Raw genomic sequence first — 60,948 nt, 5'->3', positions numbered from 1 at the left:
CCTTAATCTTTGTTTTCTCGACTCCTCTCCTTTAGAGTCAACTGAGACCTTTAAATATCTTGGTGTTTGGCTGGAAACTGATTTATCTTTTAAAACTCATGTACAAGCAATGACAAACAAACTTAACTCTCGTCTTAAAATACTTTATCAATCTGTTAACTGTTTTAATTTTCTGGTCAGGAAAAGAATAGTCTTACAGCTGCTCCTGCCTATTTTGGACTATGCTGATATTATTTATCAGAACACTACTGCTTCTTGTTAGCATGCCATTGATGTGGTCTACAACAGTCTTTGCCGTTTTGTTCTCCGCTGTCCCTTTAGGACACACCGCTGTGTGTTGTACAGACAGTTGTCTTGGTTTGCTCCTTCTGCCAGGAGACAGTCTCACTGGTTACAGTTTATTTTTAAAAGTTTTTACTTTAATTATCCAGTTTATATCAAGCAACACTTAGTGCTTTATAATTCGCTATACAGCCTGCGACATAATGATCAGGGCCCGGTTTCCCGATAACGCTCACTCTTAGCGCGCTAAGAGAGCTCGAAAGATATATCTTACCAAAGGTGTTTATGTTCCTAAGTGTGTTCCCCGAACCATACCTTAGGAAGCTGCTTAAGATATACCTTCTTACGTGCGACGTTACCCGGCGCTGTCCGTGGCGATGGTGCTGAATTGTTTGATATCGATGGCTCAAGAATCAATTATTCTCTCGTGCAGGGGCTGTTTATGTGAGAAAGCGGTGATCTTTATAAATGAAGCACTTCAGAAATAGTTGAAATTGCAATTTATTATGATTATTGGATATTATAAAAAATAATCCAAACTATAATAGCCTATAATAGCCTAGCCTACATATTTTAAAATTGTAACATATATTGCTGCCACAATAACCTTTTCAAAAATTGACGTGCCTTCTTCTCTTTCCCATTTTTGTTCGCTGAGGTGGAGCTGCGATGAAATATTGTTCTTGTAAATACTTTCCAGCATTTCAGTAATAAAAGTTTACATCTTGCGTACGGTGCTCGGCAGTGATCAAAAAGGATTTAAACTGTGAATTTTGAATCTCTTGTAAACTCAGAGATGTGGATTCAGACGGCAATTAAATTACCACACGACCTGTTTGTCAAAAAACAGAAGGTACTAATTTGGCCAGGGATTTTTACGCGGGTTGGGTGACAAAAACACTGATATTATGGATTCGGACGGCACTAAAATCACCGACTTACCCCTGTAAATGTTTAAAATACCGGACGAGCCCATGAGAAACAATATTAGCGTCCGAATAGGACTTATCTGACAGTGGCCATGCTTTCACTGGCCTTTAAAAGAGCGTTTTAATTAAATTAATAATATTGTATAATAATATAATTAAAAATCTAACAACAATCAGTGTAATGACAATTTTATTCTTTGCATGAAAACACTTGAATTAGCCTAATTTAATACTGTCTGGGTGTATTAAAACTTCAGAATTATATTCATATAGACCTGCAACAGTGATAAGGTAAAGCTAAGAGTGGTCCAGACCAACCTTACGAAAGTGTGACTTACAAAAGATATACTTAGCGTACGAACGTTTCGGGAACCGTCCCATAAGGTTAAGAGAGAGGTTAAGGAATAGGTTAAGAACTACTTAGAGATAAGAACGCTTTGGGAAACCGGGCCCAGATCTTTTTTGTTGTTCCTAGAGTTAAAAGACAGGTAGGGAAATATGCTTTTTGTTTTAAGGCTCCATATGATTGGAATAATCTTCCATTTTCTATCCGTTCTTTAACTTCACTTACAGCGTTCCGAAGGGCTCTCGGGGAACATCTTCGGAACATTTGTCTTTGTTTCTAGTTTTGTTTGTTTGACCTTGGACTTTATTGGTCATGTGTTTACTATTTCTCATTTTTATGTCCTCATTTTTTTTATTATTGTTATTATTATTATCAATGTTCTTGTTTGTGTTCCTCTTAGTCCTTGACCTTGTGCAATGCTAGTTATGTGGTTGTTTTTCTGTCATGCCACTTGTGGGGTTCGTGCTGGGTGGGGTGGGGTGGGGTTGAGCATTGTGAGCTGGTGTGTGTGTGTGTGTTGTTGTGTTTTGTTGTGCTGTCTTTGACCATGATATTTGCTCTGCTGTTTTGGTTCTTTTTTGCTTTGATGTACTGGAGGACCCCCTCGAAAACGAGATGTCTCATCTCAAGGGGTTAATCCTCGCAATAAAGATATGTTAATAAATAAATATGTGAATGTGCGTATGCGCGTGTGGAGACATATACAAGGACTGCTGGACAAATATTAGATAACTACATTGTTATATTAATTTATTTCCTTTCAATATACAGAACAAGAAGAATCACTTTGTCTCTTTTTTTTTCTTTTTTTTTACAAAAGCCTTATTTACAGATATAAAATCTCCCAGTGACACATAAATAACTATATATATGAAGCAAACAGATGGTTGAGTAAAAACAACAATGTCATGTTCTGATTTAAATAAATATGATTATTGGCACGACTACAGAGGAAACATGGTTAAGAACTCCTCTTCAATGCATAAGTCTCCTATTCAAAAGACAACATTACAGTCAGGCACAGAGATCAATTTCTGGTGGCATGCATTGTCCTGGCATAAAATAAATGAATGCTTTGGAGAAGATATCAACGAAAAATTCATCATAATTTAAAACACACAAACATGACATGCTCTCTCCAACAAAGTGCAATTACTGTATCAGAATATTGATTAGATCCAGATCTACTGGATTACACTGTATATTCTACCCCTTATTTCTTCCACAGATGAGACAAATGAAATACATAATGTGTCGAAATGTGGTTCAAAATTACATCCTTTGTAATATAGTATTTTTGAAAACCACAGTAACATGCATGACAGACAACAAAACACTGAATATGATATAAATTGTGCAGACGAAACATGGTAAGAAATGACAAGAAATAAAGATGAGTGGTTGTTCAATGTTCATCTCTCATTAACATAAATAAGACACGTCAGTCAAGCTTGTGGTAAAAGAAACCCATTCATCAATGCACATGTAGGAAGTGAGCATTTTATCCTGGGTGAAAGGGAATTACAATAAAAACAGTAAAATGTTAAAAAACAATGTATCTCTCAAATGCCATTTGTGTGTACCTTGAGTCTGTGATCAGCTGTACGGTTTTGACAGCGTTAACGTTCCTGAAACATTTTGATCCAAGGCCTTCTTAGAATTCATGTTGTTATTGCACTCTATCTTTGTCCTCTTACTTTTCGCTGGCTTTCCCTGCTTCTTTCCTCATCTCTTCTCATCTCCTTGTATGAAGTATGGATTTTCATGACCCACCAGATAAGAGTACCGTGTGGGGTTTGGGTCCTTAAAGGTCCTCATGCCCTCTGCGTTGAGGTCATACGAGCCCTTCTGCAGAAGAAATGACTTCATATTAGCCACATACAGGTAAACACAACCCACAACCCGTCACTCTCTCAGCCCATCTCCTCATGCAATGGAAATCACAATTACCTGCTTAAAAATACATGCAAAGCTTAAAATGGAAAGCATGCAAACAGCTGAAAACAATGGCAATTCACCTCAGAATCAGAATGTATATAGTCGCGGTAAACGGCGATGTCACAGCGAAAAGAAGAAATGAAGAAAAGTATAGTAAAGGAATATTCCTTCCAAGTTAAATACAGTTTAAGTCATAATTAATGTTGGTGCTGCAATTATTATTTTGGTTATGCTAGTGATTAAGAATTGACACACTTAAACTTTAAGTTGTATTTAATCCAGAATATTCCTTTACTTGGAAGAACTTGGACACTTTCAAACAAGTCCCTTTAAGGCACGTCAGTTCACATGGTGGCCATATTCGTATCGCAGCTACTTTCAGCAATACAAGCCGTATAAAAAAACTATTTTTATACATTTCAATAGCATACACTACTGTTCAAAAGTTTAGGCTCTGTATTTTTTCTCTTCTGCTCACCAAGGCTGCAATTTAAAGGTGAACTAAGTAACTTTTTTACCTTAACTGAACAGCTTCGGAGTCATTGGAATGGTTACATTACTTATTTCGGGTTGAATGGTGGTCGTTTCGCACCCCCCTGGTGCCCGTGAGCGGAAAATTCGCACTTGCAACTTTGAGACGGCGGGCCGCCGGCCGCCGCGTCAGGAAGTATCGCGTGATATCAGGTCTCGCGATGTAAACAATTGCTTTACGGCCAAAAGAAATCTGCTCAAATACCGCAAATACCAGCTCCCTCACGCTGTTCGAACCCGAATGAAGAAGACGTTTTAAAGAATGTCCCATCTGCTTTGATGTCGTTGATCTACTAGCCTCTGGTGTCTGAGAATAGCCAACGAGTTTTTACAACAGTGTTGTCAAATATCTATTCCGAAGCTGTGGGGGGAGCTCTAGAGAGAAACCTGCGAGCAAAAAGCGAGAATACAGCGAAGAAATCCCGAAGCTACTGAGTGCTGCTTTAAAATAAGTGTTTTCTGTTAATATATTTTTATGTACTTTATTCCTGAATTTTCTGCGTCATTACTCCAGTCTCAGTTAGTGTCACATGAAAAAATCTGATTCTGAATGCTAATTTGCTGCTCAAGAAACATTTCTTCTTATTATTATCAATATTTAAAACAGTTGTGCTGATAATATTTTTTGTGCAAACCGTGATACTTTTTTCAGAAATCTTTAATGAACAGAAAGTTCAAAAGAACAGCATTTATTTGAAATATAAATATTTTTTGTTACATTAGAAATTTAGACATTAGAAACTCATTTTTACAGTAAATTGAATGCGTTCTTGCAGAATAAAAGGTTTCGTTTATCGTTATAATCTTAATGAGCACACATTTTGAACGGTAGTATATGTCAAATCAGTAATAAAAATCTGACAACAATCTTATCATATTTTGTACTTCTTAAGCTCAAATCTATGGAGCCCCTAAAGCAGGGTTTCTCAAACTCGGTCCTGGAGGGCCACTGTCCTGCACAGTTTAGCTCCAACCCTGATCAAACACACCTAGCTGTGAGTTTCTAGTGATCCTTCTAGTGATGTTTGATCAGGGTCGGAGCTAAACTGTGCAGGACAGTGGCCCTCCAGGACCGAGTTTGAGAAACCCTGCCCTAAAGGGACATGGTGGTGGAAAAAAATGGGATGGGAGGAATTTTTTTTTTCAAAACTCTGCGTTCTCTCGCAAAATATTTTTTTTCTCCCATCGCATATTTTTTCAACCACTATGTCCCTTTAGTGGCTCCATACAAATCACATTCACAAATATTGTATTTTTCAGGCTGGTCCAGTTAATTTTGCATGTAGAGTAAACAAACACGTGATTGGCTATTTTAACTGTCAGGCATGACTTCCATTCCTACAGTCGCCAAATTAAGCATTTCAATAACGTGACTGCCGTTTTTAAGGCAAAACTACAGGAAGTATGTTCATGTTGTGCATTCATGCGTACAAGTGGACCCTTTTTGCCTTTTACAGTCTCTGACGACGAACCATTACACACTTTAACAACCCAATTGTTTCATCGGTGACTTACCTTTCCTCTAATCTTCTACAGTCATAGTGTTTGGAGTGAGGCAGTATCAAGTCCGTATACAGAACACCACGCACACAACACAGCAACCACAAATACGTGCACAAACACACACAAAGAGGTTTGTTTAAGAGCTAACCGATCATAAAACTTGTACATCTGTTATGATAATATTATGATTTCAAAAATTAAAAGTAGTTTGTACTACTGTTAGCTTTCAATTCCTTTCAATGCAAAGGCACTAATGCAATAGACCCTCTTTATGTGTGGCCTGGTTAGGACTGCATCTGCTCATAATGGACTTCAGTCATTCAGTCAAGTAATACTTTTGTGAAAAATTAGGATATTGTAATCTTTGGATTAATTAATTGTATATTAGTGGAGTTCAGGCAGGCAGAGCAAAGATTTAGAATTAGACTTGGGTCTGATTGAACAATATATTTAGTATTGGTTAGTAGTGGTGTGATGACACTATTATTAGAGTTAAATAAGGTTACATGCAGGGTTAATGGAAGAATTGGAGGGAACTGTAACTTACAGTGGGTTCATTTCTACAATTATTAAAAAGAGGTACAGTAATAAGCAATATAAATGTATATGATATACACTACCGTACATTTTTTTGATGTTTTTTTAAAAGAAGTCTCTTCTGCTCACCAAGGCTGAATTTCTTTGCTCAAAAATGCAGTAAAAACAGCAATATTGTTATTCCAATTTAACTGTTTTCTATTTTAATATTTGATGATGTCAAAGCTGAATTTTCAGCATCATTACTCCAGTCTTCAGTGTCACGTGATCCTTCAGAAATCATTCTAATATGATGATTTGATGCTCAAGAAACATTATTATTAAAATACAATGTTGAAAACAGTTGCACTGCTTAATATTTCCATGGAAACTCGACCCCAAACGGTAGTGTATATGTATAAAAACAAAAGGTAACACTTTACAATAAGGTTTATTAGTTAACATTAGTTCACTACATTAGTTAGCATGAACTAATCTTTGTTAATGTTAATTTCAACATTTACTAATACTTTATTAAAATCTTATTAACATTAGTTAATGTACTGTGAACTAACATGAACAAACAATGAAAAGCTGTATTTTTAATAACTAACGTTAATAAAGATGAACAAATACAGTTACAAATGTATTTCTCATGGTTAGTTCATGTTAGTTAATACATTAACTAATGTTAACTAATGAACCTTATTGTAAAGTGTTACCAAACAAAAAAAATCTAAATAATTTATTTTATTTTATTTTATTTTATTTTACAGTGATACATTGTTTTATTTAAAAAGTCCACACATACGCTTGTCTTTGAATCGAAACCCACTGTAAGTTAAAGATCTGTGTAACTTCTCTGTTTAACAGGTTTAAATTACAACTTATTTGTGAAGTTTTGACTGGAAGGAAGTACTCACCAATCCATTACTGTGGCCTTTTTTGCCTGGCCCTTCAACCATCTCCAGGTTGTTGCCAAAGACATCATTGCTGGAATTAGATGTGAGAGTGACACGAGGAATATGGCTGATATCCTGAGAGGGCCATGTGGCCCGGATTTCCTCAGTAGGATACGGGCTGCCGAAATGATTGTCGTTTGACTTCTTCCTGCTGAGAAATAAGTAATGCGCACACACAAAAATGTCAACAAGTGACAAATGTACATCCATCCCTAAGCATAAAACACTCTGTAAAAGAGAGATTCAACCTGACCTCTCATAAACACTCACCTCACACAGATGTAGATGAGAACAGCCAGAATTACAATGAGCAGAAGTCCCCCTAACACACACGCCACCACCACCAGAGCTAACAAAGAGGCTACGCAGAGAGACAAAGGTCATTAGACACAAATATACACGCAAAATCTATAATTTAGCACAGTAAACAAGCTGATCAATGTTTTGGTGTAACTTAAAAAGACTTATTGCTTTAAGGATTAAAAAACAAGAAACATTGTAATAAAATTAATATCTTACAGTCATTACAGTTGAAACCAGAATAGCCAAATGAACATCTGTTAAAAAAAGGGAAATAAATGTTGAAACCTATCCACAGACATCTGATTGTAGCAATATTGCAAGCAGTAGTTTCTATTACAAAGCCACTGAACAACACACACTCAACCATTGAATATAGCTTGTCAGTTTAAAAACAAGGAAGGCAATTAGTATTTCTGAACCATCACCTTTGAGCAGAGCCGGACAGTAACGGAGTACATTTACTTGAGTACAGTACTTAAGTACAATTTTGAGGGATCTGTACTTTACTCGAGTATCATTTTTGGGGAGTACTCATGACTTTACTCAAGTACATTTGGGAGGCAAATATTGTACTCTTTACTCCACTACATTTCTATCCGTAACCGTGAGTACCCATTACTTCTTCTAAAAAATAAAAAAAAAAGGAAAAAAGAAAAATCTCGGAAACCCTCAATTTGTTGTTTCCCTCTCAAACGTGATTGGATTGTGCAGGCGCCAGTGATTGGGACAGCCTATCAGCAATCACCTTCAGCTTCCCGCCAAATTCAACTCCATGGTCAGATTTAGATAAGAGACGAAACCATGGAGTACATGAAACCACGGACACAAATGGATGAAGACGCAGCAGGTCCATCCCGGGAATGTGCCAACCTGTGGCCCCACCTCGCCAGACTATTTCAATTTTCTGAACAAGTTAATGATAGTTTTCGCTTCAAGTGTTTGCTGTGTTTACCAATGTAAGCACTGTGGCAGTAGTAATGCAATATTTAGAAAATGTACTCTTGTACTCTTGATACTCAAGTACTTTTAAAAACAAGTACTTCAGTACTTTTATTTAAGTAGACATCTGACTGTAGTACTTTTACTTGTACTTGAGTAAAATTTAGCAAGGGGTATCTGTACTTTTACTCAAGTAATGAAGCTGTGTACTCTGTCCGCCTCTGCCTTTGAGGTATGTTTTATTAAACGAAAACCGCTATTTTAAGGCCTTACAGGTTGGTGAATGAATGAACAGCTCTATTAAAAAGTTAACATGTTGTTTAGGTATGTGTATAGAGAACAAAGAAATGAAATGGTACTCACCGAACACAGTCATTTCCCTGTGCTTTGTAGCCACTTGGACAAACTGTGAAAAGATTAGAAAGTAAATAATTGGTTTTGTGTTTGAACATGACACTACAATAATAAAAGACTATTGTTCTTACATTGGGATTTTATTTGATATAATGTAGAAATAAAATAAAAAATGGCATTTTTAAAATTTCTTTATTATTTTTGGTCAGTGTACATTCTGAACCCTGATCTTACCAGACCAGGATTAATGTGTCTGTTACTATGGATAAATCCACGTCAAAATCAAAGGTCACTGATGATTATGATATGCACGCACAAACACATATGGAAGCCCATGTGTTTTTTTGTTGTTGTTTTTTCCACGCAGAAAGGGAGTACTAAAGACACACACTCACCTCTACAGCTTTTGGGCTGGTAAGGGCTGGGTACGTGGCCAGGTTTGCAGGTACAGAGAGCGATCCCATCTTTGGCCTCACACACTGTAGTGTCAACATCACAAGGAGCAGGATCTTGCTGGCACAGATTGCTTACTAACAAGAGGCAGACAGTGAGAGAGAAAGAGAGTTTAGTTGTGGGTAGCTGTTTAGAGAGAAAAGTATGAATATTGCATAGGCTCATTTAATTTCATGTAGTTTCATTTCATATTAATACCATAAAACAAACATAAGCAAACATAAACATAAATTGCTGCCTTAAAGTTTTAAGTACAACTTGGTTGTTTAAGTCATTTCAACTTAAATTACATTAAACTGACTTACTTTTTTTCTATAATCTATAATTACAAAAAAGCTGATAATTGCTTAACTTATTTTGATGAGTTAAAGCAATGTAAAAACATACGTTTTCAACTTGTTGATTATATAATTTTTGGGGGTATTTAAAAAAAAGAATTAACTCGTTTTAAATGGCAGCATGTGTGGCATAGTGGTTATTTCAGCTTCTCAAAAGTATTTCATGTGAAATACCCCAGAGAATAGTTTACGTATATAGAGAGACAATCTTTTATGTGATCTAAAACATTTCACAATTACAAAACATGGCCACAATCATGGCTAAACAATTCTAAACACCTAAAGTTTGGGCACTGGCACTTAAATGTGTTCCTATTTGAGGAACAATCTTTGCCATTTAATACAACTGCAAAGAGAAGCTGTTTTATCAATCTTTGTGGAAATTAGCATAGTTTTTGATATTAATACTGTGAAGGTGAATTTGTTGCCTAAACATGAATTAATGTGTTTAGAATTAATGTCAAGTAATGTAGATATAAAGAATGTATTGCATTTAAAGAATGATTTATTATGTAAAATTGTTTTTAAAATGATGTGAAACCAAATATTGTATATTCATGTAACCAATATACTGTATTGTATTGCTTTATTATGTGGACATTAAAACATGTTTCACTCTGTTCATACGAAACTTAAATGCTAAATCTTTTCAAGATACTCACCACTGTATTCAGCACCAGCAAGAATGCCACAGTTTGTCGTTCCACATTTCGTTGCATTTTTTATACCAGTATCAATGGCCGATGTAAACGATTCCTGGGTGACTGGAGAATTGGGCTCAAAATAACTGTTTACTGAAGCCACTATACTGCCAGGCCTGGAAATATTTACACAGAGATTAGTAATTGGCAAATATAATACAAAAGAGAAGAGCTTTGGTTAAGAACTGTTTGAAATGGATACTCACGTCAACCTAAGGACTATGCTGTTAATGTAGTTTGGCTGGTTACGCAGAATTGCATTTACCTATGGTGAAAGGGAAGAATGAGTAATGACTTCAGACTCACTGAAACTGAAGGATATTGATCCAGGATATGGAATTTTTTTGAAGTATTTACTTTGGCAGTCCCAAGTTCAATAAAGCTTTATTGGCATGACTATTAACTAGAACAGTCTGTACTGCCAAAGCAATATACAGAAATATTTTAACTTATATAGAGAATATAGCTATATGATAAATAAATATGATTCTATATTTCTATAAATATGATTCCAAAATTCTATAAGATGCATGATAACAAAATACACTACATTTATGATTAAAAACTTTATCCAAATTTGTATTAATATATTTATTTTGTAGAGTTATTAGATTAATCATTTTATTCCATGCCTTCTTACGTAATAGTTATACAAACAGACTTCATAAACTGCACAGTTTTAGTGTGAAGAAATACATCTTTGCAAGTAATAAATGAAATATTAAAGCTAAAACACCTGATTGTAATGTAAGTTTGTGACATACCGCAAGAATGATCTCATTAGCAACAATCCGGAATTTAGCTGATTTGGGATCAGACATTTCAGGTACAAATGTGCGATTCACCCTTAGTGAACTAGGGAACGATTTAGCTGGGAATAAGAGAGAGTGAGGGTGATAAATAAAGATTGTTCTTAAGAATCACTATAATCACATGAGTCTTATTATACAAATTAAAAGACAGAAGGACTTTCTGTAATGTCCCATGGCCCTGTGTAAGAAAGGTTATAAGTGATTGACAGAGATTGGCATCAGACAGATACTCACTTTCCACACAGACATTATTTAAAGGAAAAGTTCCTGTCAGACACTGACAGATGGAGTTCACACAGACACTGAGTGGTGGGCAGGGCACTGAAGGACAGGTAGCTAAAAGAACGAAAGGAGAAAGTATTAGGCATTTGTGAAGATTTACAATGCATGAGCATTACACTGTAATCCACAATCACACAACACATTCATTCAAACACACCTGGTGTGGTTGTGTTGTTAGTTGGGTTAGTAGTAGATACGATTGGTCCAGTCGTTGAGTTGGTAATGGGTGGTGTGGTAACATTTCCTGTTGTAGATTGAGGTGGTGTGGTGGAATTCCCTATTGTAGTGTTTCCAAGTGTAGTTATGGGTGGTGTGGTAGCATTTACTGGTGTAGTCATGGGTGGTGTGGTAATGTTTGCTGTTACATTATTCCCTGGTGTAGTTATGGGTGGTATGGTAGCATTTACTGGTGTAGTTGTGGGTGGTGTGGTAGCATTTACTGGTGTAGTTGTGGGTGGTGTGGTAGCATTTACTGGTGTAGTTGTGGGTGGTGTGGTAGCGTTTACTGGTGTAGTCATGGGTGGTGTGGTACCGTTTGCTGTTACATTATTCCCTGGTGTAGCTATGGGTGGTGTGGTAGCATTTACTGGTGTAGTTATGGGTGGTGTGGTAGCATTTACTGGTGTAGTTATGGGTGGTGTGGTAGCGTTTGCTGTTACATTATTCCCTGGTGTAGTTGTGGGTGGTGTAGTAGCATTTACTGATGTAGTCATGGGTGCTGTGGTAAAGTTTACTGTTGCATTGTTCCCTGATGTAGTCATGGGTGCTGTGGTAAAGTTTACTGTTGCATTGTTCCCTGGTGTAGTCATGGGTGGTGTGGTAAAGTTTACTGTTGCATTGTTCCCTGGTGTAGTCATGGGTGGTGTGGTAAAGTTTACTGTTGCATTGTTCCCTGATGTAGTCATGGGTGCTGTGGTAAAGTTTACTGTTGCATTGTTTCCTGGTGTAGTCATGGGTGCTGTGGTAAAGTTTACTGTTGCATTGTTCCCTAGTGTAGTCATGGGTGGTGTGGTAAAGTTTACTGTTGCATTGTTTCCTGGTGTAGTCATGGGTGGTGTGGTAAAGTTTACTGTTGCATTGTTTCCTGGTGTAGTCATGGGTGGTGTGGTAAAGTTTACTGTTGCATTGTTTCCTGGTGTAGTCATGGGTGGTGTGGTAAAGTTTACTGTTGCATTGTTCCCTAGTGTAGTCATGGGTGGTGTGGTAAAGTTTACTGTTGCATTGTTTCCTGGTGTAGTCATGGGTGGTGTGGTAAAGTTTACTGTTGCATTGTTTCCTGGTGTAGTCATGGGTGGTGTGGTAAAGTTTACTGTTGCATTGTTTCCTGGTGTAGTCATGGGTGGTGTGGTAAAGTTTACTGTTGCATTGTTTCCTGGTGTAGTCATGGGTGGTGTGGTAAAGTTTACTGTTGCATTGTTTCCTGGTGTAGTCATGGGTGGTGTGGTAAAGTTTACTGTTGCATTGTTACCTGGTGTAGTCATGGGTGGTGTGGTAAAGTTTACTGTTGCATTGTTTCCTGGTGTAGTCATGGGTGGTGTGGTAAAGTTTACTGTTGCATTGTTTCCTGGTGTAGTCATGGGTGGTGTGGTAAAGTTTACTGTTGCATTGTTTCCTGGTGTAGTCATGGGTGGTGTGGTGAAGTTTACTGTTGCATTGTTTCCTGGTGTAGTCATGGGTGGTGTGGTAAAGTTTACTGTTGCATTGTTTCCTGGTGTAGTCATGGGTGGTGTGGTGAAGTTTACTGTTGCATTGTTTCCTGGTGTAGTCATGGGTGGTGTGGTAAAGTTTACTGTTGCATTGTTTCCTGGTGTAGTCATGGGTGGTGTGGTAAAGTTTACTGTTGCATTGTTTCCTGGTGTAGTCATGGGTGGTGTGGTAAAGTTTACTGTTGCATTGTTCCCTGGTGTAGTCATGGGTGGTGTGGTAAAGTTTACTGTTGCATTGTTCCCTGGTGTAGTCATGGGTGGTGTGGTAAAGTTTACTGTTGCATTGTTCCCTGGTGTAGTCATGGGTGGTGTGGTAAAGTTTACTGTTGCATTGTTCCCTGGTGTAGTCATGGGTGGTGTGGTAAAGTTTACTGTTGCATTGTTTCCTGGTGTAGTCATGGGTGGTGTGGTAAAGTTTACTGTTGCATTGTTCCCTGGTGTAGTCATGGGTGGTGTGGTAAAGTTTACTGTTGCATTGTTCCCTGGTGTAGTCATGGGTGGTGTGGTAAAGTTTACTGTTGCATTGTTCCCTGGTGTAGTCATGGGTGGTGTGGTAAAGTTTACTGTTGCATTGTTCCCTGGTGTAGTCATGGGTGGTGTGGTAAAGTTTACTGTTGCATTGTTCCCTGGTGTAGTCATGGGTGGTGTGGTAAAGTTTACTGTTGCATTGTTCCCTGGTGTAGTCATGGGTGGTGTGGTAAAGTTTACTGTTGCATTGTTCCCTGGTGTAGTCATGGGTGGTGTGGTAAAGTTTACTGTTGCATTGTTTCCTGGTGTAGTCATGGGTGGTGTGGTAAAGTTTACTGTTGCATTGTTCCCTGGTGTAGTCATGGGTGGTGTGGTAAAGTTTACTGTTGCATTGTTCCCTGGTGTAGTCATGGGTGGTGTGGTAAAGTTTACTGTTGCATTGTTTCCTGGTGTAGTCATGGGTGGTGTGGTAAAGTTTACTGTTGCATTGTTCCCTGGTGTAGTCATGGGTGGTGTGGTAGCATTTACTGTTTCATTGTTCCTTAGAGTAGTTAGGGGTGGGGTGGTAGCATTTACTGGATTAGTGGTGGGTGAGGTGGTATTGTTTCCTGTTGTAGCATTACCTGATGTAGTTTGTGCTGTAATTGTGACATTGCTTGGTGTTGTAATTGGTGAAGATGTGCTGTTGCCTGGTGTGCTAATGGGAGGAGTAGTGTCATTGCCTCTTGTAGTTTGGGGTAGAGTTGTGCTGTTGCCTTGATCAGGTGAAGGAGTAGTTGTGGTGTTGCCTGGATAAGGTGAAGGAGTAGTTGTGCTGTTGCCTGGATCAGGTGAAGGAGTAGTTGTCCTGTTGCCTGTATCAGGTGAAGGAGTAGTTGTGCTGTTGCCTGGATAAGGTGAAGGGGTAGTTGTGCTGTTGCCTGGATCAGGTGAAGGAGTAGTTGTCCTGTTGCCTGTATCAGGTGAAGGAGTAGTTGTGCTGTTGCCTGGATCAGGTGAAGGAGTAGTTGTGCTGTTGCCTGGATCAGGTGAAGGAGTAGTTGTGCTGTTGCCTGGAGTAGTTGTGCTGTTGCCTGGATCAGGTGAAGGAGTAGTTGTGCTGTTGCCTGGAGTAGTTGTGCTGTTGCCTGGATCAGGTGAAGGAGTAGTTGTGCTGTTGCCTGGAGTAGTTGTGCTGTTGCCTGGATCAGGTGAAGGAGTAGTTGTGCTGTTGCCTGGATCAGGTGAAGGAGTAGTTGTGGTGTTGCCTGGTGCAGTTACAGGATGGTTTGTTGCATTCCCCAGTGTCGGTACAAGTGGACTTGCGGTGTTGGATGCTGTAGTTACAAGGGCAGGTGAAGTTGTGGTATTTCCTGATGGACTCACTGATGAACTTGTAGCATTTTCTGGTGCGGATGTGGAGGAGCTTGTCACGTTGCCTTGAGTAGATAAAGGTGGAGATGTGACATTACCCCCATGCGTTGACAGCAGCGGAGTTGTGGCATTGTTTGGAAATTGTGTAATTGTATTCCCAGATGGAATGCTTGTTACTACTGTTGATGGCCACAAACACATAATCATATATAATCACACATAAAGTTTTAAGAATCTTATCTAAACCAGAACCAGTGGCACCTGAAGCTGTACAGTTGTACACACTCTGCATACCAGGATCACTCTGAGTGACGTTTTCCTTGCAAATATTTCAGCAGTTATTATGTGTCTCATATTTCTGTCGACTGAACCAGCAATGCCAGTGATTTGTGACAATAATTTTTTGAGTCAGTTCTTTCTTTTCAGATTTTTCTGAAAGATGTTCACTGGAATAACTGCTTATCCTAATTTATGCTTATTGCCTATTTTAATTTCTTTGAGAAAGATTTTAAAAAAGGCAAATCAGATACAGCTTTAGAGTTTATATCAACTGTGTAGAAAAACTTATTTTATTCATAAAGTTACTGAATCTAATTACATTCGATGCTAAAATGTGTTCTCGGAACTCTGTACTGTTTCAGGTAATATTGTATACATGATTAAAGCTGTATTTATAACTGTATTTATTCAAAAGAAAGGACATATTGTGTTATAACAGTGGTTGTGTACATTGCTATAGAAATAAGCATGTGAGAGTAAACATTCATCGACAAATGTCTGAATTAAGCTGTAGATAAATAACAATGACCTATTTTGTCAAGACTAAAGGTCTTTATATCAAATAAAGTGTGGTAATATTTATTTATGGCTATAACTAGTAGCTGTTCTACTAAAAAGCTTAAAACCCATCCTCACTTCATTAAACATATGACAGACAGTAAAACCAGAATAAAAAAAAAAAACAAGAAATTGTATTGTATTCTGGTTAAACTGTTTTCAGAAGCATATGCAAAGCTTGAATGACAAGTCTGAGGACTGAATGTCTGAACTTTGAATGACTTGAATGAGAAAATGAATGGAGAGTTTTTTACTAAATTGTTTTCATCACTTGTATCACAAGAAGAAACATTGCTAGTGCTGCTTTGCTTCTGAAGCAGCAGTATATTAGCAAGAATATTTCTTAAGCTAGCAGAGGTCGATGTGGTGTTTCTGGTTTTATATATAGGCTATAATAAGGCCAATAATGTCTGATATAATGACTTCATCTGCATTGTAGTGATTGCACTAGCTAATGTTTTGTATTGGAAGTAGAGAATGTGTCCTTACCTGCAGTATCATTGTTTGGGCTAGCTGTGGAATCAATGGTTGAATTTGTGCTAGATAAAACTGGTGTTGTTGTCAAGGCATTCGTGCTTATTGTGGTACTCGCTGCTGTGGAAGCAAGTGAAAACAGACAAAATTGGTCAGATGGCATGAGATGCATATAATACAATGAATACATACAATCTTGGGACACAAATTTCAGTCTTCAATTGGTTTCCTGTATGTTTCTTGCAATCTAATCAAGCACACCCATATCATTTCCATAGTCAATAAGGTAATTTACTGTCAAACTAAAACTACACATGCATGCATCACATCCTCATAGTAATTTCAATATTTTCAGAGAACAAACAGTCATATAGAGTGACTGTCTCCTGCAGCTATATACTGCTTGTGTTAATACCTAGCAACCACACACAAAAGAACAACATTAACAAGTGAACTCCATAACACACACACACAGAGAGAGAGAGAGAGAGAGAGAGAGAGAGAGAGAGAGAGAGAGAGAGAGAGAGAGAGAGAGAGAGAGAGAGAGAGAGAGAGAGAGAGAGAGAGAGAGAGAGAGAGAGAGAGAGAGAGAGAGAGAGAGAGAGAGAGAGAGAGAGAGAGAGAGAGAGAGATGTCATATTTCTATACCTATTGCTTTTATTGTTTGCTTTTGAAATTAAGTCGGAAATCCAAACACAGACAAACTAGACAGCAAATTTTTGGCCCTTGGTGTGTGTGGTCACCATCACATTTGGCTAGATGTCCATGGGAACAATACATCAGGGTTTGGAAAGACGTGAGAATGAGTAGATGATGATGGGATTGTCATTTTTCGAGCAACTATCCCTAAGAAGTGAGCATAATTGAGAAATCCTTTTCCTGATGATCCAGGAGTTCCATTAATTATCCGATTGAGGCATTTGAAAGAAAGAAAGAAAGAAAGAAAGAAAGAAAGAAAGAAAGAAAGAAAGAAAGAAAGAAAGAAAGAAAGAAAGAAAGAAAGAAAGAAAGAAAGAAAGAAAGAAAGAAAGAAAGAAAGAAAGAACTATCAGGCTATTTGCATAGCTGCCTGTTTATTTATTAACTATTTTTCCACTCGACTACACGCTCATAGATAGATCACAGTTTACCCAGCAATAAAGTCACATATTCATGCTTAGTGGAGAGGAAAATGTCAACAGAATGGATTGAAATAGGCTATTTCCATTTGTTTATAAGAACCATATATCAACCTAATTAAACAATGTTCATGTATGTCTTAAGAGTGCTAGCAGAATTCCCATTTATGAGCGCAAGTCATGTGAAATCAATTCAATTGAAACAAAGTATAGTCTTACAAACGTTTATATATATATATGCTCACATTCTGTTTATAGTAACAGCCATCTGTATATATATTCATAGTACATATCTATCTGTAAAATTCTGTTTATAGTAATAGCCATCTGTATATTATTATATTCAGTACATATCTAGCTGTAAACTCTGTTCACAGTAATAGTTATCTGTATATTATATTCATAGGACAATCTATCTGTAAATTTTTGTTTATAATAGTATTCAATTCTATATTTATTCAGTACATATCCATGTTCTGCACTTATGGAACCACTGTATATCCTGCACTTGCTGCTATTGCACTTCTGGTTAGACCTAAACTGCATTTCGTTGCCTTGTACCTGTACTTGTGTAATGACAATAAAGTTGAATCTAATCTAATCTAATATATATATATATATATATATATATATATATATATATATATATATATATATTCTTTGAATGTCTCACATGTTGGGTAAGCTTTGTAAAGGAAAATCAGGTTTAATGGATGGATACTACATCAGTGGTACACATTAATGTCTCAAAGGGTTTTTAACTAACAAAGATAGATGCTGATAGACTTTCACTATCACATAAGCAGTTCTGCGATTTGCATATCCTGAAGATTTTTAAGGGGCTTCTTTAAAAGTAAAGATCCACCAGACTCAGAGGCACTATGCTCAAATCAGAAACATCTGTTTCTCTTCATAGTTTATCACATTGTAAGGACAAAAAGTGAAAACATAACAGATACTCACAAAAATGTAATATATATTTTAAGTACCAGATTCCACAAAGGTTGTATTTAAATGTTCTACAAAAAGAAAAATCGAATCTAATCTGCATTATTTTATTAAAGAATCACATTTATAATACATCTTGTGTGTTCTCCCAAGGGCAGTGCATGATTCAGGGTGATTAGCCTACTACTTGCTAATCCGTTCCAGACACAAAAGAGATGAGTGGGTTACGTAAGGTCCAGTTCTAGCTCAAAGCATCACCAGAAAAGTAAGTCTGAATGAGGAATGAGGCTGTCTGGGTCAAAGAGCACATACGACTTTACTTCTGACCAGAGCAGAGGTCAGGTCAGATGTCATCTTAGTGGAATTTACTAAGTTAATTGAACTTTTTCTACAGATCTCTTATTTAAGGGTTGTGGTCTGGACAGCAAAGGTTCATATTATTACATTTCTGTCAATTTAAATATTATCAGTGAACATCAAATTGTTCATATTTATTTCCAGTGCAAAATTCTATATGTAAACCAAAAATATAGGCCTACATTACATTTTTTTTTTTTAAAGTATAAACAATTACTTAAAGCTTTGCAGTACAAATATTAAATAAAATTTATTTTTGGCTGTTGGTCAACTGCCATCAGCGGAAAGGAAAGTAATACATTTTAAATTATGTTTTATTAACAAAGTTCGGGAGGAGCACGTTCAGATAATTAAACCTAATTAAACACATGTGGAGCACATTCAGATAATCAAACCTAATTAGACACGAGTGGAGAACTCTGTTAATCAACCCAATCAATGAGTTAAGAGGTGTATATATACAGCAAACTTGCCTCCATTCGTCGACAGTTTAACAGCATCCCTCCACCACCCCATCTCCTCACTTCTAGTTCAAAATACAACAACGGGGGGGGGAGTAGGCCTACTCTAGGTTCGGGCAAAAATTCCGAGCTCAGAGCCCTTCCCCCGGACAGCTCGCCAAATATGCATAATCTTTACTCTGTTTAATAGATGTAAGTGTGAACTCGTGAAATAAAGATCACAAAGACAGTTTTCTTTTTTATTAATAATAGGGCTGTCCATTCAAAGGTAGTGGTAAAAAAATATTGGATATTAATATTTTGTAAATGAAGTGGTAAATTATGTTTGTTTTTTTGGCGCAAACAAGGCACTCGCGTCGCTTCATAAAATTGAGGTTAAACCACTGGAGTCACATGGATTACTTTTATGATGTCTTTACTGCCTTTCAGGGGCTTGAAAGTGGTAGTTGCGTAGCTGTCAATGGAGAGGACAGAAAGCTCTCAAAAATTTTGTTCCAAAGATAAATGAAAATCTTATGGGTTTGGAACAACATGAGGGCGAGTAATTAATTACATCTTTCTGGTGAAGTATTTTTGGGTGAATTAACCCTTTAACAACAAAACAAATGAACAAATAATTTAAAATCAACCAAATTATCAACATATATTTGATTTGTTTTATATATTTTAATATTATAATTTTATATTTTAATAATATTTAATATTTTATTATATATGTTTTATATTATAAATACAATAGGTATTATTAAGTATATTTATGATAATTAAGAAGAAACAGTAAGGTCAGTAACTTTAAGGTCAATTAAAGTTAATCATCTAATAAATGACTACAAGTCTGCTGAGAGCACTCGCAGCATATGATTATTGAGGTTACACTAGAATTCAACTATAGCATTCATTCAGGTCAAAGGAAGACAAGTTGCTTCTGTCCTGTTACCAGAGTAGCCAATGTCTCAACACCCTGTCCTCTAACCAAATTCCACCATTGCTATGTACAGTAGGACCTCTATTTCTGAATTAGTGTGTGTGTGTGTGTGTGTGTGTGTGTGTGTGGCAGGTATAAAATGACCTTGGAGCTTGTCCACACAGAACCTTGGAGCTTATCCACACTCCCTCTCACACAGAAACACACCCACTAGATTTGTGAACTATGTTGCAATAAGCTTAAGTGTAAGATATAAAGCCAATATTACTTTTTTTAGACCAAACATACACACTGAGGGGCAGACAGTGTAAGAAAAACTAAATTAGATGGGATATGTGTGTGTGAGAAAAAGTGAAACGTGGGGGTTGACAGGCAGATCTGAGATGCCTCAAGGCTGAAGTCTTCTGCAGTCGTGGCTCGCTGCTTCAAAGCAGCAAACTTGACGCCAGGCAGCAGAAAGACCTGAAAACTGTGAACTGCTTTCACCTCTACTTCCCACAGATAAACACACACTCACACCCGTCCCACACACAATCATCTATCACCCTGGCTCTCAAAAACACATGTAACCTCAGACTTTCTCTGACGCACACTGATTGCCCTTTCTCTCTGTTTAATCATCTCCTCCATTCACTCCGTGGCTCAATTAAAATCTTTTGTTAAGTAAGAAAAGGGACTTCGTCCCTGTCACTAGCCAAAGTGGAGTTTTGGTTTTTGGACAATGAGTTGTTAAATATACTTTAATTAAAATGATAAATCCTTGTATGTATTTAGCGTTTGCAGTTTGAACCAAATATGCTTTTGTCCAGTGTCAATAGTACTGTTTAAACTAGAACAGATCTGTAGTCATTATATTATATTATACATTAATATACCTAACATACAAAATTCTGTCATGAAACTAGATGGCGCTGACTGACATTTCGCAAACACACACGAAAACAAGAGGCGGGATTTATCGTACAAACCAGTCATATCCAATCATAGCCGATGGAGGCATCGTCTCTTCTCACATGACTTTCCCTCGTTCATTCTCAATTATCCCCCAACATCATTCTCTATAGGGCACAGCTGCATCAGTAGCCAATAATCTTGCTGCTCAACCTACAAATACTTGGTCAGCATTTGCTGTAGCATTCTGCAGCGTGCTTTCAGAAGCCCTCCAACTTCCCCAGCTCCACCTGTATAGATCTGCTATGGGTAATTCATGTATGCTATATTGTACTGCATCAGCATGTCTTACATGCTCACAGTAGGCTTGCTGCGATAGTCTGTGTTACCAGTGTTAGGCCGCACACCGATTACATCACTTGCCCACTGCAGCACTCTCAGGGGAAACACCAAACACTCACACTTACATTGACGATAACGGACAACGACTGAAGGAGAACACAAGATATAAATACACAGGGACTAACAAGATAACTAATGAGGTGATTGACAATGCATAGGTGATAGACATGACTAATTAGAATAATCATGGAACACTAGGTCACAGGACTGAACCAAAAACACAATGAATGGGGAACAGTTATCTAGACATTTTAGACACATTTTCAACTTTATATGGTTTATGGGGTGGGGGTGGCATATGTTGTGCCTTTTTTTTACTTAAAGATTAAAGATAAAATAAAAATTCTGTCATCATTTACTTGCACACATTTAACCTTCCAACAGTTTTGGTTACCATTGACTTCAATTTGTATGAAAAAAAAAACACAAAAAAACAGACATTTCTCAGAATATATTATTTTATGTTCCACAGTGAAAGAAAGTCGTATAGGTTTGGAACGACATGAGGGCGAGTAAATGATGACTGATTTTTCATTTTTTTTGTGAACTATCCCTTTAGGTTGTCCTCTAGGCCAGGAGGATAAATGAGATAATAAAATGAATATACTTAGTTATATTTAAGGATGCCTTCCATCAACTGGAATGAGAAGATGTCATCTATGAGAGGGCCATACAAATATGACTTCTCCAAAAATGTCATAGTGACACAACTTCACTAGGTTATAGTGACAGCCCACCTCAGGCATAAGCTTTGTCATTGTAATCAAAGTTGAATTAATGGGCAATTCAGTTAACATGCTAGGAAACAGTTTAAATTAATCAAATTGAATTTGTAGTAAATTAATTTAAACATTTAATTTTGAATTTTAGAATCATAAAATGTATTACTGGTACCATTAGTACTAGCATTTGAGCACCCTTACCAATAGTATCCGGCAAAAATACCTTTCTAAATATGTACAGTAACATGACCAAACTGTTTACATTTCCCTAGAAGTGGTGACACATCCTCAATCTACCTTGTACAAACAAATGGCACTTCTAAACACAAAGAAACTTGCGTGTGACCAGCCGTATCGTTTCTCACTAACATTGTTCCATCCTCAGCCGTGACAATGTTGTTCCTCTATCTTATCTTTCTTTTCTCTCTCTTATGGCACAGACATGTTCTCCCATAATCAGTCTGTTCCTCCTTCACACTGCCTTACCTGTAATCATAATATCAGTAGCATTTGGAGATACGTGAACTCTGTTTAGGGTTTCTTCTGGTGCTCTACAACTAGTTTCTTGGACTGAAATTTCTTAATGCCAGTACTCAGACATCCTGACCACGTTTAAAGCAGAATCACATCTGGTCTGTTAAGTTAATCAGAATAAAGCAATCAGCAATCAGGTCACAGATTTGAAGTCACAATCTATGTTAAGTCAACCAGCTGTAGTTTGGCTTAAAGTAAGGGCCCAAACAATTAAAAGTCTCTTGTGCCCTGAAAGGGATTTCTTGAACTGCTAAAAACAAAGTAATATTTAACTGCAGACGCATTGTTATTGTTAACCAACACTAAAACGACAAAAAAAAAAAATCATTTTTGTGAATTGAAATAAAATAAAATATGAATATTAGATGAAAAACTTAAAAATGAGAAATGTTGCCTTGGCAACTAACTGGAAAAATAAGTTGAAGTTGCATATTCAAACTGTTAAAACTATTACTGAAATAAAAAGAAATGAAAGACAATTACAAATATTAAAAATAATAATAAAAATGACAAAGGCAAAGGCACATAAAAATAAATGTAAAAGCTAATTCAAAGTATTAATAAATACTATATCAGTACATAAATAATACAAAAATAACACTGAATTCAGATTTCAAGTTATGTCATCATGATAATACTATTATTTATTTGATCAAACCTCTAAGTTATGAACATACACCGGACATGAATGTTGACTCAAATACAGTGGCTTGTTGGGCAAAAGGGCGTAGTCTAAGCAGCCTCACTTGCGTACTCTTACAACACCCTAGCAAACAAATCAAGCATAACCATTAAGCAACACTCACAATGACACCCACGTACGTTTTATTATAAATATACAAATTAAGAGTAGCTTTGATTTACATATAGCAAGTGTTAAATACTTGTTTTAGATAAAGTTCCCCTCTTCATTGTTCCTTAACCACACTTCCTCTTTCTGTGTAAAATTGGTTGAGTTTGCCATTTATAGACACAACAAGACATTATAATGCCATATACTCTCCCTTACTCTCTCTTGCAAAGGCTTACAAAGCTTTAAATGCCTCTTAGGTAACAGATGGTTCCTTGGAGAAGCACTTCTGTGCTAGAACACACTAGACAAACTCACACTCAATCATATCCAATTAAAACACACAGTCAGCCTGTGTTGTTCTATTAAAGGGGCAGATTTACAACCTCTAATCCCAATGGAAGAGAAGAGAAGAGAAGAGAAGAGAAGAGAAGAGAAGAGAAGAGAAGAGAAGAGAAGAGAAGAGAAGAGAAGAGAAGAGAAGAGAAGAGAAGAGAAGAGAAGAGAAGAGAAGAGAAGAGAAGAGAAGAGAAGAGAAGAGAAGAGAAGAGGCCTGGATACAAAATAATTAATGTTATAAACAATTTTATTATATATGTATGTGAAAATGTGAAAAATATGTAATTTAACTTCTTGTAGTTTTAGATGAAGCTTATGGTTCATTTACAGAGCAGGCAGCATTAATTAACTATATTGACTGTATTAGAGAGCTTCTTTATCCCTCAGACGGCCAGATTAGCATTACAGCACTTTGCCTGGATTAGAGCACACTCTGAAACAAAGGCCTTATTCCACAATCTTCCCAGCCTCACTTAATCAGACCTCAGAGGGCCCAATAACATCATTTATAATAATTTTTAATGAAAATATATAGGCTATTTTTTTACTTTTATTTCATAGCCTATTTTATTCTGCTACTATTGCAAGTACTATTGCAACAAACAAATAAACAAGGAAAAACCAAAGAGTGTCCTATAAAGACCCTGTTTTGTTTAGAGCTACTTTATTATGTCCATAGACACATGATCTGAAATTGCTAGATCAGAAGATTTGTCCAAGATTTGGACAAGAAAACATCACCTTAGAACTAACAACAACACTGCAAAAATCTGACATTGCTTTTATACAACAGTTCAAGAAACAAGAAGTTAATATTGAATAACTTGAACAAAAAAAAAAGTCCCGAACAAAGCCACATCAGAACTTTAGCAGCACACTTTAGTGGTGTTTGCTTTGGTAATGAATGATTCAGTGTTTCTGAACGAATCGGCTTAGCAAATGATTCAATGACTAATTCATATGCAGTCACTTATTTAGTTCCCTAATGAATCCGATTTTTTGAACAAAATGATTAAATGTGTCAATTATTCAAATTACAGTAATTTATGCAATAAATTATGTTATCAAATTCTGTAAATAATATATATTGGGCCATAACATCCTCAGCAGAACATCAGTAAACCTCCATCAGTAATATGATACGCATAATGATTATGGATTACTGAAGATATAAGGAAGATAAATATAAATACTGTCTCTCACACACATGCGTTGTCATTTTCCTCACATTTGCCATCTTGTCATCTATCTGCCATCCTGACATTCTCTCTTTAACTTGCTCTCTGTCTTTGACAGGTCCCCTGGTAGGACACAGCTGGACTTGGTGCCAGACAGAAAGGCAGGACATACCCACAGGCTATTCCTCTACTACAGAACATCACACACACACACACACACACACACACACACACACACATCCACACACGCACTCACAAACACACATTAGGACTTACTTTATTAGAAACACAAACAAGCCCAGAGGCAAACATGTGATGCCGTATATATACACAGATTATGTTTAACTTGGCCTTGACATAATGGTAATTTCGTAACTTGAAATTTGAGTGGAATTTATTAAATAAACATATCAGTCTGTGATCAGTGAGTATCGAAGGCTGCGATACAGTCATCACAATCAGAGCTGAAACACTGACGAAATATGTTATTTGATAGTCTATTTCTGTGGTAGATGCTAAAATAAAGGATATGATGAAGCAAATCCCCAGGAGTGCTCACTTACAACCAAGTGTGTGTGCGTGAATGAACACTGGAGAGTCTCAAAGTCATGTCTGACTGTGTGTGACACAGTGACTCACCACAGACTAACCCTCACACCACACAAAAATGCCAAAATTAAACAGAGACATAAGAAACACTGTACACTTGAAAATAAAATAAACTCAATATCTTTTTAAAATTGTGTTTTATGATAGAATAACAAAGAAACTTTTTCTCTATTCTTTTTAAAGACAGTGTTGAATGTCTTTCATACTTTTCAAGCACAAAAACATCCTGTAGGTTTACTTAATTTTTACATTTACTATTTTACTATTAGGCAATAATGGATATTGAATAAAAGGGGAATAATTCAAGAACAAAGTGTTGCTATTGCTTGTTTCATTAAATGTAACATAACGTGAATCATTCAGTTGCTTATTCAAACTGAGTCTGTTTCCCACTGACCACAAATGTGACCAATGACTTATTTGCATGTGATCATGTTTTATGTGAGAAAGAGCAATCTTTAAAGAAAAAAATACTACTAATAATAGACCCTTTCAATACTAGCTATATTTAATCTATATTTAAAACAGTTGTGTTAGCCAACCTCATGTTTTACGAAGCTTTATCAGAGGAACGACGTGGTCATGTGACTTTAAATTAGCCATACAAATTTTCACATGAAATCAAGATTGCACTTTAATTTAAAGTTGACAACTCTATAAAATGCTTCAGCGCCAGCGGCTAGTTTTCACAGTCTTAAAAGTAGCCTACATTCTGGACGCAAATGGTTCCTGTAGGTTAAAGTTATTTAGCTAAGGACAACGCTGATATATCATGCCTATAGGCCTACATGCTGTCTAGGTTGTAAGATCACTAAGTTTTGAATCTCGACACTATTTCATTTATTCCGCTTCAAAACCGGATAGGCTGCGAAAACTATTTTGTCCAAAGTCTTCCACGGAATCATTCAAATGTCCCTTACGTTTTCGACAGGCAAAAGTTTTGTCTTTTACAAACAGAGACCAACATTAGTAGCCTAATAAAAATCTAAATGGAAATTTTCGAGCACTCGAGACTGTCCATGGTCCTTAAAACAAAACAATATCCACGGCGCAAGTCAAATTAATACCAGTGGGTTAGTCAAAAATAAAATTGCTATCACCTGTAGAAATAGCTATCTTTTCAAATATAGACTAGCCTACCCTACTTATTGTAGCTATATCTAAAATAAACCCGTCAGCACACAAAAACACGCGGGCTTACCTGAGGTCCAGATTAATATTAATAGGAAGAGTTGACGCGTCCGTAACATGGTTCTCTACTAAAGTGACGTTCATACAAATAAAATAGATAATGCTTATGGAAATTTTTTTATAAAATCAAATTCCCCAGAAGAAGAATTCCTCAGTGTCTTTCGGAGGTTTATTTCCGTTGGAGGACAGATCCGCTACAGGTGGCTTCAGAGAGCCCAGCCAGTTAAATACGCCTGCAGGGGGAGGATACTTAGGCTACAACCTAGATTGCGAAACTGGACTCTTAAAATCAGTGTGGCTTAGGCTATTCTTCCCCCCAGATAGATTACGTAACACATGGTTTTGGTTTAACGTCATGGGTCTGTTGAGAAAATGTCGTTTAACTGGGCTCCTTTATTCAAAATCAATGGTTAACTTCCTATTTTTAAATGTTTAGACCTTCAATAGGCCTCTATTGGTGTTGCTTTATTTGCATTCGTTAGGAAGATTTGCATCAATGTGCAATTTATTCGAAATAACATGAGTGATGGGAGTGAGGTCTGAAAATCCATTAGGACTCATGAAAACCTCTCAAAATGTAGATTCATTTTCATAGAGAATCAAGTGGGAAATTAATCTTAAATATGTCTGGTTTAGGGTCAGTTGTGGAAGGTTGCTGAAAGAAAGTAAGGTGTACTTTTAACAAACAGTTCATTCAATAGCAAACAATGCAAATCACCCCTATTGCTCTCTCTCTCTCACACACACACATGCACACACACTTTGAACACAGTGGTTAACGTCTAAGATAAATCATTCATACTGTAAAAAGCTTATTATTGCTTATAATGTAAAAAAAAAAAACCAACAACATACATTTAGTTATCTGTATCAGATGATTAATTGATTAACTATTAAAATTAATGCATTTAGTTATCCATATCAGAAATTGCAAACAAGTTCTATAGAAATATATCTGAATCTATATAGAAATCTACAGATGTACCAAAATTCAATCAGTTGAATTAAACAAATGTATTAAACTGACAGAGAAGAGATGCTAATCAAAAGTTTGATAGTAAGAGCTTTATGAAAGGCAGTTACTGAATAAAATGTTTATATAGCTGAAACACTGATTTTGTATACTGAAAACTTTGTGAAGACATTTTGTGATCGTGTATATTGTACTAACAATTGGAAATATGCTGAAATGTTTGATAAAAGTCCACTTTTGATGGTCTGTTGTAAAAGTACCAAAGCAATTAAATAAATAAAAGTATGTATGACACTTTATGTTGGAAACACTTAATTCAGATCATCAATCCAATTTATAGTTAGAAGCAGGAGGTGTTATAACCTTTCAGCCTATATCGTCACATTGGTCATATACTGAAAACACATATAGGAGTTGATCAGTTAGACCACACCTTATTGTGAAACATATTCTTTTCATAAAAATAACACAAGCCTTGTGATGTATTTTATGAGGCTAAAAATTATCCTGCTTTGAATGTATTTCATATCTGAGAATGTCAACATTAAAGATATGTTTGATGTTTGCAGATGCCATGATGAAGTACAAGTAAACCCTAGTAACAAATTTGAAAATGTAAAACCTCGGAGAGGAAAATAATAGAAAAAAAAAGAGATTCTGAAGTTCATTCCAAAACTCATTAAGTGCGTCACAATAAGGGTAGGGAGCACTCATATCTGCAATGGAAACGGTCTGTTAGATACTGGTTTAAAGAAGAATGTCTTGACATTTAGTGCTCAAACTCCTTCACTTTGTATCAAGCTACAGACACTCCCTTCCTTCTTATCACTTTGGAAAATGTGTGGATTGCCAAGGACGGGATGGCAACATAAGCCTTTTGTTTAACCAGCAATGATAAAAAGAAAGACTGTGAACACTCCAAGTCTCAACAGATAAAACTTAGCCATGCCAAGATTCGGTGTCAACTAGCATGCAAAATGTAGCAAAACCAAACAGCTTGACCAGAATTTGTTCTAGTCACATTTATGCATTTCTAATTAGGATTCAGAACATCATGTAATGAGAATATCTTGGGTCCTCCAGGTCTAATCTCTAATCTTCTGAATGTTCTACACACTTCATTCAAACATTATCAAAAGCTTCCACTTATGTGTCATTTACTGTATTGATAGAAGAGGGCAAAAGTTTCTAGAGCATACCGTATTGTTAACATTTCGAAATGGTCATAAAGACAAATGGGGTATGTGTAATGAAGAGGGCTTGAACACTACTCTGTAGGAATGCAAAGTCATTCAGTGTTGAGATTATCAGTACAGTCAGTAGCAATGGCACCGACAGGGATATACCACACATTTTTCCATGTTGTTTTCCTTTGTGTTATTCGCCTACAGATGAAAATGTCACAATGATGCCCGTTTACACGGATCCGCGAAAACGACTAAAAACGCTGTGTTATGCTGCCAGGCCGGTAGTTGGCGATGTAACGAAACACTACGGACCTATAGACTGAACGTGTAATACGCATGCATATGACCTCACAGTTTTCACAAATTCGCACTTTTATAGTTTACATGGAGACAATAACAGTATAATTTTCAAAAACTTGCACGCTGAAACCCTGTTTTCAAAAGTTTGCGTTTTCAGGCCCCTAAAATGCTGCTGTTGTGTAAATGCTAAAAAATGATTGTTGGACATGCTGTTCAGAAGCTATTAGAAAAAAGTAAACTATATTCATAATTAGTGATGAGAATTGGAACAACATTTTATATTAATTCAAACAAGCTTTTAGAGCAAACTTAGAATTAAGATTGTTGGACTCACAGGTTAGTAGGTTAATTCAATGCTGGTTATATTGGATTAAGGAAGCAGATTAAATTCAGGCTTTACGGCTTTATTGATCTTTTACTGGCTTAAAAAGCTAGAATTTTAGGTTAAGCATGATGATTATACACAAGTAGTATACAGAAGCTCATTTTGCCCTAGCCTGTATGTTTCGAGAGAACTCCATTATGTACTTATGAAAATGTGAGGGAATGATTTCAAACAAGTATTACGATAAGCAAGCAAATCATCATGAGAGGAAGGCTGAGCTGGCCACCATCGTTCCAAGAATGGTTACAGAACATGGGAAGTTCGCAACATATGAAAACGTTTTATTGTCTAGTTAAAAGAATAGATGTTTACATGAGGAAAGGGTAGATTTTATAGCAGGTACTGAAGCGTGACCTTTCGGCGAGACTCAATGACAAGAGCATTACTTATTGGAGGACATTTTCAAATGACCCTTTTATGTGAGCAAAACGTGTATTCATTTGGCACATGTGTGAGATTTATCATATAAAATGAAATAATTGTAACTTTTTTAAAGAATCCTTTATTTAATTAACATTTTGTACAGATTGTTCTCTTTGTCATCCATCATTTGAGATTAATGGCACAGTGACTGTAGTAAGAAGTTGACAACTTCCAAACATGAAAGCTTTACTAATTAAGTAACAAATGACTTCCTACCCACTGCATGTATTTATGAACCATGTGGGAGTCCGTTGTTACTGGTTATTGACATATAACAAGAAGTAAAATGGGGAAATAGGAACTAAAATAATATAGCCTATTAAATAAGCGTATAAAGCAGTAAATGGAAGTTCCCTGAAATGTATCACATATCAGCGCTGTCATTATTCTTTTATGGTGCTTATTGTCTCATATCTCTAGCTCAAATGCTCTCAATTTTAGACAGTGTCACACTACATCACAACATCTGAGGCATTGTTTTGATGTCTTTTCCTCAAGGTGTTGTAAACCATCAGTACACATGAGAGTGATATAGTTCTGCAAGATTACCATGTTTCAATATGCTGCTTGCTCCTAAGAGACATGGGACAGAAGTTTTATGTGTGGCCGGTAATTCATCAAAAGGACAGGACAACTGCAGTAAATCTTTGGACCTTTAATAAAAGCAGAAGAAAAAAAATCAGTTCTTAAGGTTATGGTAAACTTGACATGCTTACAGCTGCAATATTGATTAAAATTTGGACACCCTACAAGAACCTAAATCAAGGAAGATTTTACTACAATAAATTATTTTCTCTTTTCTACGATAGTCCCACAAACCAGATCAAATAGCTCTGGTTTCATGTACTAAATTAAATATGTTATTAGTATGGTAATTACTGAGTAATAGGGGTAGTAGTACACAGTAAAAAATTTTTTATAAAAAATAAATAAATAAATGAATAAAATGTGATATGATAAATGTAAATACAAATTGAAGCTTCATTTATTTTTAAGCTTTTGGGGTGAAGCTGAAGGTTGTTTTTGTTTTTGAATATAAAGTAATAAAAGTAATAAAAGAAAAACAACTTCCCTTTGTTAATATGCATTCTGAGTTCAGATCCAGTGGGGAGTCTGTTCCAGGACAGGGGAACCAGGAAGAGAAATTACTGTATTTTTACAGTAAAAATGTCACTTCTTCCTTACTGCTCTGTTTTGAATGGAAGCGTGGAATCAGAATAACAAACAAATAACAAATGAGCAGCCTATCAACACTTTTCTTTAAAGGGATAGTTCACTTTGAAATTAAATGTTGGTATGTTTTAGCTTACCTCAAGGGCATCCAAGATGTAGGTGTCTTTTTTTTCAGCAGTAGTTTCAATTTGATATTTTTAGGTCAAACCGTTCTTGTCTGTCAGTCATATAATGCAGGTCTATGGTCACTGTCTCAAAGAGCATGCACAGAGTCCAAATTAAAACAATTCCCCGTCGTCCAAATTAAACAATTCCCCATCGTAAGTACACATTGATGGCCTAAGACACGAAACGAGCGGTTTGTGTGAGAAAACGAACAGTATTTATATCGTTTTTACCTCTTATACACAGCCACGTCCAAGTGATCTGATCTGACGTGTATGCAGACTGGTACATAGATATATATACACTAGATGTCGCCTTGTCTATGGCAGTTCATTGGAACGAATGTCTTTAAGTCGACATCTAGTGTACATATCTATGCACCAGTCTGCGTACACGTCACACACCAGGATGCGCGCGTGCCCTCAGATCACTTGGACGTGGCTGTGTATAAGAGGTAAAAACGATATAAATACTGTTCGTTTTCTCACACAAACCGCTCGTTTCGTGTCTTAGGCCATCAATGTGTACTTACGATGGGGAATTGTTTAATTTGGACGACGGGAATTGTTTTAATTTGGACTCTGGGCATGCTCTTTGAGACAGTGACCATAGACCTGCATTAAATGACTGACAGACAAGAACGGTTTGACCTAAAAATATCAAAATTAAAACTACTGCGGAAAAAAAGACACCTACATCTTGGATGCCCTTGAGGTAAGCTAAAACATACCAAAATTTTATTTCAAAGTGAACTATCCCTTTAAATATAACGTCGATTTAGAAACATTGTTTTAAAGCATCCTCATACAGTTGATAGAGACTGTACCCCGTCTCTGTGATGCCAAACTAAGGGTGCAATATCTTAAACACCACGATGAGTTAAAAGTGTTGACTTCATTTCTGTTGAGATATTCTGAAATGCTGAAATGAAATAAAAGCACAAGGAAGTTGAGGATGAGCAGCCCTATCATATGACTCAATACAGTCAAGCAAAAAAGCCTCAAAGTAAACCAGGGATTTGCTCCAAATTGCATCAAAACTATCACAAAATGGGAAAATGTGCATAAAAACGAATGGATCAAATGAATTTGAACTCTCACATCACACCACCTAAACCACAACCTAGACTTGCAGGCTCTTACAGTCAGTAGATGCTTGGCTGAAATTCATGATGGTTCCCTCCGACCAGAACAACTCTCTGTTTGATCAGGTGTGCTCAGCACAGAATACACCTTTATGGCTTTATGACATGCAGGTTGCCATGGTGATAAAGGCCACTTGGTCCTTCACTGTAAATCTTTCTTAGATAGATGCTCATTGGGCCTCTTTGCTTATTGGGACTGCTGTGAATTATAAACGTACAACTTGCCTGGTAAGATGAAAGTGCTTAAGTCATTTTTAAGAGTTCATTTTAATAGCGGAGTTACAGTGGCCTATCTAATGTGTGACGTGAATGACTGCAAGCAAACAGTGCTTGGACTTTAAACCTTTTGAGTGATTGCACAATGTGTCTAATGTGTTATTACTAGGGCTGTCAAAGGATTGCATTTTTTAAATCGAATTAATTACACGATGCGCTGACAAATTAATCACATTAAATTGGCTGACATCAAGGGCCATGTTTTTTTTTTTTTTTTTTTTTTTTTTTTTTAAGCTGCATCTTAATTGCTATTTAGAAATATTTACAGACCAAAACAGTTTGGTTACCAACATTCTTCAAAATATTCTTTTATATTCCGCAAAAGAAAGAACGTCATACCGTTTTGAAACGACATGAGGGTGAGTAAATGTAAATAAACAGAATTTATATTTTGGGCAAACCATCCCCAAAATTTGATTTAAAAAAAATATGAAGTGCTGCTCTAAATAAGAAACAAAAAATTCCAGTAGGTGGTGGTAAATATATAATGGAGTCATTCATCAATTCGATTAGTTCAAATGTCTGCTTCATACAGTAAATGTCTCTCTTTATGAATCGGCCATTGAATCATTGGTTCACCTGATTGATTGATTCGCTCAAAACGCAGAGTCATTCAGAAACTAAACACCGCTGTGTGTTGCTCAGTTCTGCACTGGCTTTACAGGAAATATTGTTGTTGGCAAAATTGAGACAATAACAAAACAGACCGTATTGTGTCTAAAATATAACAATATTAACTTATTTTTTTAACTGTAAAATCATCATCACATTCGCACTCCTGCTATCAGGATAAATACAGATATAAATATGAGACAAAAACTCATTCAGGAGGCATTTTTGCCCTGATATCTTGAATTTAAGGTCATTTTGCCTGCATTATATATGCTGCATCACGTAGAGCGCTGTCCTGCTTCATGTTCGTCACCAATCAATTGAATGAAATATAAGATGAACTTCATCTGGGGTGTTAAATTGGCAGCCCTAGTTATAATAACACTAAATGGGACAATATCAGTTCTCAAATCATTAGGCCTACAGATTCATAGACATTAAGACATGGAGATTTGAAAATGAGTAGTATTATGCCTGACGAAATGTAAAACAATAAAATAAAAGGTAAAAACCTAACCCTGCCTAACATATTTTTCATAAATTCAAACATGGGAAGCCAAGCATATTTTTCATGCATTCAAATGTCTTCACTACTCAAACAAAATGAACAAAGCATCTTTTGATTATGAAGCTGAATTTATTACCCTGAAACAAACAGGGCCATAAACATTTCCGTTGACTCTAATTGTATTAAAACTTCCTCGATGTTGTGAGATATGAGTTATAGTTAAACTTGAAATTGACTTGAAATGTTTGATCACCATTTAGCTCCCCACAAAAAAAGCCAAAATCAACAAAAATGTGAAACGATAGTGATCTAATGTTTCATCAACTCTTTTAAAATCATGTAATGCTATAGGACACAATTTATAAAGGTATTCCCATTAAGATGGAAACTCTATAATTTCTTATCAAGCAATAGTGATATCATCTGCAAACCAATATTAGACAAATTCAAACTAATACTAATACAAACTTTGATGTAACCAGACTAATGAATGTACAGAACAATATCTAGAGAGATGGCATTTTATTGTGTAGTTCTAGATGTTGTTTTAATCATAGACTGTAAAAAAAAAAAAAAAAAGAAAGGTTTTATCTGGTTACATCAAAGTTTAAATGACTAACGTTTGGGGTCGGTGCAGGATTTTCATTGTAGGATATTTTTGAAAGAAGTTTCTCACTAAAGCTGCATTTAGATGATTAAAAATATTCACAATATTGTGAAATAACTCTTCAGAAATGTATTCCTGTGATGTCAAAGCTGTATTTTCAGCATCATTACTCAGTGTCACATGATCCTTCAGAAATAGTTCTAATATGATGATTTGCTGCTCAAGAAACATTTATCATCAATGTTAAACAGTTGTGCTGCTTAATCTTTTTGTGGAAACTTTTATTTGAGATCTTTTGTAACTGTCTTTGCTTTCATTTTTGGTCAATTTAATGCATCCTTGCTGAATAAAGGTATAAAATGTATAAGTGCAGGGTAGTGTAGTGTACATTTAACCTAAAAATAACTTGATTTGTCCATTTAATTTCAAGGACTGGTCGCTATCTGGAAATAGTTAACCTCAATGCACGTCATATATACATATATATATATATATAAATATAGACACAGAAAGCATCATCATACAGTGCTGGGCAAAGAGCTATAAAAAGACATGAAACGCACAGTCCGCACTCCGCCCTGATACAAACACCTCATAGTGCAACCCATGAAATACCAAGGGTAAAAAAATATATTTTTAGCATTTATTGCTTGATTACATAAAGTAAAGTAAATACTTTAAGTTATTAGAGGCTACTTGCTGCGATTGTCACTCTGGTAAGTACCTTGCTTTATGGTCAACATGATGAAAGAAGACGACTCAAGATTAGATTCAAATTCACCTCTACTTTTGCATCAGCAAAAAGCCCACTTACGCAAGTCTTTGAACTCTATCTGTTGAGCTCATAAAATACGCGTTTATCAAACAAGATAGAACACACTGATATCAGCATTTTTATTGTTTTTCCTAATCAATAATAAAGTCAAAATGGACAGGTATAGCCCTGTGTATCAGATCACAAGAATCTGTAATAAAATAATACAGGAGAGAAAAAGATAATTAGCTACAAATTTGGCATGGTGACAAAAAGGGGGCAAAAAAAACAAAAAAAAAGTTTCAAAAATGTACATGCAAAAAAAAAAAAAAACATCAAGGGAGAGGAAAATAATGTAGTGTTATTAACTGTGTGTAAACAAAATAAATATTTTCAGGAATATACAGCAAGGAGCCCCACCCCCCCCAAAAAAGAAAGTGACAAGAGAACTTTATGGTGGCAACCACTGACAGATTGATGGCTGGCATTATTCAATCTCAATCGAGGCTTAACAGTGTCTGAGGGGGCTTTACACATTGAACCAGAAATCATCACATTTCAACTGTGCTCCACAGCAAATCATACAAACAAAATAATGAACATTACTGCAGGGCATGGGATGAGTTCAAAACACAAGTAGGCTGATAGGCTGTGCACAATCTGCATGTGATGCATAAACTTTGATTTGAATTCATAGCATCTTTGGATCTCCTGTCCTTACAGTTATTGAAACAATACAAAGTGAGCAACTTCAAGAACCTTTTGTGTTAAGAATTACACTGTACGCACGCTCCAGACATCAGTGCCTTTGCCATTAGGCTTTGTTTTCAGAAAATTGTCTCCCACGAGGAAAACCGCAATTCCGTAACGAAAACAAAAAATGATGGTGAGGGGACTATTTGAGGCGTTTCTTAGCGGTAGCCACGTCAGTCATGCTACATAAAGTCAATCTTTGATATCCCTGCTTCGGTCACCAGTGATAAGAGGTATAAAATCATCAGCTTTAATGATTTCATCTTAGTCAAGTCATCACACTCATCAATGTTATTATTACTACAATGTGAACGGAGTACCTCAACATTTCTAAATGAGTCCTAGTGGTCTGTTTGTGTTCCCCAAGAGACGAGCGCCTGTCAAACAATCTTCCATGTGGTTCTGTCCTTTTAGGTATTGGTAGGTACAAAAGGAGTAAAACACATGAAAGGAAGAACAACATTAGATGACAGTAATTCAAGGACAGTGTAACAGCAGCCAACAGCGCTGATGGAAGACACGATTATTGATCGTAAAAAAAAAAAAAATACAATAATACTTGTACAGTACAAAATCAAATGTATAAAAATGTAGTTCAAGGTAATACTTTGCCCTGCATGCACACTGCAATAAGTTGGCTGAATTCCTTTTGGACTGTAAGTCAGTATATTTAGGACCTATGCTATATAAATTACTAAGAGCAGGACATTTTACAAGTTGCCTCTGGTAAAAGGCCTGAGAAAAAAAAAACACGGTAATCGGTACAACAGGGGCCATTTCAACACATAGCACATTTTCCAAACCAATACTTTTGAAATAAAGAAAACAAAATGGAAAAATCCCCCTCTATAACCTGCCCTACATCCATGAGAATCTGGGAATAAAAGACAAAAAAAGACACCCTATGCTCCCACCCCAAGGAAAGCCCACCCTTAATTCCAGCAAACACGTCCCATTGAAACTAAAGTTTTCCATCAGAAAGACCTTATCACTGGTCTTTTTGACATAACCTACACTTACTAAAATAACAGCCGCCCCTTTTCTGTCTACCGCCCCCTTTTAAAAACAGCATGTCAGTTGCACAGCTCACATACTGTGTGATCATCAGCCTGGGTAGTTTCATTCACCATGTAAAATAAACAGGTTAAAAAAGTGCTAGATGGGATTCTTTCTGACAAAGAAGGTAAAGCAGGAGGGGACAGAGGGAGAAAGGGATGAGCAAGCCAGACAGGCACAGAAAAATCCCATGATCTGGCCTGTGCCAAGAGGCACTTACACGCTCGCATGCAGCGCCCTCTAGTGTATAGCCCTTGGCTTCGCGATCCAAGGGAAAAAAGAGGGACAGAATGAAGGGGCTGTTGTGTGCTGTCAGTCACAGGCCTCCCTTCACAAACTCAATCCCTCTTTATCTCCCTCCAAGTCACCTGACAGTCTCAAGAAAGAGTATATGTTATTTTACATACAGATATTCTTATAAATATATATTCATATATATATGGCCCTTACTGAAAGAGAATGTGAGCATTTCACATTGAGATAAAAGTACCATAATCTCTATACAGCTAAGTGGAAAGTGGTGTCAGTGTAATTTAGCAGGCAGCGCTTCCGTCTTCTACTTGTCGCACTCATTCAGAAGAATACAACAACAACAAAAAAAAAAATCTCCTGAAAAAGCTCTTTGTATTTGCAAAACGTCTGCCTCTTCAATGAATGCTTGCTACCCCCTCTTATAGATTTGCCGTCCACACATTTTCCTGAGTAATACTTGAATCATTGTAACAGACGATTTCAGTTCTGGGTGACTCCCTGCCATTGCAATTTCGTAGTTATTTTTACATGCTTGTGAAGTCAGTTACTAAAATGTGAGTGACTTTTGGAAAAAGTAAACAACTATTTTAACTTTTTTTTCCATCTATTGATTAACAGGCTAGAACTAAAAGTATGCTGAGAATAAAAAAAAAAGCGGGGGGTGGGGGGGGGAGACAATGGTGGAAAATGCATCACAGGCCAAAGGAGAGAGAAATTTCATATGAACATAATGGCAGTAAGAAAAACATTACTTAAAAGCATTACAATTTCATTAAAGTAGGAGAACTAAATAACAACAATAACAATATTAATAATAACAATAATAACAATAATAACAACAACAATAATAATACAAAATAAAGACAGCATGACAAAATAAAAATAGGGAACCTCCATCTGAGCATCTAGGCACAGGAGCCCATTCACCTGTAGCTTTGGCTTGTTGGGGTTTTGGAGCCACTGCTGACTGGGTCGCTGGCATCAGCCAAGAGACTGCTATACCCTGAGAATTCGGAGACTGATGTCTGTAAGCGGTGATTTACCTCTCCCCCCGAGTCACTGCTGAAGGCCAGGGGCACTCGGCCCCCTTTAAACTGTGCCCCGAAAGCCTGGGCAAAGTTTTCAATCTGATAAGAAGCCTTGGCTGGGTCCAGGGTGGCCAGGTCCTGGGAAGAAGCCAGAGTGAATCCTCCAGTGGTGGCTGCGGCTCCATTTTTCGGCCCTTGCGGTTCTTTTGGACCGCCCAGGTCGGGAGGCTGAGGTGCGATCTGGTAGGCGTTGGTGTTGGGGGTGTGTGGAGGCGGCGGAGGGGGGGTGTGCTGCTTGTCCAGCTGTTCGGTGAGCTCCTGGGAAGGTGTGAGCTGCTGGGTGTGCGCAGACTGCTCCAGGCTGCTCATGTGGAAGCCCGTTGGAGGAGATGAGCCCTCTAGGAGACCAAAGTGAGACTTTGGCACAGACGAAAGGGAGGGCGAAGATGAGACTGGTTGTGAGAACGAGTACTCGAGAGGTGAGGAAGTATACACATGCTTGTCTGACAAAAGTGGGCTAGGCCCAGGAAATGGTCCTGTGGTAGTCACGGCAGAACCATGACTGGGACCCAATGGGAAGTTTAAGTTGTGACTGGTTCGCTCTAGTGCCTGAAGAAGAAAACGCGAGTACTCGTGCATGATTACGGCTTTGTCGCCACTGTTGGGACTTGACGGGGAGCCCTCGGGTCCCAATGGGTCTGCGGCATCCGTGCCGGCTGGCTGGAGCTCCACGTGATGGGGATCGGTGAGGTCAAAAGTCACGTCATGCTTGTGAGCATAGTGGTCCAACAAGCTCTGGAGAACCTCATCTGGGATTCCAGACTTGTCCTGCTTTATATCTCCCAGAGGGGACGAGTCCAGAAGGCCTAGCGAGGCGTCGCCATCTAGAACCCCAGAAACGACACCATGAATGACCGTCGGTTGCGACTGCAGATGACTGATGCCTACGTCATACTCTGAAGCTCCAGAACCCGCATTGCCATTGTTTGTCACATTGAGGTATCGCCTCTTCTTCAAAAACTGCATGGCATCGTCATAGTTACTGCTGCTGTGACCAACTTTGGCCCCTGGACCTGGAAGAAGTCCAAGGCCTTCCAAGCCTCCTCCCGCAGGCAACTCCATGCCTCCTGGTTTGGATTGATCCATGTGGTGAGCATTCTTCTCCAGGGACTTCCTGTTCCCCTTCTTGAAGGCCATCTTGGGAGCCCGGCCATGTTCGCCATGCATACTGGGGCCCGGCTGGACTGAAGATGACGTTGTTGAGACCCCGTGGTTCGCAGCTGAGCTGAATTCATGCACCCCGTAACCATCCGCCCCCTGGCTATGCGTCACCCCCAAAGGCCCGGATGACTTCTTACGTTTGCGTTCACTCCCCTCACCAGCGTTTTTTGACTTGCCCCGTTTGCGGCCAGGCGTGGCCGCATTTCCCTGAGAGATTCCGTAGCTGCCGTGTTCTCCGTCACCTGCTGCGCCCAACTCGTGCTCCGCTCCATCCATACCCTTTTTTATGGCATCTCCACACGTCCGCTTGTGCTTCAGCAACCGGTCCGTTCTGGAAAAATACTAAAGAAGGAACAACAGTATAAGAAGACAATACAGGCAAAGAGAACTGGCTGAAACTGCATGAAACTCACCTGTTGGCAGGTGTCACACTTGTATGGCTTTTCTCCACTATGAGTTCTCTTGTGTCTTTCCATGTGATACTTCTGAATAAAACGCATGTTGCACTGATCACAGCTGAATGGCTTCTCTCCTGGAAACCATAAAAGCAAGAATAAAAAAAAATAAGTTGCAGACCAAACAGGCTTTGAATAATTTACAACAAAAACAGAACCTGCTATGAGGCGTGATAAACATGTTGCAAACAAAGACGACAGAAATAGGGAAATGAAAGCTGAAGTTTATGCAAACTTGAGGAACTTACCACTGTGGATCTTCTCGTGTCTCTGTAAGAGGTATTTCTGAATGAAGCTCATGTTACACTGAGTGCAGCGGAAAGGCCTCTCACCTGTAAAGGAAATCGAGTCAAGCATTGACCTTGTTTGCAATGACTAGAGACACAACATGATGTTTTTTTTATGTGACCAGTAGCCCCCCAAAGTATTCTGTACTGGCATCAGTGTGCATATGAGTAGAAATAATTACAGCAGTTACAAACTGAATCAATTACTTCAGAAAGCCATTTGATGGGCAGAACTAAAGAGTAAATCAGCAAACCAAAAATAGCATTTTCAATGAAATATTTTTAGCAATAAGCTTGTTGAAAACTGAAGCACCCTATTTGGGTGCTATTAAAGCAGTAGTTCTCGACCTTTTTGACTCCAAGGTTCCCCTTTGTTCATGAAAATACTCAAAGGTTCCCCTATCTAGGCAGGTTCTTCTGTTTTAATACAAATAATCTCCAAAATATGATGATGAATATGAAACAAATTGAATGTCTCTCACATTTTGTTAGAAGCTATTCTAGCAGTTATCGAAGTCACTTTGCAGTACATTTAAAGCCAAATTATTAAATGCCATTATTTTAATGGCAAACATTAAACCTTTGATTTAACAAATTAAAAATATTTTGCAATTGCTTGCACATCTTTTCTAAACAAATGCAAAATAATTCAATATCTTTGCTATTCTGCAAACCTTTTTCCTTAAATAATTTAAAATATTTAATAACTATAATAACCCAAACAGTTCACCTGAGTAAGTACTGTCTTCTTTGTGTGATAAATGTTTTTTGTGAACTTTTTGTGAATATTTTAGAATGCAAGTGCTTTTAATCGCTACTTAATACTGGCTGTTAATCCTTGGACCAAACTGATTGGTGATGACAATGTGTGCATGGGCCAATGTCTACTGTGTAGAACACACACTAACTTAAGCACGCTCTTGTGTGTAAGAGTAAACGCATGCTGACCTGTGTGTATAAGCACATGTCTGCGTAAATGATAGGAGCTCCGGAACGCTGCATTGCAGTGCTCACATATGTGCGGTTTGGAGTTTGGAGACAAGCTCCCTCCATCTGGATCCAGCATCATTGACTGCAGACAATAAGACAATGATCAGCATTAGACAACACTAATATTATTATATTAAGGAAAATCTTTACATTTTAAAAATAAGCACAGCTGAGAATAATAACCAAGCTTTATGTAAAAGTTTTGCATGTTTGCACCTTCGACTCTCCTCGTTTCCTCCGTGTCTTGCCCTCCTGTCCCTCTCCGTTTGACCTTCGACCTTTCCTCCCTGAGGATTCCTTTACCAGCCGTCCCGACAGCTGGAAGGACAACAAAGATAGAATAGGATTGGGAGAGGACTAAATAAAAGACAACAAACCCCCATTCATTCACACAACATTTGTGAAACGCAAATCTGTTTTTTGTTTTGTATGCATAGGAGGTTGAGACTTGCGTTGTGTGAATGAGACCCTGCATGTGTGATGAAACAAAAGCACATACAGAAATCAGCCACAACTCTCTAATATGCACAGAATAGATGAAAGTCTAGTTTGAATATTAAAAGTATTCCCTGATGTGCATGTGGCAGAAGGCATGGTGGTAAATCCCTTATTTACGAGCCTCTATATCTATCCCTGGAGAATAAATGCCACTTTTCTCATTTTCACAACCATCGATTTAAAAAAAAAAAAAAATCACCATGTGGATTATTGACCAGCTGCACATCTGAATATTGTCTCACACTTAGGCAGTATAAAACAAGAGATCGCCAAGAAACGCACACAAAAACCCATCCTGAATGGAGATTAAAATATTAATTCCTTATTGAATATCGTTATTGTCCTTCTAAAGGCTATGGCATATTTGACAAAATAACAATGGAGAAAACTATAAGCGAGGAAGTAACAAAAAAAAAAAAAGTACTCTTTGCTTTATTCTGACATCTTTAAAATGGCCTCTCTTTCAACACAAAGAGCATAAGGAAGAGCTACTTGGATAGATTAAAACCAAGCGACCAGAAAACAAAAGACAGAACAAAGACGTTATGTGTGTTATTTCTTGGCGTGCTGCTAGAAATAATTGCGAATTAGCATGAGTCATAATTTTATTAATGTAATCATAGCTGCCTTTGGCTACTGCAGAAAGACTGAGCCAGATGCAGTGTCTCAATGCTTCAGCCCAATTTCCTTTCAGCCATCGGTGCGGATGAGATGATCAATAAGCCCTTATAATGATTAAATGGGATCATTGCCCTTACAACCCTGGAAAGGGCTTAATCACCACAGTATGAGAAGCAAAGGTGCCATTTTGCATTTCCACATGCATGCGCGCGCGCACACACACACACACACACACACACACACACACACACACACACACACACACACATCTGCATGACTCTTGTTACATTTGACCTAGTCAAACCCCTCACTCATCTACAGAAACGAGATGACATAACTGACAGGAAGGATCATTTGTACCCTACAGTATTATTACGGAATCTGCGTTAAGCTCGGCTTGGGATAGAGCTGTATGACTTCCATGGAATCTAGATCTTTATAAATCTGGTTTAACTCAAGAGTCTGGGGAATTTAGACATATTGATTTTGTTTTGTTGTTTTTAAAATTATAATATAAACAACATGGCAAAAAGCATGGTACATATGCAACCCTAAGTGTGTGTTTGTGTAATATATATATATATATATATATATATGCAAGATGTGACTGAATGTCTGCTAGTAAATGTCAAAATTAAAATAACAAAAGATCTTTAAAAAAAAAAAAATTCATAGGACCCACTTTAAATGTATAAATAGGGCTATTATTTATAAGGCAAAACATTATGAAAAATTCTTCGTTAAATATTTTATACTCTTAATCTCTGAAGTTTGTTTTTATTTATTTATTTGCTTATTTAATACCATGTTGACACCAAAGGTTGTGTGCATGTCACGATCAGAATAACTCAAAATATTTTATTAAAAGAAATAAAAAAAGGCACTGTACGAAAAAGTTATTTTAATTTTAAAATTCAAAAACCTTTTTCCTGGTGAAATGTTTTTTTTTGTTTTTTTTTTCAAGCATCCTCTAAAAACTTTCTGGTTAAAACCCATCTAGTGATAATAAAAGCAGGGAAGTCCAGTAAAACATTCTTAATGGAATCCTGGAAATGACACAATGGTGGTTCTTTACCTTTTAATAAAAACACGAGCTAAAAATTCTTTGAAGTAACTACCATCTTGTCCAAATGCAACTTCAACGGAAATTCTACAGACAGACACCGGCACACTTACGTTTCCCAGACTGAGGTCGTGCACCAGCAGGTTCTGATGGTTGCCCAGCGAGACCTCCAGTAACTCTCCTCCACTTCGTACTCCGGCTCCACCTCCACCCCCCGGGTAGAGAGGAAGTCTGTAATCGTGTTCAGAAACCTTCTCCTGTTTAATGCCCATGGCATGAACATAATCGCCCACACTTCCCATCATCCCTCCCATGCCACCTCCGCCACACATGCCTCCAGCGCTCAGCCCTCCTCCTCCACAGTCCGGCGAGTCCCTCTCCTTCTTCAAGATCATCTCGTGGGGCTGTAGGTCAGCCATAACCGTTTGACTGGCCAGACGGGTGAAACTAGTAACAGGGGGCAGGTGGCTGAACATGAGCATGCCTGGACCGAAGCCTGGCTCCATGCCACCATTGGAGCGGAGGAACTCATTGCCAAGTTTGTCCTGGATCAGGCTCATGTTGAAGAGGCAAGGCTCAGAGTGTTATTACACCGACACTGATGCTGGAATGGGGGCGATGGGGTCTGCTTCAATGCAAGGCCACCTCACTCATCCTAAAGACATCAAAAGAGACAAAATAATGATTTGACATTTTTCACATGCATTACTACGGTCTAATGCCAACTAGCCAAGTAGAAGGAATTACCGGCTTCGTAAAGATACTGTAAAATGAAATTCCAGGACTTTAAGCACTACTTTTTTAGTTTTTAAGGACTACAATCAGAGATCTCACTTATCAAGCAATATCTTTATTATCTTTCATCCCTATTGTGGAATACATTGTGTGCAAAATAAGTGATCTTACTCACTTTTTTTTGCAATTTACAAAATAATATATATTAATAAACACTACCGTACCATTCAAATGTTTGTTTGGTAAGATTTTTTTTATGTTCTTGAAATAAGCATTTTATGTTCACCAGTCTGTATTATTTATTTGATCAAAAATACAGCAAAAACATGAATACTATTATTACAATTTTACTTTTCTATTAAATCTATCCTAGCCTTTTTAAAATGTAATTTATTCCTGAAATGGCAAAGTTGAATTTTCAGCATCATTACTCCAGTCTTCACTCTCCAGTTTCAAATTGATCCTTCAAAAATCATTCAGATATTCTGATTTGGTGTCCAAGAAACATTTCTTAATATTATCATTAATGTTAAAAACATTGATCAAAAGAACAGCATTTATTCAAAATATATATTTTTTTGGTAACACTGTAAAAGTCTTATTTAAATTGAATCCTTGCTGAAAAAAAATATTTGAGTAAACATATTTAAGTATTTTCTTTCCAAAAATCTGACCCCAAACTTTTTAAACAGTAGCAGATAATTATAAACCATTCTGCACTCTAAATATCAGTACCAGCAATTAAAAACAAACTCATAAAAGCAGTTGTTATTGCAGTTTATTTTTTTATTTTACTTAAGTTCCTAATATATTTAAAGCTACACTGCTAAGAGGATCAAATAATAAATGAAAAAAAACAACAACAAAAGCTTCAAAAGCTGCGAAGTATGCCATTGAGACCAAGTAAGTCATGTTAGTGTTAAGACCGGAACACTCTGAATACTTTGGTTTGTAAACCGTAAAGTTTTCAGGATCCTCAAAACCGGGACACTGTGACAAATGTTTGCAAGAAAACAATAATTGTTTGAGGTTTGCCAAATTGATGGAAATCTTAAAGCACTGATGTGATGTGCAGATCTTTGAGGATAATCTTAGGAATAGTTACACCGTATGCTCTTTTGATCCAACTAGTGCTTAACCGGATTAATCACAAAGGTTTGTGGGTCAGACACAAAAGACTGCTATATCAACTGCTCAACAGTGAACTATGGTTGCCATTTCCTTCTTTTAACACACAAACAGCAGCCTACAGGAAACAATTTGCTTATGACTTTTGAAGAGGAGTAATGTTAAGTACTTATAAAGATCATGAGTCATTAAGATAACACCAACAGGGCTTCATCACAGACTCACTTTCATTTAAAACTCTGTAAATGTGCTGCTAAAAAAAAAAAAAAAAAAAAAAAACAATGTTTGATCTCATGGACTATTTTATTTATCATTCTTTACTCTGTATTATAGAGTTGTTACCTGGCTAGTTTCATGACACATTAAAACCTATCCATATTTTTTATTGTAAATAGATATGTCCAAATCACACATAGGCTACACGACATCTCACTTCAATTAAATTTTCCCAGGATTAACCATCAATTAACGTTTAAAGGTCATTAACTGGCGAAGAGCTCATTCAAATAGCTGAACATTTTTTTTTTTTTTTTATATTTTTGTCTACAGCAAAACTAGAATTGTTCGCATTTTTTGTCTGTAAATTAAACCAAGGAGCAGGACCAATTACATAAGACTAAATTTCTATTTTCAAGCTGAAGAAACCAGTGTTTACACATGCAAAGACATTCCTTTTAAGATGCCATATGCAAAACAAAATGGCTAGTGTTTGCTCACATGCTCTATTTTGAACGTTAAGGATTAAGAGCATGTTTTAAATATAAACACAGATGTTGTGCCCTGTGAACCCGTCTAACATTACGGATGTTGGTGGATGAAGGCGTGTGGGATATTCCACCTAAACTTTTACGTCTTGTGCAAATAAAACGTGTGAGAGGAATATTTCTTATAAGGCCACCATTAATCTATTTTATGTGAAGCACTATCATGAGTTTGAAAACTGGGCATCCTACCTACACCAACTTACAGTCTGCTCTGTTTACTAAAATGGACAGATTATTACCTATGCAAATTTAACCTAATCTACTGTACATATTACTGTGTCATATAAACAAACTGATACCATAAGTTTGAAATGTAATATAAAAAAATATATGAAATGGCTTAAAGGGATAGTTCACCCATTGACAAATACGCAACTACCACTTTGATGCTTCAAAAAGTTCATAAAGAGATTGAAAAACTAATCCATATAAATTGAGCAGTTTAGTCCAAATTTTTTTAGAGACTTAATCGCTTTAAAAGATAAACAGATTAAATTTAGGCTTTTATTCACATATAAACATTCATCAACTCACACATCAGTTGTGGTAAACGGAAGCTCGAGCATGTTTGCTTGACATGCAAGAACCAATGAAGTCCATGCTCATGCTCAATGAGATTTGTTTTCGAACATCAAGAAGGTTAGGTTGAGTATCGGCTCACTAATCAATGTTTATGTGTGAATAAAAGCCTAAATTCAATCTGTTTGTCATATAAAGCGATCGTGTCTCCAGACAATTTTGGACTAAACTGCTCAATTCATATGGATTAGTTTTACAATCTCTTTATGAACTTTTTGAAGCGTCAAAGTGGTAGTCAGAAACCGCTGTAACGGATCTAGTGAGTTCATTCACTGAAAGATTTATCATATATAAACCGATAACATGCGAGTCTTGCTTTATTTTGTGGCAAATAATAAATCACATTATCAACTCTGACTCGTACCTCTGGTAAAACATGAACAGTAAAAGATAGGCTCTCTCATTCATTTACAGTGGTTTTACAATGGTAAAAGAAAGAGTTAAAGTAACTACTGTATTTTGCAGAAATGTAACTGGTATATTTTGTCGAGCACTGCAGATTGGTATCCATGTCTGTCTCAATGCATGTGCGCACATGTTTGCCGAGGGTACATGATGTTTCCGGGAAGTCAATGGCCAATTGCTCTTTGGATTCATGCGACATCCGATGATTCATACTATTCATTTCCCCTTAAAGAGCTGTTGGATTGGATCTGAACCAGATGCCCTGCATTAGTCAGAACCACTCCATCCATGTCACTTCACAGTCAAGGCAAAGATGAAGTCTAACTACAAGGATCAATAGGAGCCCATTCAAGATATGGATAGTTCATGTCCAACAATTAGGATAATTATTAGGGGTTCAAAACATGTCCAGCTATCTTATAAAAAAGATGTGGTCCCACTGTGTGTGTTTGTGTGTGTGTGTAATATATATATATATATATATACACGATTTACGAATTATAAACGAATAGGAATTATAAAACGTGTACACAATGAGCGCTTGCATCAAATTGCTTCAAATGTTTGTAGTAGGCTATCAAATTGCTTCAAATGTTAGTAACTTAGGCTATATAGTAGTTCAAGACATTTAATATAAAGTGGGTTCAAACACGTTGTGAGTAATAAAGGAACACTTTGTCCCAGTAGAGGCGTCTCGTATCTCACGCAGCTCGCGTCTCTTTGTGTTGTGAGTGCGCGCAGACAGCACGCGACGCAGATGGTATGTAAATAGCTCATGCATACGTTAGCCAACTGAGCTAGCTCATCAATCAGAGACATAAATCATATATTTCACACACTCAAATCAAATCGATCCTCAACTCGGGACGCAGAGGCCATATTGGAGAGAAAAGCAACATGACTCCGTGGCGCGGGACCCTGAAGTCTATACTGTTAACGTATGAGTTTAAAGTTTTTGTTTGTAAGGCATGACCGTTATGGTGGGATCCATATTAATAACTTCATGCCGACTCACAAAGGGCCTCGCCGCTAACGCGCTAGCTATCCGGCTAAGCGATGCGTAATAAATAAATTACATTGGCGAAGTGTAGGGCATGCAATGAGCAATCATATAATGACAAATATAATAAAACATACTTGCAATAATTAAGTACAAAAGCACTTTACAAAGTAAAATGTGATTTTGTTTAACATCACATGCTCAAAGAAAGAAATGAAGATATATAAAGTAGGCACAATGGTGTGTGGCTGTGCGAGCGACAGCGCTTACCCATAATAAACAGCACCATGCAACTCCAACGAACAATTGATGCTCCGCGTCAAGCTACGCGGCTAATATGCTACACTGCGAGTCGCTGCGCTTTGTTGTCTGCCCCGCTTGCGTGCACCTCTCCGGCGCATCAAACTTCACGCAAAGCTGATCTCAGGATTTCGCTTACCAGTGCATGTCCACCGTTTGCTCTCTCAGTGTATATTTTCCCCCTCGCTCGTTTCTTTTAATGTTCAGAGTCCAAACATTGTTCTCCCGCAGCTGCTGCGTTCCTCCATCTTGTCTGAGCGCGGGGAACTGTGGGTAGAGCGGACGGGTCCTGCGAGGAGACAGACGCTCTGATCCAGGGCATTGGAGCAGCGTCCGATAGTGCACTGTCGCACAGAGGAACAGACTAGACCTAGTGGGTGCCATTGGGAAGATTTACATTTCAGCAGAATTCACTTTTGCATTAACAATTGTAACAAAGCACTGATATGGAAGCCCATTTCCGCCACATAAGAAAAAAAAAAGCGTGCTTTTGTAAATCATAATTAGGCCTATGACAAAACGGTCGAAATTATTAAATACTTTGTAGCCTACTTTATGAGATTAAAAAAGTCATAATTATGACATAGAAAGTAGTCATTTCTATTTCATTATAACAGTCAAATTGTCATAATTATGACTTAGCATGTCATAATTCTGTTTTTTTTTTAGCCTTGTAGCCTATGTCATAATGACAAATGTAATTTATGTAATAAATGTAATTAAAACATTTATTACATAAAAAGTCCAAATTAGCATATAGCCTGCCCTACACTATACACAATTTTAAACTTTTTTTATAAGGCTATAAGTCGACATATATAATAATTTAGTTACTATAGCCTTTAGTTACCATACTTAAATTACTCAATATTTGTCATTTTCAATTTTTTGTCATAATAATGACTTACTATTATAGTTAGGCCTATATAGTTTGATTCTCACTTTTTAAATCATAATTTCGACATTTATTGACATAATTATGATTTACAAAAGCTTTTTTTCTTATGTGGCGGGAATAGGTTTCCATGCAGCAAACTGTGGGTAATTCTCACAAATATACGTTCATGTTTTTTTCTTGTTGTTTTTGAAAACTTTATCACATGTACATTCACAGATGAAAACATCTGCATTGACTGCTTTCATATTATTTTTCGTAACAATCTGGTGAAGTTTGCATTGCCCATCTGATTCTCTCAACTGTGTTTGTCTCTCAGAAAAATGGTGGTATCCCATTGGGTCCTCCAAAATTAGGACACAGCACATCCTACCATCGTAATACGGCTCTCAAATGAATAGGATGGCTGTGACACAATTCATTAAAGAAAAAAATAGCCCCTAATTAACTACTTTATCCTATATTGTGAGCAAAAATAGTTATCCTTATGAGAAGATCTAAAGAGAAACAAAGAAAGATAGAGACAATGAAACAAGATAAAACAATAATAAACAAAATTGAAGCTAAAATGATGTGCTTACCTGAAAGAGTTTTTGAGAACAGAGCCATTTAGGTGGTCAAAAACATTCCTTAAAAAAAGTTGGCCATGCCAGAAGAACCAGTCATGAAGGTCCATCCCTAAACCTAACCATCTGCGGGACGTAAGCAGATCATACAAAAACATACAAATGAGTTTAATTAGCCAAACCGTAAAATAGCAACAAATTGCCATGACATCTGAAGATGCTGTTGCTGCAATACTCTCTTATTCATAACAATTTCATGTTTTGTCAAATTGGTGGATGATTTGTATGAATTCGTACGATCTGCATTTGCTCCAACGGGGTTAGAGGTGGACATACGAATTCATACGAAATCAGCACCTAATAAGTTATGTTTCCTCATGAGATCAGATTGACTGCATCTCCTAATTTTCTATATAAGACCCAATTAATCCAGATGAGAAATAATGGACATGGGTAAATTTAACGATGGAAAAGACATTTGACATAAGATATTGTGGTTGCACTTTACGATAAAGTCCCATCAGTTAACATTATGCATTATCTATTAATAAGCGATACATTTGTTACAGTATTTAATAATTGTTAAATTATTTAATAAAAATACAACTGTGAATTGTTAGTTAATAACAATTGGAAAGTGTTACCTCCTTTTTGTCCACTTTCCACAAAATGGCTAACAATTGCAGTAGTTTTCCTCTATTTTATGTTAGTGTGTCTTCGCATGCTTTTTAAATGGCTGAAAAATCTGGCATGACTGAAATATTGCTGTTTTTATATAGAGAGAGATAATAAATTCTTGCAATCTGAGAGCGTGGGATTTTTTTGTTCTCTTTCCGTGAATGTGTCTAACGCACATGCAAACATGCAACCATCTCTGGACTGGTTAAATATGCATTGAACATTCTTCTCAAATGCCATAGTCAAACAATGTTCTGTCATACAGGTATATATGTGTTCATGTGTGTTTGGTAACCCACTGTATAATTCATTTGAAACATTATTATGACTAAGATCAGACAATAGTACAATAGTGCTGCTCATAACCAATCACAACAGACTGTGTATTCAAATTATAGAAAGACTTATACACAACAGTCTGATCTTATCATAGGCTTCTTTTCCTCTTAATACAGTGTAGAAAATGCAATGCTATATTATGATTGCCGTTACCGTGCAATCAAGGACACATTTTTTATACATTTATCATTAATCAAATTCACTACATTATTTTATTATTAAAATTCATTACATCTAGAAGATATAGAAGCAATGAAATCAAATTATGTTTGCCACATTTTTCCAGTATTGTAGCTGGTAGTCTGTTCTCAATTTTGAACAAACAGCTCATGACTGTTACTAAAGGAAACTTGACAGGTCATGTGATATCATAGATGTCATCAATAGAGCTCATTCATTATTCAAGATCGTGTATGTACGCTCACTGTCTGCCATGCCATGCCCTGCCTTTCTCTTTCTGCTCCTTTCCTTCTTCTCATCATTTTTTTCTTTTCTTTTCATTTCCAAATCTGAAGGGCTGTGTAACAGCATCTGGTGTTCTTGTACTGTATTATATTGTTTATTTATCTCGGAGAAGAGTATATATAACAATCCCAAACTTCTATGCGCCATCCACATGGGGCCAGTGATCATCTGGAGGGTGAGCAACCCTGTCCCTGTCAATCACCAAGCATGAGCATAAGACCCTGACTCATTTCAATCACAGTTCAGACATGTAATCAGTTGAAACAATCACATAACCCATACTCTCTATAATATTGACTTAGTAGTTTGCACTGAAAATAAAACGAAGTATCCTTTAATCATGTTCACGGATATACACACAGTCCTACATAATGAAAATACCAGACCCCGCTCAATATTTCATTAAGCTATTAAGTCATTCCCCTGATAAATGCATTTAATACTGCTTTAATCTCAGGTGGAGACAAATACACACTGCCTCCATCAACAAGAGAAGTGCTTTTTCATCTGTGTTCATTATTTCTCAGAGCCAGAAGAGTTGTCATTATGGGGACTGTAATCATTTTTAATATAACACACAAACAGATATACTGGCCTGGCCTGACGGCTGCCCGTATATTTGAGATTCCCCGAAGGAAAAGCAAACAGAGAGAGGAAGAGAATGCGGTTTCAAATTTCTCTACCCACTGAATAACTGCACAACAACTAAAAATAAGCATGCCATGGTGGGAGTATTAGCTATAAGTTAAGAGAATTTAGAAAAAAGACAGACAGTGCCTTTCTGTTATTAACATCAGCAGTAACAGCAACAGACCTCATTACAATGAGGAGATATAATAGTTTTTTTATTATTATTATTATTACACTCTATTGCTAAAACTCTGTAAGATCTCTGTAAATTACTTGATAAGTTAAAATGTAAAATATAGTTGCATATCTCCATATCATCATTTTTATTTTTTAAATAAATCAATATGTATAATTGGTCACCCTTTAGATCTGTCTGTGGGTTTTGCAAATATTTTACCAAAGAAAAGAGCTTGTGACTAAACTTCGAAACTTCAGTGGCTCCTCAAACCTCATAACTCCACCTGCCTCTATCATGAATGAAGTGATGCACACATTTGGACCGTCTCTGCTTGTTTGCAATGCAAAGGTAAATAAAAAACTGGTTGTTTAAGTACAGCGTTTCCTTTATTCAAGAAACATTATATAAAGCTAATGTTTTAAGAGTGTATTTGTCAGTGAGTCATAGCAAATACGATCTTAAATAGCCTATAGCACTTCATCTAACATGAGATTAACAGAATCTCAAATGACAGAAAAAAAAACTGAGTGCCCATAGCGCACATAGCTACAGCCATGATAAACCTCATAACCCAACATAATGCGAAAACATAATGCGATCAATAATGCGATCAATGTAGAGATGCAAAAGCCTCTAAGCCTCTAAGTTCAGATGCAAAAGCCTCTAAGTGCCATCTGAAATTTTCTTCTAGAATGATAATTTTTATCAAACTCGTATATTTAAGTTTAATAATTTCACTTAAATGGCAATGCAAATTACCTATTAATTGTCATTTAAGTGAAATTACTTAAATATACAAGCTTGATTGAAATGATCATTCTAGAAGAAAATTTCAGATGGCACTTAGACGCTTTTGCATCTGAACTCTTCATATATATATATATATATAACACACACACACACACACACACACACACACACACATATATATATATATATATGTATATATATATATATATATATATATATATACATATATATATATATATATGTGTGTGTGTGTGTGTGTGTGTGTGTGTGTGTGTGTGTGTTATTATTGTTAATATTAGGTATTTTATTATCATCAAAAAACTTGTGTCTTTCTAATAAGAATTAAAAAAGAAAATCAACAAAACCCAAAACTTCAACTTTAATCAAGTTGAATTATTAAAGGGGTAAGGTCATTTGTCCGCACAGGTTGATGCCTTAAATAAATACAACACATTTTAAACTGCTAAAAAAAATGTTTCAACTGCAATCGTTTGTTTTAGCGAAGTGTGTAGGCTACTCGCGCATTTCAGTCAGCAGATGGCGCTGTGAGTTTGATTAATTGACTGCGGAGGAGCGTTCAATTTTGAAGGACAATTGAGTATGATTTTCTTTTTGCCTTCAGTGACAAGAAAGATAATTTGAAATTTTTGACTCAAATACTAACATGACAAAACAAGATGTTGTGTCAGCTTGACATCAGACCCACCGAGCAGCGTATTGATTTCTACATTGGACTGGAAATCCCAATGTTCTTCCCAATGCTGGGGAAACACACACACATGTGTGTGTGTTGTTTTTTATGGTTTATGGGGACTTTCAAATAAAACGATTTTAGCCTATGCTGTACAAACTAGCCTATATTCTATCCCTTACACTACCCTGGTGTACACTTAGGCTACATAGGCTACAGTAGGATTTTGCATTGGCATCTTTTTTGGGGATATTTTGTCCCCATAATGTAGGGTTTAGGCCACACACACACGCCACTACACACATAAGTTGGGTTTTAATGTTTTTATGGGGACTTTCCAAGCATGTTTTATAGCCTAGCCTACAAACTGTTCAATCCCCTAACCCTAAACCTTCCCATCACATACAACTTTCATAGTTTTTACTTAAAAAAAATAAATAAAAAAAACATCACTTGATTTATTAGCTAGCCTATATAGCCATCTTTGTGGGGGACATTCTGTCCTCGTAACGCTCACTAGGACCACACACACACAAGCATATTTTCCAGTGTAGAAAATAGTATTTCGCTCACACATTAAGCCCCCTCCTCCTCCCACCCGGCCGTCCCTCACACCCACTCTCTCTTCTCTTTCTTCTTCTTCTGCTGTTCATGCCATATCATGTGCAGAAGAGCTGAAAGTGCACAGGGAACACAGCCCGTGCATTTCACACGGACATCCAGAGAAACCCGACCAGAAGAGAGACTAGTGCAATGATGCTACAGTAAACTGACATTATAGCAGGGGTGCACCTTCAGCTTTCCTGACTATATTTTTTACAGTTCAGATTAGATTAAGGAGGGGGAATAAAACTTGGCAGAGAGACATTGCCCTGCCTGGCGACCTCGTCAGCTACTTTTGAAAGTGAAAAAGGCACCAAAGCCATGCTACAGAGAAAGTAAGTTTCCTTTTTTTAAACTTATGAACCCCTTCCCACCGGTTTAATGAAACAAACGCGCTGAAGTTATGGCAGCGCTAAGGCGTAAATTTGGAGAGGACTACCAGGTTGTGAACACGAACAGAGCCGCGACTTTCCCCATCGCGCCGGTCAAGAAGAAGCGCCAGCGCTTCGTGGAGAAGAACGGACGCTGCAACGTCCAGCACGGGAACCTCGGCGGAGAGACCAGTCGCTATTTATCCGACCTGTTCACCACGCTGGTGGACTTGAAGTGGCGCTGGAACCTTCTCATTTTCATCCTCACCTACACCATCGCCTGGCTGGTCATGGCCTCGATGTGGTGGATCATCGCCTATATAAGAGGGGACATAAATCATGGCCGTGACGCTTCGTACACTCCGTGCGTCGCCAATGTTTACAACTTCCCGTCAGCGTTCCTCTTTTTCATTGAGACCGAGGCGACCATTGGCTACGGTTACCGCTATATAACTGAGAAGTGCCCCGAGGGCATCATCCTGTTCCTGTTCCAGTCTCTGCTGGGTTCGATAGTTGACGCGTTTCTCATCGGCTGTATGTTCATAAAGATGTCTCAGCCCAAGAAGCGCGCGGAGACGCTCATGTTCAGTCAGGACTCGGTGATCTCACAGCGAGACGGAAAACTCTGCTTAATGTTCCGCGTGGGAAATCTGAGGAACAGCCATATGGTGTCCGCGCAAATCAGGTGTAAACTCATAAAGGTGAAAACACACACTGCACTCTTACAGCGCAACTCTTAGAATTCGTTTACTATTAGCCTACACAATACAGTAAAGCATCAAGAGCAAAATAAACTTTTTTTTTTTAAGGAATGCAGAATTTTAGACTCTCTCCTTTTTATTAGACGCTCATTTTATTTAACCTCAGCCATATGAGTGTAAAAATAGTAGCCTACATTTATAAACAGCTGACTTGACAGAACTTTTTCATAAAAGGTAGCAATCTTTACGGAGGGGAATTAGGTGATTGTAGGCCTATACACAAATATTGTAGGCTATATTATAATTATACAATAAACTAAATGGCATAAAATGCAACAAAACACTCCAACATTACTCACAACAAATGGAGACTTCTGTGAATTAAATTAAATTATAAGGTGATTTATACTTTTTTACTTAAAACCTTTGCAGTATTTTACAGTAAAATCGTGTGTTATATGCCTTACAGTTACAGTTAACCAATTAACAGTTTATTTGACTGCATTTATTGTAATTTTTACACTGTGTGGTTCCAAAAATCACATGAGTAGCCTGAGAGGTGTTGCTAATTTTATCTTTAAATCAGCAAGCTGTTTGAAAACAATTATTTTCAGTTCCATTCATTCCTTCATTCATTCATTAATTCATTCGCAGGTTCTTTATGTGCCAATCTGTAATAATGGAACAACTCGTTATTAATCTTACACTAAGTTGCCGATTTAATGTTGTTGTTGGAGTCAGTATATGTGCATAAATTGGTTATGGGACAGTTAGTTTAGCTATTTAGCAGTGTTGTATGTATCATATTAACTTGTATATATTTAAGATAGTTTGATTTCCACTGATGTCAGCCCACTTAGGTGTTTTGGTGTCTATGACTATATTGTAACACCTATAGTCATATTAAGCAAATTGTTGTGTAATATAGGTGGAATTATTTTTGACTGTTAGAAATTTATGAGCATTAGTTGTGCTTCACTATAGCACAATTTGTCATTGAGAAATAGGTGTGAACTGGAAAAAGAAAGTGGTTTACTAGTGGAAATGTATTCATTTATTCATCCAATCATTCATTCAAGTTAAAAATGTTCTAAATATTGTGTAAAACATTGAATTGCAGAAATGTCAGGGAGTTATTATAAGGATTTCCTTTTCCTTTTTTTTTACCAGGAAAGGAAGAGGCTGTTTACAAATATTTTCATTTTAATCATATTTTGCATTGCTGAAATCAGTAGGAATAACTTGTCTGTTCCTCACAGAAAGTTTAGCAAGTTTTAAAAAAGTGGCATGATTTATTTCTCTCCTATTGTCATTCGTTTTTGATGCAGTTGTATGGCAGTACAAATATTAATAGCATTAAGGATATACATTGATCTACAGATCAATTCTGTGAGACAGGGTTTCCCAAACTGGGGTTTAGAACCCCTAGGGGCTAGTAAGGGAACTGCAGAGGGTTTGAGAGTTGATGAAAAGCAAATAATTACTTAAATCATAAAAATGTAAATAAATCATTTTAAAATGAAATCAAACAGAAAGATGACATATTTGATGTTTATTTGCCAACATGTTAAATTAATAAAATATGAACTAAAAGGAATCAGGGGCGTAGAATTTAGTAGGGACGCTAGGGACGTGTCCCTACCAATATCCAGTGACACTGATATATCCTTAGCAATAATTTCGATCAAAACTTAAAATATATTTATATTGATGTCCCCGTCCCCACCAATTTCAAAATCAAACCTACGCCACTGAAAGGAATACATTTTTTATGCCACAGGTTAGACTGACAAAAAGTTTCTGAATCCCTGGCCTGCTGTAAGGCATACTAGTTCATTGAGTTCCTCTATCAGAGAAAGCATGGCGAGCAAAGCTTGTTGAGAATAAGTGACAATCAAGGAACCTGTGAAATGCGATTTAGCGGGATAGCAGCGTAGCTGGAAATTCGAGGCGCACAGGTACCCCCTTCACAACTGATTACCAGTGATACATGAAAAGGCATGACATTTTATTATTGTAATCTCGACACGGACAGCCATCGTTACAGCTGAATGAGATGAGACTCCAGTGACAAAAGGCTCGGATAAAAGAGTTTTACAGACGACTAACTGTGCCCAACATATGTCACTCTGTAACCGGTGACATTTAAACCGACCTGCTCTGTAATTGGAAGGCTGTTCCACGACAGCGCACGGTTCTGTCGGTTTTAGAGGGTTTGTTTCCAAATGCAAAAAGTACAGAAAATGTCTCTTGATTTTGAGCTCATAAGCCTCTCTAAGACTCCTGCGAGAGCTGAGGTCACAGCCAGAGAGATGCCGGAAAATCTGCATTTGCACACTTGTGAAGGAGGATTTTCTTTTTTTTTGTGGCTTGTGGCCTCAAGCGCTAACTTCCAGAGCCTTAGAAAATGCAGCAGAATAATTACAGATGTGCACGAGAGTGCAGTGCTGGAGTTGTACAAAATATTTTCTGAGGGGGAGAGGAATCGTTCTTATCACTGGAAGCTTTTTCTGGAAGAACAAGCTTACATAACAGCTCTAGTAGAAACATATATAGTATGCGTTCATACACTACGTTTTAAAGCTACTGTGTGAGTGTATCTGTCTGTCTGCTGTTACACATAAGATCAGTCAATGGAACAGGCTTAAAATTAGAAGAATAAGGCATGAAAAGTTGACACATGGACAACACCATCAGGATTTCTTCCCTGTAATTGATGACTGTCAGTCAAAGGCCGCTGAAAAGGTGAACAAAGAGGTCAGTGTAATAGAACGGGACTTTTATGGCTCATATGCCTTGAAATAGTGAGATAATCTGAATCTATCCAGTATAATAACGATAGGATAACTGATCTCAGCTCTCAGAACAATTACAGAGTTAAAGCAGGTGATTATTCTTCAAAGATATGGATGGATGACCTCTCTGGCCCTCTCCAAAAATCTTTCACAGAGCTCACACTAATTATCTAGTGCCAAGCAAATGCTGTGAATGATTAAGAGTCTTTGGTCAATGGCGTCTGACTTAATGAGGCAGACTGTCCGTTTAAGCTATGCTGAAGTTTTTCTCTCGATGAGAGAAAAAGAGGAGGAAGAGCAGAGGATAAACAAAGAAGGCAAAGTAAGTGGGAGATAGTGAAAGGTTTGCCAGATAGTATAAGGTTGAGAGAAGGCATCAGGGAACACAAACAAAATAGAGAGGGAAAGAGAATTGGGTTTATTGGAAGTATAAGAAGGCAAAATGAAGAGCCAGAAAACTGACTTAATAAAGAGAAAGAGAGTGATGAAATGTGAACAAAAATTGGAAAGAAGAAATTTCTCTTCGCCCCTCTCTCTCATAACCTTAACTCTGTTCTCATCAGTATTTTATGTTATAGAAGCAATATGTGGCTTATTTAAAATAACCCTTACACAACACAGACACAGCAAATTATTCGAACAAATTGTTCAATATATAAAATAAAAATAAAAGTTTTTGTAGAGGCAGATGGTATGTCCAAAGATTTCTGCGGTGACTACAGCACCGAACATCACAATACCAGTCTCCTCCGTCGCTGAGTTTTTATTGTGCGACTGAGGAGTTCTACATGCCATTTATTTGGAGAGCCATTTTAACGGCATCCGTTTTGAAAGCCTCGTCACACGTAGGTAAACCTACGCCGTTACAAAAGCAAACCATGCAGATAGGTTGGTTATATCTGGACACACAAATCTTATTTGATCACTTGCAATTAATAGTGTGGACAGTCTGCCTGAAAAGATCTGATTTGCAAAAAAAAAAAACAGATTTGCCTGCAGTCGAAACATAGCCTTTGACACTAAAGAGTACCTAGGTGGCATTGTTCTGTGCTTTTTTATCACCTTTTATCACCTCTCTCTCTCTCTCTCTCTCGCCAATTTTTTGTTAAAGCCAGCATATCCTGTCCATTTAGACTCAGTCGCCCACACACATACACAGATGCACAGTCTCAATCATTCCCAGTCACTTTTTGTCAGATCATGCCTCATCCTGCCGTGTGTGCTTTGATAATATTGATCATGCATTTGTAATTTCATCTGTGATATGCACACTTAAAGAGGCACACTCACATTTTATGATTAAACACAAACATTTACATGATGATTATGATTTTCACTATGATTTGTCCCCCATCTGCTTATTGTATCTTCAGTTCCAAACAAATTAAATATATCTATCAACCTTCCTCTCATCCTGAGTCACTGTCTCTATTGTTTGTGAATTAATAAAAAGAGTACAGAGAGAAGAGAAAAAAAGAACAGATGAAAAGAGCAGAGAGATGAAAGGAAAAAAAATCGTTATAATAAGGGACAAAAAAGAAAAAAAAAACAAGGAAAAGAGGAGACAGAGAAATTGAGGTTAGCCTTGTGTTTCTACACAAGAGCATTCTAATGCAACATGGAAGAAATGAGGAAAACTCGATGATAAACATGAGCGGGAGATGAGAGGAGGAGTATGAATTAATAGAATAGAATAGAATAGAGCACACTTGAAAGAACACAAAAAGTTAGATTTTTACAGTTTCCAGGTTTCCAGGAAGCTTGTAGAATGGCAATATGTTTTAAATAGATATACTATTTATGTAAGGCAGGGTTTCGGGTTCATGACGAAAATCATCAGAAAAACATGCAAATGTTCGGCTGACAAAAAAAATTGGGGAATATCTGATTTCAAGTCATATCAAAGAAATCAATCATCGTCAAATAGGTTTTTGTTATTTCTTATATAGCTCTAGAAGTAATAATACTATAATAGAGTAAAAATCTTAAAAATAGTAAATAATAGCATTATGTGTAGCTCTTATTTGTTACTTCTTACTGTTGTTCAGTTGTGCCCCCTTAATTTAACTGAGCTGAGCAAAAAAACAGTTTAATAACCATCATATCCAGCTCATTATGTTGATTCAAACTTGAAGAGGTTAATTTCAAACTTGAAGAGGTTAATTTCAAGTGTGGATAGTTTTGTAATTTGTCTATCCATTTTCAGTAGTTTTACACATTATTGTTTTAAGGTATTGCCTCCTTTTCCACCTCTGCGGATATTGGCACTATAGGATGCACCGATATGAACATTTTGGCCAATACTGAGAACTGATAATTCTTTATATTTGAAAGGCGATAAATGGAATATTGCATAACTAATTAGCACAGATTCATTCTCACATAAATGAAATTTATAAGGTGATGTGATTACCCAGAGAGAAAACCCGTTTACATTTTACAGCTGAACATTCTTGTCGACCACACACACACACACACACACACACACACACACACACACACACACACACACACACACACACACACACACACACACACACACACACACAATAGAGTTTAGACGTGATAACAAACTGCTAATTGTACAAGTAGCCTCATAAAAGCTGAGGAGAAACACGCTCCCACTGCAATTCAGCTGGATTTGTTTGAACTCATTTAGCGTGTCTTACAGCGGAAACAAACAGATATTTGCTGTTGTGCAGACAGTCACATGTGCACTGTGATGAATGAGTTAATTGCAGATAATTCGATTACAGAAGACAGGCTTTGACTCAGGAGTCAGCTTATACAGAAGGTTGACTGCGTGGGTGTGTATTGTGTAAAGGTCTTTGTTAGGTGAAATGTTGATATATTTTGTGAGTGCATAGGTCTATTTTAAATGAGTTTGTGTGTTTATGCTTGACATGAATAAAAAGGTTTTATGTCATTCATGTACATAACCTCAAACCACATGAGTATATGTTCATAGTGGGGCACAGGCATGCTGGGAGTTATTTATACCTATGACTATGTATTATTCGGTGTGTTGAGCATGCATGTGTGTTACAGGGCTGGCGGTGATGCATTAAATGTGAGGTGGACAACGTGTTATTTGTCTTGTCACTGACAGGCGTTGGGGACATGTGACCTAGCAGTGATACAGATGGATGAGT

At 37.1% G+C, this 60,948-nt stretch overlaps 3 protein-coding genes across 6 annotated transcripts in view; 1 reads left to right on the top strand and 2 right to left on the bottom strand.

The window, feature by feature from the left end:
* Nucleotides 1-2,322: 2,322 nt before the first annotated feature.
* LOC311305417 (uncharacterized protein) lies at nucleotides 2,323-26,755 on the bottom strand. Of its 4 annotated transcripts, none has more exons than XM_084433117.1 (14): nucleotides 26,503-26,755; nucleotides 16,043-16,147; nucleotides 11,347-14,781; nucleotides 11,142-11,243; nucleotides 10,860-10,966; nucleotides 10,302-10,360; nucleotides 10,057-10,211; nucleotides 8,999-9,133; nucleotides 8,613-8,655; nucleotides 7,527-7,564; nucleotides 7,278-7,368; nucleotides 6,969-7,158; nucleotides 5,542-5,556; nucleotides 2,377-3,405 (listed from the first exon to the last, which is right to left on the bottom strand). In XM_084433117.1, exons 1-14 carry the CDS (start codon nucleotides 26,549-26,551, stop codon nucleotides 3,283-3,285), a joined length of 4,647 nt encoding a protein of 1,548 aa, XP_084289243.1. In that variant the 5' UTR covers nucleotides 26,552-26,755; the 3' UTR covers nucleotides 2,377-3,282. The 4 variants fall into 4 exon arrangements, with proteins under 4 accessions (XP_084289242.1, XP_084289243.1, XP_084289240.1 ...); XM_084433114.1 differs by having other exon boundaries at nucleotides 11,347-14,895; nucleotides 26,503-26,670; XM_084433115.1 differs by having other exon boundaries at nucleotides 11,347-14,895; nucleotides 16,043-16,144; nucleotides 26,503-26,670.
* Nucleotides 26,756-35,101: 8,346 nt separating this feature from the next.
* Nucleotides 35,102-48,397, bottom strand: znf281a (zinc finger protein 281a). Its single transcript, XM_084407403.1, has 7 exons — nucleotides 48,274-48,397; nucleotides 43,337-43,878; nucleotides 41,258-41,359; nucleotides 41,000-41,123; nucleotides 40,013-40,096; nucleotides 39,723-39,841; nucleotides 35,102-39,651 (listed from the first exon to the last, which is right to left on the bottom strand). The coding sequence occupies exons 2-7, from the start codon at nucleotides 43,781-43,783 to the stop codon at nucleotides 37,984-37,986; spliced, it is 2,544 nt and encodes an 847-aa protein (XP_084263529.1). The 5' UTR covers nucleotides 43,784-43,878; nucleotides 48,274-48,397; the 3' UTR covers nucleotides 35,102-37,983.
* A 5,195-nt stretch (nucleotides 48,398-53,592) lies between these two features.
* The window catches only part of kcnj19a (potassium inwardly rectifying channel subfamily J member 19a), a 24,002-nt gene continuing 16,646 nt past the window's right edge, over nucleotides 53,593-60,948 (top strand). Inside the window, exon 1 of the mRNA XM_084408940.1 lies at nucleotides 53,593-55,001. Coding sequence (XP_084265066.1) covers nucleotides 54,333-55,001 — 669 coding nt within the window. The 5' untranslated portion in view covers nucleotides 53,593-54,332. The remainder of the gene's footprint in view (nucleotides 55,002-60,948) is intronic.

The sequence above is a fragment of the Rutilus rutilus genome (assembly GCF_951802725.1).
Source record: "Rutilus rutilus genome assembly, chromosome: 1".
NCBI classification, from domain to species: Eukaryota; Metazoa; Chordata; class Actinopteri; order Cypriniformes; family Leuciscidae; genus Rutilus; species Rutilus rutilus.
The sequence above is the reverse complement of the archived record's forward strand: the minus strand, read 5'-3'. Positions and strand labels throughout refer to the sequence as shown.

What these genes read in the sequence shown, in the direction of transcription:
- znf281a (XM_084407403.1), bottom strand. Translation starts at nt 43,783, where the DNA reads ATGAGCCTGATCCAGGACAAACTTGGCAATGAGTTCCTCCGCTCCAAT. An exon ending in ACGACCTCAGTCTGGGAAAC is followed by an intron (nt 41,360 to 43,336) that starts GTAAGTGTGCCG and finishes TTGTCCTTCCAG; the next exon opens with CTGTCGGGACGGCTGGTAAA. An exon ending in AGTGTGACACCTGCCAACAG is followed by an intron (nt 39,652 to 39,722) that starts GTGAGTTTCATG and finishes TTCCTTCTTTAG; the next exon opens with TATTTTTCCAGAACGGACCG.
- LOC311305417 (XM_084433114.1), bottom strand. Translation starts at nt 26,551, where the DNA reads ATGTTACGGACGCGTCAACTCTTCCTATTAATATTAATCTGGACCTCA. An exon ending in AGCATAGTCCTTAGGTTGAC is followed by an intron (nt 10,212 to 10,301) that starts GTGAGTATCCAT and finishes AAATATTTCCAG; the next exon opens with GCCTGGCAGTATAGTGGCTT. An exon ending in CAGGGAAATGACTGTGTTCG is followed by an intron (nt 7,565 to 8,612) that starts GTGAGTACCATT and finishes TTTTTTTAACAG; the next exon opens with ATGTTCATTTGGCTATTCTG.